Source organism: Papaver somniferum, unplaced genomic scaffold (assembly GCF_003573695.1).
Source record: "Papaver somniferum cultivar HN1 unplaced genomic scaffold, ASM357369v1 unplaced-scaffold_117, whole genome shotgun sequence".
Taxonomy (NCBI): domain Eukaryota; kingdom Viridiplantae; phylum Streptophyta; class Magnoliopsida; order Ranunculales; family Papaveraceae; genus Papaver; species Papaver somniferum.
This window is the reverse complement of record NW_020620714.1, coordinates 5,305,732-5,377,820: the sequence shown is the minus strand read 5'-3', so window position 1 is coordinate 5,377,820 and position 72,089 is coordinate 5,305,732. Positions and strand designations below refer to the sequence as shown.

The 72,089-nt window shown below is 37.0% G+C and overlaps 4 protein-coding genes and 2 long non-coding RNA genes across 8 annotated transcripts; 2 read left to right on the top strand and 4 right to left on the bottom strand.

Annotated features, from left to right (window-relative positions):
* The first annotated feature begins 21,033 nt into the window (after positions 1–21,033).
* On the top strand, positions 21,034–22,226 carry LOC113329919. Its single transcript, XR_003349996.1, has 5 exons — positions 21,034–21,122; positions 21,278–21,343; positions 21,451–21,515; positions 21,617–21,652; positions 22,133–22,226. It is a non-coding gene; the product is annotated as an uncharacterized LOC113329919 (long non-coding RNA).
* Positions 22,227–22,276: 50 nt separating this feature from the next.
* LOC113329405 lies at positions 22,277–23,421 on the top strand. The gene is made up of 3 exons (XR_003349862.1): positions 22,277–22,317; positions 22,407–22,503; positions 22,694–23,421. It is a non-coding gene; the product is annotated as an uncharacterized LOC113329405 (long non-coding RNA).
* A 2,803-nt stretch (positions 23,422–26,224) lies between these two features.
* On the bottom strand, positions 26,225–29,250 carry LOC113329557 (probable LRR receptor-like serine/threonine-protein kinase At4g36180). The gene is made up of 2 exons (XM_026576421.1): positions 28,853–29,250; positions 26,225–28,627 (listed from the first exon to the last, which is right to left on the bottom strand). The coding sequence occupies exons 1-2, from the start codon at positions 29,193–29,195 to the stop codon at positions 26,268–26,270; spliced, it is 2,703 nt and encodes a 900-aa protein (XP_026432206.1). The 5' UTR covers positions 29,196–29,250; the 3' UTR covers positions 26,225–26,267.
* Positions 29,251–41,862: 12,612 nt separating this feature from the next.
* LOC113329693 lies at positions 41,863–42,642 on the bottom strand. Its single transcript, XM_026576536.1, has one exon. The coding sequence runs from the start codon at positions 42,640–42,642 to the stop codon at positions 41,863–41,865; it is 780 nt and encodes a 259-aa protein (XP_026432321.1).
* Positions 42,643–46,400: 3,758 nt separating this feature from the next.
* On the bottom strand, positions 46,401–50,387 carry LOC113330000 (cysteine protease ATG4-like). Its single transcript, XM_026576853.1, has 9 exons — positions 50,221–50,387; positions 49,079–49,807; positions 48,896–48,981; positions 48,753–48,803; positions 48,294–48,679; positions 47,793–47,931; positions 47,152–47,207; positions 46,984–47,054; positions 46,401–46,899 (listed from the first exon to the last, which is right to left on the bottom strand). The coding sequence occupies exons 2-9, from the start codon at positions 49,773–49,775 to the stop codon at positions 46,682–46,684; spliced, it is 1,704 nt and encodes a 567-aa protein (XP_026432638.1). The 5' UTR covers positions 49,776–49,807; positions 50,221–50,387; the 3' UTR covers positions 46,401–46,681.
* A 745-nt stretch (positions 50,388–51,132) lies between these two features.
* LOC113330037 (elongation factor 1-alpha-like) lies at positions 51,133–55,977 on the bottom strand. 3 transcript variants are annotated; one of them, XM_026576887.1, is made up of 11 exons: positions 55,689–55,977; positions 54,952–55,073; positions 54,438–54,599; positions 54,171–54,275; positions 53,833–53,910; positions 53,243–53,571; positions 53,047–53,157; positions 52,474–52,961; positions 51,980–52,148; positions 51,615–51,854; positions 51,133–51,520 (listed from the first exon to the last, which is right to left on the bottom strand). In XM_026576887.1, exons 2-11 carry the CDS (start codon positions 55,067–55,069, stop codon positions 51,263–51,265), a joined length of 2,058 nt encoding a protein of 685 aa, XP_026432672.1. In that variant the 5' UTR covers positions 55,070–55,073; positions 55,689–55,977; the 3' UTR covers positions 51,133–51,262. The 3 variants fall into 3 exon arrangements, with proteins under 3 accessions (XP_026432672.1, XP_026432673.1, XP_026432674.1); XM_026576888.1 differs by lacking the exon at positions 54,171–54,275 and having other exon boundaries at positions 55,689–55,976; XM_026576889.1 differs by lacking the exons at positions 53,833–53,910; positions 54,171–54,275 and having other exon boundaries at positions 55,689–55,976.
* Positions 55,978–72,089: the final 16,112 nt, after the last annotated feature.

Here is a 72,089-nt window from a genome sequence, read left to right as displayed (position 1 = left end):
CCTAACTCTGAATCACCACAACTTAATCATTTCTTCTATTTCTGTTCTCATCTCTTGTTCACAGTTCAACCTTGCTCAATTCACCACCATTACCATCTCATAATCTCTACCAGTATCCATCTTCAAAACCTCTTCTTCTTGATAATTCGAGCACAACAGAAAATCACATCTCCGACCAATGGCATCTCCATCAGTTCATGTTGGTTTCTCTATTCAATCGCATCGATCTAATACTCAATTATAGAAGAAACCCGTCTCTGATTCTCTTCAGATTAGATCCAAACACCATCAATACTTTCTTCACAAACTGAACCTTAATCTACTTTGCTTCTCAATTTATATCAAACCCTTTTTCTCGAATTCCCATGTTCAATCAATTTCAGAACCATCATCAATTTCTTCCTACAAATTCTTTCAGTGAAACCCTAATTTAATTCCAAATCCTCTCTTCACTAATTTGAGCAGAAGAAAGAAAACGGAAGGAGAAGAAAACAAAGAAGAATAAGATAAGAAGAAGAAGAAGAATGAATGAGATCGAGTTTATCTCGACTGGTTTCAGATACTCATGTCGTCACTATCATGGCCGTTCAATTAATCCTCAAGATGTCGTCTTAGTTAGATTAGGCTCTCAGATAGCAACACGTGGACATCTTATCTAGTGTGACTGACACACACGTGTGAAGGACATTTCAGTAATCTTACCACATGTATGAGATCCCCCTATATGATATTCTGGCGAGATATTGACAAGTCAACGCGATAAATTGACCGAGATGGTTAAAGTGGATGGAATCCGTTTAACTTGCCTAGTTTTGCAAGAAATAAAAAAAGTGGCCTAGAAATGAAAGTGAGGGTCAAGACCAGGCCTACTTCTGCATATAATCCTATAGATTATAGAGAAGGAAATGACGTTGTGATTATAGTGGATTGCAAAGAAACTTCTAGGACTGATGCAGAAGGACGTTATTGGCTCAATCAGGTAAAAGTTTTATGCATTTGATAACTACCAAGGGAGATTGAAATCTCATAACATCGTTTTCTTCTGTTCTTTTGTAATTTTTCCAGGTCAAGCATTATAAGAGCTTCTCCAATGGTAAATATGGATGTTTCAACGTGGCATCACTTTTAAGACATCCTCTAGGTATAAAATCCTAAATGTTAGGAAAAAATAAATTTCATCTCCAACCTATTTATTTATATTATCCTTCTTTACTTATCTGTATTATAAAGGACAATGGTGTTTTCCACATCGACGGTCATCTATAGTTCGGATATATAAAGGACGGTCCAGATGAATCAGCTAATGTGTGTTTTTCCATTTGGAAGAAGATCTACATTTTGAGAACCTAAAGAATGGTTCATATGGAGCGCAAATATGCGTTTTCCCTTTGGACGGGTATCTGTATTTTCACCTCATAAAGGACGGTCAAAATGAAGCCACTGGTATGTTTCTGAGAAACTGTTCCATTTATTTAGATTTATTTTGCATAATAACTCTTATCATCAATTTGCGTAATAACTCTTATCATCAATGTTGAAGGCGTTTCTTTTTTTTTTCCTTACGAAGTAATCTTAGAACCCAGTCGGGGTCTCTAGGAAACCTAGCCATTCTCCCACCTTCTTCCTCATATCGCAGTTCACCTTTTCTTATTCTTAGTAATTTTTCTCTCAACGTTTCTCACGGAAATAGATGTTTGGTTTTTTTCTTTGTTATACTCTCCATTTTTTAACAAGCAATGTTCGTTGTGTCGTCACACAAGTAGGTAAGATCCAATCAAAGCCTCGGCTCAGCTCAGAAAACTTTTGATGAGTTACTTAGCATGAGAAATTTTAATTGTTAATATTGTGGTTGGATACTTTGTCTAATGAAAAATTGTTAATATTTGTTAAGGATATTCTTGGTCTCATTCGGTATACCTCGACTGTCTGGATGCTTTTACACGTAAGTATCGAATCTCCTGATTTTTGTTGGTTTCATGGTAAGAAAAAAAGAAAGGGATAATCTGCGTAATATCATCAATGTTGAAGGCGTTTCTTTCTTTTTTCCTTATGAAGTAATCTTATAACCCAGTTGAGGTCTCTAGGAAACCTAGCCATTCTCCCACCTTCTTCCTCATATCGCAGTTCACCTTTTCTTACTCTTAGTAATTTTGCTCTCAATGTTTCTCACGGAAATAGATGTTTGGTTTTTTTCTTTGTTATACTCTCCATTTTTTAACAAGCAATGTTCTTCCGTTTAGTTGTTCATGGATTGAAATTAAAGCTCCATTCATAGTTTTATAAACCTAAGAACGAATACCGGTTGTCGTCATAAACGCTCTATCACACAGCTCTATGACCCAGGTATAGTCACTGTTATTTAGTTTGTTTGTTTTGTGATCGGTTAGCCACTATTATATTATTTAGTTGAGTGTGAATATTGTTTTTATTTTTCTCCAATTGCAGTCTGGGTTGTTTTTTGGTACAATAATTTATCTCATGTTTTAGTTTCAGTTATTTTCTTGATTGGTAAATAAGTAAATCACTGATATCCTCATTCAATTTTTGAAGTGAAGATTCAATCTGTTTGGATAATAATTAATTTGATAGATTGGTTTTGGTTCCATAACATTTTTGGAAGATACTTTAGTAAGGTAATCTTTTAATCTTTCTAGGGATCAACAACTAAAATCCATTTTTACTATCTTTTTTAATTTTAATTAGATTGCGTTTTAGCCAATTGTTTTTTCAGGTAAAATACATTATGTTGAACCGGTTTCTTCAAATTTAATACCTTTAGGGGTTTTTATGAATGGGTATATCAAGATTTTGATGTAATGGATATATGACATGCTCCTGCTAATTATTGTCCTTGAAAAAGGTTATCGAATATGTATAAGTAGCTTTTGATTTTTGGTTTTCATGATAAAACAAGAGATTGTTCGTGATCGGTTGTAAAGTACATTGTGGGTAACCGGTTTGTTTGTACGGTAACGCAGTTATATTTATAATTTCTAAAGAGTAGTCTTTTTTATTCACCGATGAAAATTTGGGATTCCAATTCTTAATTTTCTTAAGATGGTGATCAGATCTTAATTATTAATGAATAATGGCAGAAATTTTAAGAGCCTGACGGAGTTCAAAAGCTGCAAGGATAACAACTTAACAACCCAGTATAGAGATAGGCCTCAAGCAACAATAAGTCGGGTTTTGTTGAGATGTAATATAGGCTACAGGGCATGAAAACAATTTATAAGTTACTGCATGGTGATGAGTGCCAAATATTGTATATATTTATCCCTTTTTGTTGGCATTTTAACTCATCTTTTGTGCATTAATTCTACATTTTATCCCATATTCTGTATTTTCATTGTTTTCAAGAATAAATATTTTTCTTACTTAATTTTGCATTTTTAGGTAATAAATAAAGTTCGGATGAGTCGTGGAGCGAAAAGAGCAGAAAAGTAGTGAAAAGCCGGAGAAATTACGCAAGGAAACCGCGAAGAATGGTGCGCACAACCTCATTTTCTACACACAAAAGCGCCTCCGTTCTCAGCCATCAGATCAGTTCTCAGAAGCATCCGACGGTCGCTCCTTCATAGAGCATCAAAATCTGAAGTCTCTGCCGAGCACCACAGCGCTGAAATTCCAAGCCTTCAGATTAGATGGTAGTTGAATCCAACGGTCGCTCCCTTGCTGTGCATCAAAGTTTGATATCTCCGCCTAACACTACAACACCTAACTCCATCTGGCATCGTTGATTTTGTTGTATCATATAATCCAACGGTCGCTCATCGCTTACCTCCGAATCACCGTCCGATCTACCTACCATCTTCGCATCTCGCAGCTCAGAGTTACAGAACATCAAGACTCGATGAAGCCGCCTCACACCCTATCACCCGAACCTATACCAGCTAACCAAACACGCCTTCTCTGCCAAACCATCGAGCTCACCCCATCTCCTTCCCCATTCCCTCTGCAGAAACCATGTCCGCCACCAGCTCCACCTGCCTCTGCTTCAACCACCACCACACATCTTCCAAAAAGCCATCATGGCTATCACCTACACAAAACGCATCATTCCCCTATTCTTCTAGCGACCTATTGCATCAATTTCTCATCTCTCATCTCACTGAAACCCTAGGTGAGAAATTGATGAAATAGCTCGACCTAGAAACACAATTGAGGACAGGAGATGGACCAGGAGAAGCAGAGGAAGGATGGGTCGACGAGATGGAGCAGTTATCCCGTCAAATTAGGTGAGAAATTACTAAACCCTAGCTCTGTCAGTTTGGGTGAAAAATTGGGTAAAACCCTAATTCTGTAATTTAGGGAAATTGTGTTTGTGAGCTATAAATAGACTATGGGTGTGTTGTAATAGTTATGTTTGGATTAGCCTACATCCAGGACTCTCATGTCCTGTTAAATTTCAATTTTCAGTTACAGCTCAAAGTTCAGTTTCTTGCTCATGTTATTTGTTTCCTGTTATGCTTAGTTTCATGTCATGTTATGCTTGTTTCCTGTTAATGTGCAATGCTCTTGTTATGTTTGTTATGTTGTGTTATTTCCTGTTGTGTTCTGTGTAATTGTATTATCCATGTTATATTTGTCTTAATTAGTTTGTGTGTTTGTTTCTACACATGAGCTTGTAAGTCCCCTGTTCATCTCACATGTTCTTATTCTGAGGTTTGATGCTTGACAACCATGAGGTCTCTTAACTGCAACATGTTCTAATTCCTCTCTAGGATGAGAAAATAACTGAACCATGATGGTTAGCTATTAGGATGGTTTTTGCTGAGCTTAAAACAGTTTAGGCTAGTTGGATTCTTGAAAGATCACCTGATTTGTGATTAGTGGTGCTGTAAGAAGACCACTAATGCTAGGGGTCTGTGGTGGTTCTAAGGAATTCATTAGCTACATTAGTTAGTGAGCCACTGCCTAGTTAGTCTGTGATTGGTTGTGCCTTAAACAGACAACCAATACTAGGGGTTAGCTAAGGCTGTAAGGTTGGTTAACTAGACATTTGACAAGAACTTAACCTAGGTGAACTGGCTAGGTAAAGGAAACTCTCATTCATCCCCTGCACTTCCCCTCCACAATTTCTTTTCCATGTTTTGTTTTGATTAAATTGTTCTTAGTTTTTTCTTTGTTTCTTTGCCTCTTAACTCCACTGCCTTTGGCTCACTGCCACTGAATTTTCTTTGTTTCTTTGGTTCTTTAGTTCACTGCCTGTCACTAGCTCAGCTATCTAGGAAACTTCAATACACCCCAAGTCTCTGTGGAATGATCCCTTGCTTACTTTCTATACTAAAACTTGGCCTTGTATACTTGCAAGAGTTTTTGTGTGTTTTCCAACCACACCAAGTTTTTGGCGCCGCTGCCGGGGACTTGGCGTTGTGATTTCGAAGCATTCTTATTTGCTGTTCTTAGTTCATCTAGCCTCACCTGCATATTCATCCTTGCATTGCATACTCATTGCATCTTGCTGTCCTGATTGCATATCATATTTGCATATTAGTCATCTTTACATTCTTGCAATCAATCTTGCATTACAATTCTTGTTCACTGCCCCTGAGTTGCTGCTGAACTGCCCCTCCTGAGACTTGCTTGCCAAGAACTGCTGCCTGAAGCCTACCTGTGCTGCTGTTGCTGCTTCCTGTTGCTGCTGCCAGCCTCTGCTGCTGTTGTTGCTGCTGTGCTCCTGCTGCTGTTCCCTGCTGCTGCTGCCTGCTGAAGCTGGTGTAAGATAAAGCCCAACTGGGCTGTAAGCTGCAGAAGAAGAGGAAATTGAACCAAGCCCAACTGGGCTGTGAGTGTTGAAGCCAAAGCTTAGGATGATCCAAAGCCCAACTGGGCTTTTGCAACCAAACTGAACAGCTGGGCTGTGCTTAAGCAAGTAAGCCTAAACCCATTAAGAGAACCCAACCTGTGGGCTTCCATTTTTCATTTGTGGGCTTGTAATAATTTTTTCCATTTTTTCTGTTGGGCTTGTAATCTTAATTACTTGTGGGCTTGTTTGTTTAATTGCTTGTGGGCTTGTGATGTTAGACTGATTTGGACCTGTAGTTTTAAATTAGAAAAACTGAACTTTTGAAAGCCCAACTGGGCCTCCGACCAAACAAGCAACAGTTAGGCTATTTCAAAAGCTACATTGGGCTTCAGTTTGCATACACATTGTAGGCTTAGTTCAACTTCCCTTGACAAAGCAATTTCTCCCACCAATGTGGGCTTGCTCCTAATTTCAAAAACCAAAATTGCTCCCAAATTAAACCAAATTTTTATCATCTCCCTTGGGCCTTACTTTTTTGTGATTTGTGTGATTATTTCATAAAACAAAGACATGTCTGGATTTTGGTCTGCCTCTGGGAATAAATCTATTAGAGATGCTTACGGGCAAGATTCACCTTATGAGCCTCCCACAGACCATGATGTCAATAGTTATAGGGATTATAATTATGGACCTTTTCAAGGTCATGAGCCTCAATATGCAAACCCGTATAACTATTCACCCATGTATCAACCTAGCCAACCTAATATGCATGTTTGTACCTTTTGTGGTGGTTTAGACCACCCTGATGAATATTGCTATGTTTTGCATGAATTTAGGAAATCTAGGGGATACCATGAAAATCCAAATTATGAAATGCCCATAAATTGTGAGGCTGCTAGTCATTGGGACCATAATCAACCTTTCGAAGGTTGTGATCAATATTTTGTAAACCCTAATGACCATGCACACATGTACCATTCACCACAATTTGAACATGAAGAATTTTGTACTCCCATGAATTTAGACTCCACCGTAGAAGCTATCAGACTCGGTGAGCAAAATTCTGATAGAACTATGTCACGCATTCAGGCGAAGTTAGATCAGATTTTGCTTCAACTACAAAAGGAGGAAATTCATGAGGAAATGCATGTTGTCCCTAATGAAGTGTCCAGTCCCATTCATCTAAATGATATTGAATATGAACCTGATTTAGAGGAACATGAATCGACTAAGGACACCACCACTTTTAATGAGGATCAATATGCATGTTACCATGATGATGATTATGATGATAATGATATGTTAGAAGAACATGTTTTTGCTGAAAATATTGTGGAACCTTTTGGTTCAATAACATATGGCTTCTCAGCCTCAACCTTCATGAATGTTGTTTCTTCTGATACTCATTGTAATTCATATGATTTTGATTCTAATATGGGGCTTGTACAATTCTTCTGTGAAGATGAACATGACATAGGAATAGTTGAATCTTCTGTAGACACTAATTTTATTATGCATAAGGACGAATTTGATGTGTCTGATTCCTTGCCTAAGTCACAAAATGTTATTTCTTCCGGTGATGATTTGAGTACTTCGAACAATCATGATACTGATTTAGGTCTTGATGTTTTGTTCGATGAATGTGAGCATGTTTTACCTGTTTCTGATTTAGGGAAAGTATGTGTTGGTACTATTGATCTTACCCATGAAAATAATTTAGATGTACCCACTTTCTTACCTAAATCTCAAATTGAGATTATTCCACCCAACCTAGATTTGGTTTGCAACAAAAAATTTAAACCAACTTTTCTGAAAAGTCCCAATCTAGGATTGGAACTGTGTGCCTCCCAAGTCCTCTTGGACTATTTTGCTTCAAAATATAACACTTCTAAAGAGCCACAGTTGGAATGCATTTCTTTGCCCATCCCGAAAACAGTCCATTATGAGTTAGACCTTTTGAATCCTGAACCCCTAAAATTAAAAGATTTTGTGCTTAAAAGTAAACCTGTTGAACAATTTAGGTTTAGGGGTGATTCATTCGGTTTTTCACTCTCACTCCCATTTCAGTCCAATTTTAGTGTTTTGAAACTTTCTATGTTTCAACACTTTGTCTTTTGGGTTGATCCTCAACTCTTTAGACTTTTGGTGTATGGTGAATTTTTTGTATATAATCCAGTAGATAAATTTTAAAACTTTTTGGTTTCTTTTGTATATATTTTTGCTAATCCAATATAATCTAAGTTGAAAATGTTGGATTCTAGCCGGTGAATAATGGAGTTCGGTTCGTGTTTTCGACGAATCGGGTATTCTCTCTCCTTTTACTCTACTTAGCATGTTCCTCTTCATATGTTGCATTATAATTTTGTTATCTTTTGAAACATTGAGGACAATGTTTAGTTTAGGTTTGGGGGTATGGAATGGATACCATGATAATATGCTATAATTGAAAACGAACTCCTTCTTCTTTTGAAAAAATCGAAAAAATTCAAAAAAATTAAAAACTAAAAAATTAAAAAAACATAAAAAATGGAGCTCATTTACCTTGAAATGTTGACTCTTGTGCAAATATGTAATTATTAGGAGTCTTAGTCTAGATATTTAGGCACCCTGATTCTAGCACAATTCACATAGTGATAAGAAATTTGCACGCGCACGATCTACCAATACATGTATGGCCTCGATCTTCAAGGTGTTTGATAGGAAGTTACGATTGCCAATCACTTTAGAATACTGAACGAAACTTGACTAGCTTGTTCTTTGGTTGGTTGGGATAGAAGGTGGAGGTTACATTAAGAAAAACAACCATCGAATTTAACTGGGTGCATCAAAAATGGCTACCTCTTGCAAAGTGTCATGTAATCTTTTGTTTCCTTTTGTATTTGTATCAAAAGTTGTTTCTTTTCAAAAAAAAAAAAATCAATCAAGTATTTATCAATTCCATCCTCTCTTGTTCCAAAAATAAAAGAGAGTAGTCAATGTAAATAAGAGTCATGTAAATAGTCATTTTGTTGTTTCATTGTAATAAGCAAGGAGGGTGTATGCCATTGATGTACAACGCGAGTAATTGTGAAATACCTCCAACTCATTCACAATTCTCGTAAAGTCCGGACAGCTAGCTAGATTTCGACCTCAGTTCTTAGCCTGAGAAACTATCTCTTGGTGATTAGTAGTCATAACTTCAGATCTTTCTTTACACATGTGTAGATACACTTTACACTCTTATCACATGTCTTTTTTGTTATCAGTGCTAGGATTGTGCCTTCGATAGCTAGATTGACATCTCCATTTTGCTGTGAGCTTAACTGACTTGCACATGTCACATTTGATGGAATCTGAGCTTATATTTTGACCTAGAACTTTGTAGGTACGTTCTAAGCAAACCTTCACGAGACTTCAACTCGTCCACTAGGGACACTTAGTGGTTTAAAAGTCTTAGTGCATACGCTAAATGCATTCGAGAGACCAGCGACAGTGGTATAGTTAGGATTTCCTTAGTTCTGTTTTACTTGAGGACAAGTAAAATTCAGGTTTGGGGGTATTTGATGAGTGCCAAATATTGTATATATTTATCCCTTTTTGTTGGCATTTTAACTCATCTTTTGTGCATTAATTCTACATTTTATCCCATATTCTGTATTTTCATTGTTTTCAAGAATAAATATTTTTCTTACTTAATTTTGCATTTTTAGGTAATAAATAAAGTTCGGATGAGTCGTGGAGCGAAAAGAGCAGAAAAGTAGTGAAAAGCCGGAGAAATTACGCAAGGAAACCGCGAAGAATGGTGCGCACAACCTCATTTTCTACACACAAAAGCGCCTCCGTTCTCAGCCATCAGATCAGTTCTCAGAAGCATCCGACGGTCGCTCCTTCATAGAGCATCAAAATCTGAAGTCTCTGCCGAGCACCACAGCGCTGAAATTCCAAGCCTTCAGATTAGATGGTAGTTGAATCCAACGGTCGCTCCCTTGCTGTGCATCAAAGTTTGATATCTCCGCCTAACACTACAACACCTAACTCCATCTGGCATCGTTGATTTTGTTGTATCATATAATCCAACGGTCGCTCATCGCTTACCTCCGAATCACCGTCCGATCTACCTACCATCTTCGCATCTCGCAGCTCAGAGTTACAGAACATCAAGACTCGATGAAGCCGCCTCACACCCTATCACCCGAACCTATACCAGCTCCACCTGCCTCTGCTTCAACCACCACCACACATCTTCCAAAAAGCCATCATGGCTATCACCTACACAAAACGCATCATTCCCCTATTCTTCTAGCGACCTATTGCATCAATTTCTCATCTCTCATCTCACTGAAACCCTAGGTGAGAAATTGATGAAATAGCTCGACCTAGAAACACAATTGAGGACAGGAGATGGACCAGGAGAAGCAGAGGAAGGATGGGTCGACGAGATGGAGCAGTTATCCCGTCAAATTAGGTGAGAAATTACTAAACCCTAGCTCTGTCAGTTTGGGTGAAAAATTGGGTAAAACCCTAATTCTGTAATTTAGGGAAATTGTGTTTGTGAGCTATAAATAGACTATGGGTGTGTTGTAATAGTTATGTTTGGATTAGCCTACATCCAGGACTCTCATGTCCTGTTAAATTTCAATTTTCAGTTACAGCTCAAAGTTCAGTTTCTTGCTCATGTTATTTGTTTCCTGTTATGCTTAGTTTCATGTCATGTTATGCTTGTTTCCTGTTAATGTGCAATGCTCTTGTTATGTTTGTTATGTTATGTTATTTCCTGTTGTGTTCTGTGTAATTGTATTATCCATGTTATATTTGTCTTAATTAGTTTGTGTGTTTGTTTCTACACATGAGCTTGTAAGTCCCCTGTTCATCTCACATGTTCTTATTCTGAGGTTTGATGCTTGACAACCATGAGGTCTCTTAACTGCAACATGTTCTAATTCCTCTCTAGGATGAGAAAATAACTGAACCATGATGGTTAGCTATTAGGATGGTTTTTGCTGAACTTAAAACAGTTTAGGCTAGTTGGATTCTTGAAAGATCACCTGATTTGTGATTAGTGGTGCTGTAAGAAGACCACTAATGCTAGGGGTCTGTGGTGGTTCTAAGGAATTCATTAGCTACATTAGTTAGTGAGCCACTGCCTAGTTAGTCTGTGATTGGTTGTGCCTTAAACAGACAGCCAATACTAGGGGTTAGCTAAGGCTGTAAGGTTGGTTAACTAGACATTTGACAAGAACTTAACCTAGGTGAACTGGCTAGGTAAAGGAAACTCTCATTCATCCCCTGCACTTCCCCTCCACAATTTCTTTTCCATGTTTTGTTTTGATTAAATTGTTCTTAGTTTTTTCTTTGTTTCTTTGCCTCTTAACTCCACTGCCTTTGGCTCACTGCCACTGAATTTTCTTTGTTTCTTTGGTTCTTTAGTTCACTGCCTGTCACTAGCTCAGCTATCTAGGAAACTTCAATACACCCCAAGTCTCTGTGGAATGATCCCTTGCTTACTTTCTATACTAAAACTTGGCCTTGTATACTTGCAAGAGTTTTTGTGTGTTTTCCAACCACACCACATGGTTAAACTTAAAACCATGTAAAATGAATTGCATGTCTTCGTTGTGTCGTCACACAAGTAGGTAAGATCCAACCAAAGCCTCAGCTCAGCTCAGAAAACTTTTGATGAGTTACTTAGCATGAAAATTTTTAATTGTTATTATTGTGGTTGGATACTTTGTCTAATGAAAAATTGTTAATATTTGTTAAGGAGATACTTGGTCTCATTCGGTATACCTCGACTGTCGGCATGCTTTTACACGTAAGTATCCAATCTCCTGATTTTTGTTGGTTTCATGGTAAGAAAAAAAGAAAGGGATAATTTTGATCTTCCATTTTATGCTTTTAGGTCAGGGAGTGGTACTATGAAAGAAAAACTGGCAAAGCCTTAATCTATTAAGTTTCGCCTCCTACTAAGGTTTGATCTTTTCCCGTATGAATGAAAATCTACATTTTGAGAACAGAATAAAGGACGGTTCATATATAGCTATGAATACAATGGTGAAACTCCTAATTTGATCCCCGCAGTATGTAGGTACTAAACTGTCACATATTTGTAATATTTTTGGCGGTGTTGACGTCAAGTGACTCTAATTTTGTAGCATTTGATTTTGAACCGTGTTTTCACGGTCTAAATGGTTTTATTCTTGATTCAACTTTGTATTATACTTTGTGCGAAGTATTTACCATGTGTTTATTGTGGTGCTGGTGCAAATGCTACAATTAACAACCTTAGTGTTGCTGGTGAATGTTTCTTTGGTCTGAACTTGGACATTTTGATATATCGATATTAAATGTCTGTGCCAATTACTTCGCTACAGTTAGAGGAGACTATAAATGTGTGTGCCAATTACATCGCCACAGTTAGAGTAGACTATAGAAGATTGGGGGTAGAGGTGTAAAACGTACCGGCCCGGCACAGCCCGTATCGTTACGACACGGGTTATATTCTATTCATTTTTATTCTTATGTTAGGTATTTTTTAATACCATACGATACCATTTAATTTTTATTTTCTTACACAATATTTTTTATTTTTTTTTGAAAAGGGAATTGTCCAATAAGACTTTAACTTCTTCAAGAAAAAATTATAACATTTACATGTAGTGAAAATAAATGACGAAGAAAATGATGGTTCCATTGTTATGCCCTTAATTTGGGTCGGTAAATGGAATTTCTTAACTGTATTGTTATTGTCGTTAGAGAGTTCATACTCTAATCGGATTATGGTCGTGTACATTTTGGGGTCAAATAGATTGAAGTTTCTTGATTATATTTGTTATTCTTCTAATTCTTTGTATCATATAAACCTTGAAATTATATCTCTTCACACTTATAATCTTTTGATGGTTTACAAAGTGAGTATTTGTTTATCTTAGATTCTTTATGCAGAACAAATTTTTAATGTGCATTTCTCTGGGAGTTATTCCTCCCATTTAATGTCAAACGTTACTTTTATTCAAAATAAAACACCCATTAACTTAATCCCTTTTATAATCAATTTTTTTTCCTAAGGTTCATCACTTGCACAACTTTATTCCAAATGTATGATTTCACCTTTGTTTTGGTTGAATGAGATAATTGTTGTTAGCTTTTCTCTTTAATTTTTGTTAATATCCATTGTTATGATTCCAATAACCTTTAGTTTTGTACATATTAACGGCTCAATCTAGACCGTCCTTTATATGTCCAAACTACAGTTAACCGTCCATAGAGAAAAACACCATTGTTCCTTATAATATAGACTAGGATATAACACGGCAGGGGCTTTGATTTTTCCTTGGTAATGCCGAACATGATACCCTTAAAGCATGGCCTATTCGTATATTTCATTTTTATTTTTGATCTCGGGTTCAACATATGCAGCTAGATGAATTTAAGATTTGTAAGAATTCGTAAGAGAAATCACGTTATTGCTTTGAGCCTTGTGAAAATCGTGTATATGTTAAACTTTTCATTGCCAATAGTTACATAACGTGTATTATAGGTTAAAATGAAAAAGTAATAATATTTCTTTTCCACAAATGAAAGGAACAAATGTTACGGTTTTCTTCCGTTCAATCATGATGAAGAATATATCGGCTGAGAAATTAATTCTTTTACGAAAGAGCCATCGATGGATTTGAAAGATACAATGATCAAAGCATTAACAGTGTTGCTTGATGTTATAAATCATCCCATTTTGATTGCAATGGTGTGAACCATAGGACAGGTTTGTGTTGTTGGGGGTGTACCCGGGGGTTATTTTGTTTTACATGCACTTCGGACACCCCTAAAAAACTTTGATAACCAGTTTCTTTTTCTAGTTTATCCTTCCCACAATCGGGGGTGCGTTTTTATAAGTAACTGGGGCAGTTTGGGGCGGCTTGTGAATGTTTTAAGAATTTGGTACCAATGCAAGTCTCTCGGGACAGGACCCTGAAGCTCTAAATTGTAAAGAAGATCTAACGCGTGTTATCCCATCCATTCAGGAGATACAATACATAAATAAAGGGTACAGAACTACAGATTGTTCGACTGTGGTGTGCCTGATAGCATGTTAGTGGGTCCGTAATTATGCCAGAAAAATAGGAAGGGTGTGTTGAACTAAGAAAAGTTCACATAGACGATAGGAGAAGACCAGCGCCCCATCTACCCTTAGATAAGCATCTATAAGCAGTTACGTATAAAGAAACCAATGTGATCGCAAGGGAAACCCAGTTCAGCTTAAAATAGTCAAACATTTGTTTGTCAATAACATTCTTTTTACCTGAAGGGTTAGCAATAGGACTGTTTAAGAGCAATAATTATTGAATCTCATTATAAAATTAGTGATGGTTCAACTATGTCGAGCAATTTCAGTCAGTATATATGTCAAGAGAAAAACTTAAGAGGTTATAACGAAAATTATAGTGCCAATGATAAGCATCAATAACATGAATTTCTATTACAGTGTTGATTTTCAACAACTGGGATTAGCATAGAAAGTCGAACAACAACAACAACTAAGCCTTTAGTCCCAAACATGTTGTGGTAGGCTAGAAATGAAACCCAAATCATAGAAAGTCTAGTTGCGTACCAAAAATAATGATGATATCATGAGAGTAACATACCATCAAACTCTCGTATTCACAACTGAGAGGACTTAACAGTAAGCCAGATATGGTAAATGTACACTCATGAAAAGTTTAAGATAATGCACTCTTCCCTGATTTAATAGAAACATGCTGCTTAAGCGCGATATAGTGTTGTAAGACAGTGGATGTGCAAGTATTAAAACATCTTGGGATACTCTTTACCAACTCAAAGATAACATTGTCTACGGATTTAGTATGAGTAGAACGTCCATTCAAATGAATACGGTATCTTTCTCCAGTCTTGAAGTTAAAGGACAATAGTGGGATTCATAAAGCTAGGTAATGCAAACATTAACTACTAAGTTAACATGAAACGATAAAAATGAATTACAACTGCAACATTCCTGTGGCAATCGTTCTGTATCATGTTGAGGAATCCAAGCTAATATGATTTTCGCATCCCTACACAATAGAAAATCTCTTAGGCCTCGGGAATAATAAGCTCTGACTAATTCAAATAAAGTACTTCAACAAAAATGACCCAGAAAGAATAACCTTTCCGCCTTTCTAACGATAATAACAAACACCGAAGAACATATACAAATCAAAACTCATCATCCTAGCTAATTAGAAAACCTGTTTTAGAAAACGCTATCATTTAACATTGGTACATCTGACTCACCTAGACTCTGCAATGACAACATCCTTTAGAGACACTATGTACATTGGTGGATCCCCAACATCATAGTTGTTGCCTGCATTTCGATGTGTTTATTACAACTGCTAGAATAAGGACCATGTACCCGTTTAAACACTGATAACTCAATATATTTGTAAAATAGAAGGCATCCTACCTGGGAAAGAAGCATGAGCAAAAGCATATTCCTTAGCCTTGAAAATGCTCAAAACCATGAATTAAGAGCATCAATTGAAAGCTCATCACTTTTAGATGTGGCTGTACGTACTCCGGGTCTCTGTGCCCCTAATAAGTATGTGAAGAACAACAAAGAAATGTTGGTATTCAAGCGTTTGTGCATAATTATTTAAGCATTTTTAGTATATGATTATGATAACGAATTACCTGCCGTGATAGAGCAGTGCCACTAATTTCTGTTTATCAATCTGTTCCTATAAAATATAAGCAACGACAACCATAGGGTGCAATTCCTGAAATGGAATAGCTGGCTTGAAAAGGCGCCACAATATCAACCTGCTTCGGACTGGAAAAGGCTACATCCCTTTGTGTCCCATTGGTGCCTGTATTAGCGCACCCCCTTATTGCAGCAATTAGTACTGGTGTGCCTGACCCAATAACCATGAGAGTATCGTCCTAAATGCATCAAGAAGATTTTTAGCATGATCTTGACACACAAAACATATTAATAAATGCGTATTATTTACAGACCTGCCAATATAAGTGAGGTTGTAGGACCTGGATGCATGGGGTTCTTGTTGTCTCGCAACAAATATGATGTGCTGATCATTTGATGTGTCATAATACTTTAATCCTAGGATTATTAGCCCATGCAATAAGGCTTATTCTCCACTTTATTGCATATATGGACCCTCACCCTGGTGTAAAACCTATAACAAAAACCCCCACTCATTTAGTGAGCTTATCATTTTTTTCAAACTTAAAATTAAAGGGACACCCTATTTGGATTCAGACAAACCTGGTCATAGTAAGTAGCCATTTCTTTGTGTATCCACAGTCTATGTCAAAGCTGAGGTCGATCGTTTACAGTAAGAGAGAACGAAACTCATTCGTACAAAAGAGTCTCAAATTTCTGCTCCTTTCCTAGTTTCAAGGAGAGTATTAGCAAGGCCTACACGATCCTGTGATGAAAGAGAACTTCTACTAGAATTTGTATTTCTCAGGGCAACGTTAGCTAAAACAGGCGACGGCTTCCCACGACCATTATTCCTCCCATGTTGACAGCGCCCTCGTCCTCTTCCTCGTCCCGTGTTCTCTTCATACCATTCCGGGTACCCATTCAATTGGAAACAGTTTGCCATCTCGTGACCACTCTTTCCACAGTGTTTACAAATTGGTTTGTCTGAAGAAGCATACCCTATGCCTTTATCATAACCCTTTGATATTTTCTGAGTTTGCACCGCGAAACCCACAGCATCAACACGTACATCACGTGTTTTTGTAATTGTCTGATGTCGTTCTTCTTGAACAACAAGAGCATATACACGACTCAAGCTTGGAAGAGGATCTTGTGCAATAATATTAGATCTACCCGTTCCATATACAACATCATCCAAACCCATCAAAAACTGATGTACTCGTTCTTCATCACGCTGTTTATTCCATTGAGTTATGAGAGAACAGGTACACTTACCGCAACTGCACAAAGGTGGTTTGACGTGATCATTGATTTCTTCCCAGAGAGACTTCAAGCGTCCATAGTAAACCGGAATATTCTGTCCATCCTGTCAACATCTCGCAAGATCCGAACGTAGCTGCAGCAATCTTGGTCCATTACCAATAAAAAAATGTTGTTTCAAATCATCCCAGAGTTCTTTGACAGTTTCAAAATAGGTTAATGTCTACCTGAGTGTTGGTTCAATGGATGTAAGGATCCATCCAATAAGCATAGAGTTAACACTCCACCAATCTTCAATATAAACATCATTCTCTGTTGGTTGCGTAAGTTTTCCATCTAAAAAAGATGCTTTTCGTCTGGCTCTAAAAGCATTCAGCATTAATCGAGACCATTCCTCATAATTATCTCCATTCAACTTCACCGGAGAGATCAGCATACCCGTATGATCAGAAGGATGTAAATAGTATGGTGAAGTTGAATCAACTTTTCGTTCATCACTAGAAATTATTTCCTTCCCAGTCATGATAAAAAAAAAAAAATTCTGATTTGATTTTAGATTAAATCGATCCTGGCTCAGATGCCATGAAACGACAAGGTAAGAAGATGAAGAATTGGTTATATTCCAAAAGCTTGTCTTACAGGAATAGTTTGTACGTCTCTAAATAGGCAGATGCCTCTTACAAATAAGGTGAGCATATAATACTCAATTGATAAGATATCTTTAACTACCGTATACACAATAATATATATGCAAATCCCCTTAATACATGTCCTTGGCTTCCACAGACATCCTAACAAAATTTAACTAAACCTTGCTGTAAAAACTAAAGGAAAACGACCAACAAATGGGATTTAACCGAGAAATTTCAGAATCCAAATCAAGAATTTCTCATTTGATATCACCAAATTAAATCAGGGATCAAGATAGTTAGGATGATCTATACAGTCCAATGTTAAAAAGAATCAAGCGTTCGAGAGGGGAAAGCTTCGAGATTCGACCAATTTTACTGCAAAGAAAGACCGGAAGAAGTGAATTGCCATATAACGATTAGTTAGAACCTCTGCTACTATTCATCAATGGAGAAGAGAAATTATACACAAAGCAACGAATTCAATTGACTGAATACCATCGAAGTTCTTCAATAGGGACGAAAAGTGAAAAGCTAACATACTCTTAAGATTTTATTGTTACAGCTCACAGTGAGTTCAAAAACTAATGTAAAGGCATAATTGGTTACAAATGATAAAGAACTAACAAAGAAACACAAGGAACCATCATTTTTATAAATCCACTCAAAGAGATAGTGAAAATTGATATACAGATTATTATAATCAGAAACCCTCATAAAAATTGATAACCCTAAAGATGAAAATCGATCTCCAATCCAAGAAACCAAACACTCTATACAATCAAAATTTAATCATTTAAGTATCATTTAAAATATGAACAAAATTAGAGCAAAGTAAAAGGAAAATCTTAATCTGGATGATAGCTTCTATAAAAGCAATCATGAGAGTAGAATCGCAACTTGGCAGGTCCGAACATCCTAATTGACTGTGTAACTTGAGATTCTCGACTATTGGTGAACCTAGAAGTATAAACATCTGAGAAAGGAATAAAATAATCTTCGATAGTTTAAAGAGAAAGGAGAAAAGAAACGGCTGTGGCATTGAATGGTAAGAACTATGACTTTTGCGTTGATTTACATTTTATCTTTTGCAAGCTCATCTTCAACTAACTCGAACTGAGGAGGAGGAATAGGATTATCATTCCCCTGGAAAATTACTGGAACACCCTGCAAAGGGTTAAAACATGGAGTGCCCCGAGAATGAACATTAATATTGCTAACGACACCCACTAAAAGAAGCTTCCGTAGCAATAACTGGGCTGTTGATAACATCACCGTGCAGAAAATTAGTCGGCCCAAAATCTAAGCCCAATTGAACCCCGTGCTCTTCAGGTTCCAAATTTAAATCACCTATCGCCTTCTTTGCCTTCTTCTTATCAAGTTTAGAAGAAGCAGATAAGCAGGCACCCAATCCTAGACTCAAATCAAATAACAGACCCTTCCTCTCTAATTCACCCTCCAACGCAGCATATGAACCTCTAGAAATATGACAAGGATCTTCGCATAACCCCTTGGACATTGCCGAAAAACCTTTAGGCATTGAACATTCTCTTATAACTCTGTTCCCTAGTATCATAGAGTCAGATTTGCTATGATTTTCTAGGATTACAGAGCTTTGAGCTGGAGCATTAAATGCTAATTTCAGAGATTGCGTGACATGTTGTACACCACATATTTCACTCTCCGTCTCGGACTCCAACACGATCAGCTGGCATGTTGTACCTTCTTTAGATGGAGCCATACTCTCCTCCACTTGATTCGCCACCTCAAAATGAGCATGTGGGTCTTCTTGACTAGTCGCTCTCTCATTAATACCCTCTACCAAGGGTAGGTAAGGCTTAGGGTTGCTCGAAAGAACAGCAAAAAAACTCTCTGTCTTCCTCTTGAGCTATGTTGACCAGCTTCCTGATGGGACTAGACGAGTGAATTGTTTTCAAGAATTCAAATTCTGGACTTTTCTGTCTACCTGACGTAGAAGCAGCAACATTGATATTCCTAGCTTGCCGGAGCTCAGTTACCGGAGATGGAGTGGATTCTGTGTTGCCCTTCATCTTATCATACTTCTCCACTAGAGTTTTAAATGGAGGATCTTTGATGCAGTCATTGTTAAAAAACAGAGTCCTTTAAACTTTCTGTTGAATTGACCAGAGTACGCATGATATTGTCTAAATTTATCATCTATAAGTTTGGTAGCATTGAATGTGAAACATTTAATACGCATCACTTGTTGGAGTTGATTATCATTCTCTGCAATAAAGATTGCATGAGCGGAATCTACTTGTTTCAAACTTAAGTTACGAGACCAACCCAATTTTTGTTTGATCGCAACAGCCACATTTCTCCATCCCGGATTCCACCTTGAAGTAGCACAGACAATTCCGAAATCTACAATTTCTTCTCTCTCATAACCAGGATTCCACGTTGTAGTAAAAGTATTGTCTTGTTTCACTTCAACAGAATCATTGAGAGTTTTAGCAAGATTTTTGCTAATCTTTACCGCTGATTTTTCCACCCATTTAGGAAAGTCTGAAGAAGATGTAGAAACCTTTTTAGTTACCAAAATATCTAAATTGGCTGCCAGAGCTTCCCATCCCCATCTATCCTTACCTGCAGGAAAGCAAAACGATTTCCTTGTACCATTGCTGTTGGAGAATAAGAATCTGGTGGCTCTGATTATCTCCCCTTTACTATTTGATTGCCGCTCAAAGAACCATCTCGCTTGTTGTTCATTACATTTGATCTGATCATAAGCAACAGACGCTTTTCTATAGTGATGTCTTAGGAAGCCAATTAACATGTAGATAGATTCAAAAGACATAGACGCTTTCCAAAAGAAACCATAACCTCTCTCCACAATCTCTATATTGAATCCATCAAGTCTTGTACACAGGAAAGATTTTTTTTCTATCTCTAACCTCTTCACCATAGAAGCCATGTTAACCAGCAAAAGAACAACCTTAAAAAAATTCGAAAAAGAAAGGACAATCAAGATAAAGCACGGCTGATCAATATCTAACTAGAAGAGAACCCACCAAGCATGACCGAAGTAGCAAGGGACTAGGCCTCCACAAACCAGATTCCAATCAAAACTCCATTAAGAAGGAATACCCACCAAGCATGACCGAAGTAGCAAGGGACTAGGATTCAAACTCATTAGAGCAACCATAAGAGGAACAAGAAAATCTCATAGAAAAACAAAATCCAAAATCTTCAAAGGAATACCCTATAGAACTTAAAACCAAAGAAACTAAGAACCCATGCTCCCTCGAAATCTCGGCCCCAAGGGAAGGAGCAACCACCACCATCCGAGACCCTCACTGACCGTAGTTGGACCGTTGACCAAATTTAGCGGTCTATGATATGGTAAAAACACGGAAAAAATTCAGAGCCTATGTAACGGTCTGTGAAAAACTAAATAAATTTACCATTCTGCCCTCCAATTCAGAGACCCTTAAACTCCGACGTAGATCTGGTGGTATTGTGTCAGGAACTTTGGGCCCACTCTATGTATGGCCAAGATTGAGCAATCTGAGATACAGAAGTGAGCGGGCACGTGGATGAAAAAAAAACCTTATCTGGTCACCCCACTTCATATCTTTCCATCTCTTTCACCATTGCTTCTCTCTCCATTGTTTCTCTCGTTTCAAACAACTAAAAACCCAGGCTTTCTGGAACAAAGATCAATCCAAGAAGAACAATCCCACCATGATTAAATCATATTACTAGTGAAGCTCTAACCTTTAATTTCGAGATTCCTCTCAATTGAATCAAAATGAAGAATTTTTTTCGAATCAGCGTGAAGAATTTTTTTCGTTTAGAAATTAATGTAAGTTGGAAATCTTCTTGGGTTTAAATCAGCTACAATCGATTTAGAACTGTTATGTAGAAGATTTCTCCGTACATTTTTTCAATGTTTCGTGATGTTAGTTTGCTACAATCTAAGGATTTATCTGTATTTTTTTTTTCCAATTTGGGATTTAGGGGTTTCCTGATGAGGATGGATGTAAAAGTCATTAGATGTTCAATTTGTAGAAACTTCACGTCAAGGTAGTGCTAATGGAGATGTTCTTCCAACTTCTAATAGAAATAGGGCTTGAACGTTATTTTTGATCAATTAGATTCGGGGTTTTTAATGTGATGTGTGTGCTTTGCAGATGGAAGTTATATTAAGAACGAAACATTGAATTCGATTATACCAACTTCCGTATATGAAATTCAAGTATAATTTTTATTATTTCTCTCTTCAGACTAGATCTGTTTTTCAATTTTGAAACCCTAGATTTTTATATGTAGGTTGATATTTGTCATGTTTCTTTGCAGGTGTTGCTTTCAGAAACAATCTAATGAAAAGATGAGGTAATTTATTCAATTTTCTTAATTAATTCTTGAATCAATGGGGAGGGTTTTATGAATGGAATGGTCAAAATTATTATTTTAGGTTATAAGTTTGTGGATGAAGGTGAATTGAGGAATTCTAATTTGAGTAATGTTATGGGTTTGATCTTTTTTTCATGTAGTATTATTAATTAATGATTTTGATGTTGGGTTTAGAATTTTTTTTTTTTTAAATTGGCAGAAGTTCTTTATATAATTTTAGAATATCTTGGCTTATGTTTTGCTATAATTTTTTCAATAATGTATCACGTTATGTGTCGTCATCAAAGTCTTCTTTTAATACTGATTTGATTGTTCTTTCCATGCAGGTAATCGATTTCTATGGTTAGTTTTTATTTCCATTCGCACAACGATTGTTTTTAGCCCACTGATTAAATGTCCCCTGTTTGGTTGTTTTAATCGACTTTGAATTGTTTTTGTTTTGTTTTCTGTTGATTGCAGTTGGGTCATTCTTAGATGCCATGGCAACAAACTTAAAGTGGATTGTTTTTAGGAGCTGTTGTTGTATCAATTTCAGGATCTGTTGTATTTGATTCATATTTAGATTCTCTCTAGGAAGTCTTTCAGGTAGGAGAGAAAATTTTTTGAGTCACTCCAGCCATATGTTATCTGTCTTACAAATTAAGGTAAGTTCAAATTTTCATTGATACTAAAATTATGCTAATTGATTTTGTTTCTGGAGTGGAATATTGAAATGAGTTTGTGTATTTTACAGGACTTAGGTTTGTGTAGTACTGGATACTAGTGTTGCTAAACATTTTCTCTGTAGTTTGCTTATGAAGATGCTAGAAGTTGAACATCCAGGTGCTAAGGTAACATCGATACATTAGGAATGCGTACATTTTTTATTCTTTGGGTTTGTTTCTGTTCTTGAGAAGGATTAATTTTCAATTTTAGTTTGAGTTATATGCAAATGGATCCACTAAATGTTGATTGTAATGTCGCTTCAATTTATCGTACATTTATTGAGGAAGTTCCTTATGTGAATGAGGTTAATCACAGGGTTTAAGCAGTGGCTCTTGCTATGTCACTTTCCTTGTCGAGGAGAAGGACGTCAGTATCTCAAACTTGTGGGAATGCAGGGCTATTCTGCGTAGAAGTGGTGTGGCTGAAGCTCTCACTACGAACCACAGTTCGATGAGAAGATGAGTGGAACAAAGAACAAGGTAGTTATGTAGTAGATCACGAACTACTTAAGAAGCAAAATTGTTGAGTTCTTGTAATGTTTTTGCCTTGTAGAATATGGAATGAAGTCACATGTATTGGAAAGCAATTAAATTCATGTCATATGTTTGTGTAGGTAATTTCTTTAGTCATTATACTATGTGGTTACTGTACTAGTGATGTGCTATAGGTTCATGTCGAATCATAACTATTCAATCATGTTGTTGGTTTCAGGGAGCACAATCTTAGGAAGGTGCTTCTGCGAAATTAATAACTTGAATTGTGTAAGCTCTTCTTCTCAAGCACCAAATATTGTCACTCGTGCTTGATACAAAGCCTAAAAGATATTAAAAAAAGAAAGGTAACTGTTCTCTATTGTTTTCTTTGATATATTTTAGAAATATTAACTTGAATTGTGTGTGCAGATGGTTTTTATGGAATCTTCTTGTCTTGGTTCCTTTTTCGAACTAACTTGAATGGCTTGGCAACATAGGCTAGTTTAGTTGCTTATATACATAGTTAGAGACACTTTTCTTATATGGGTTTATAAATGGTGTGATTTCTGAAACGCATTTCTACTGTGTCCTATAATTGTTTGTTGAAATGTCTCAAAGAATTACTATTAAAAGCATGATTGTATAAATGGGTTATCCTCATGTCATGGTGTCTTTAAACAAGTATAAAGGTTCCATCATGACATGGGTTAGCCTCAAGTTGAACTAGATAGTTATAGGTAATTATCCAACGACTTTAGGAAGATATTTCTCGTCGAATTTGGATGAGCGCCTAGGAAAATATACATGCTTTAGTATATGCAGTGAAAAGCAACAAAAATGATTAGTACCTACAATTGCGTGAACAAAAATGATTCAGTACATTTTTATTGGGATTTTGTCAATGCTTTCTTCACGAGAAATGTTTATCTAGATCTCCTCTATAATCTGTTAAAACAGCATGATGTTTGGACTTATAAATTAGAAGTTATAGCTTGAAACGTACATGTAGTCACAGCTGAGTTTTCCTGAAGGCAGCACCTGACACAGTCTTGTCTTGTGATTTTGAAGCATTTACACTTTTAATTTGGCATGAGTTCCTTCTAGGAAGTTGTAAAGGGTTGTGAGAGCTTTCGGGAAAGGTGTAGCATGCTTGATTCAGGTCATTAATTTAGGAGTTATCGCATTGCAAAAACAGCATGTTGGTGCTGAAATTTCTGGAAAACGGCTCTGTTGGGATTTTTCTCATGATACGTTACCACATTTTTGAATAACTTAGAGCATGAATTAGCTCGGGACTTAAACCAAGAACTTTTAGATATTTATGAGAACTTTTCCGTGAAGAAAGTAATTAAGAGACTTTATATTGCATTAAGGTAGATGTTTTTAACATGTAAATGGCTCTTGATATACTGTGCGAGTAGGGAAGAAATTCCAAATAATTCTTATTTTGCAAGCATTTTATTTAGTCTAAGAAAATTATAAATCCTTGAGTTTGATTTACTTTGTGCACCTGACTTATCCATTCTGAATTTGGTATGTATGTGTGTATGGTTGTCGTCTATGGTGGCACAGCCAGGTGAAATGTTAATAACTTGGTGTTTTTAATCTGATTATTGAGTATAAAATGTTTCATGAAATTATATTTGAGTCATGAGATTGTCATTTATAAACAAGTGCTGGACACATAATACCTTTATCTGCATTCATAATAGGAGAAGACACTCGGACATTGTGGAGTGACAAGTGACAACAGACTACATAAGCAGCAGAAATCTCAATGATAAACAGTAAGTTCTGTCCCTAAAAGACCCTCTTCATCTTTACCTAGCTAGAGCCTTATTGGTGCTTACTTAGACTTGATCATCTTGTTAGTCAATGTAGCCTTATTCAAAATTGCATCATATGAACTGTCTAAACCAGCAAGAACACAATGTCGAAATTCTTTGTCAGTGACTGTTGTATTGGCAACAACTAGATTATCAACAATATCTCGAGCACGATCTATATATGCTCGCATAGTTTGAGACCATTTCTTCAAAGCACGGAATTCAAAATGAAGATGATGGATTTGAGCATCAGATTTGGAAGCATATTGAGCTTCAAGAGATGTCCCTATTTCTTGAGAAGTTGTTAGGTAATGAACATGGCGAACAACATCCAGAGTATGGGATGAAAACAACCAACTTAGTAGAATTTTATCCTGTTTTCTCCATGAAACAAAAGCAGCATCAGGAGATTGATCATCAAGAGTAGGTGACGGACACGAATTTTCACCAGTAACATGTCCATATAAGTCATAACCTTGAAAATATGGTAAAAACCGTGCACGCCATAACGAGTAATTTGTTTCATCAAGCTTAACTGTGATGATGTGATGGGGTTGAGAGAATTGAAGAGATGACATAACAAAAGATTGTAAAGAAGAAACATAAGAGGTGATTAATAAATAGGATTTAGTTGAAGATATCGTGGAGGATTCTATCGAAAGTTTTAGAGGATCGACAATGGCTGATAACAAGACAGATTTACTGAAGTTTAGGTTAACTAAAAGAAGAGTAAGAATAGACTTCAAACAGAAAATCGTTTATTGATTTCAATCACACAACATCAAATATACAGAGATATATATACAAGAGTTTATTGGACTTCAAGGTAAAGTATTTCCTAATTGGTTTTGAATTCTTAATACTCAAGAGAATAAACTCTTAGCTGAGAAGTTACCGTGTACAATATTGGGTCATATTGTACACGTACTAGATGTTGTGTTAACAAAAATAAAAAGAGATTCTTGGCTTTTGATTTGGTTTCACATGCTCATAAACTTTGAATGATGGCTTAATCATCTTTTGTGTAGCTTTTGTTTATATACGTCTTTGAATTTGTGTTCCATTTGTGTACGAGTAAAATGAGCATTTTTTCTGTGAATAGTATGCATAACTTGCCATTAATCAAGCATATTTTTTTTGCTGATTACCTCTTTTAGTTTAACTTCATTTGGAGGGTATTAATTAAGGTACTGGAATCTTTTGTATCACAGAGAATCTTTTGGTTTTATGTCGGCAGTGTGGGTAAAAATTGATAATTCGTTTTTGTAGACACAACGTTCGTACTGTTGCACCAATTAGTTTCATATGTTGAACATAATATTAGTATTTTTCCTACTTAACCACCTTCCTAGTGGCTAATTGAGCACCACATCCATCAGAGAATGGGTGATCAATGTCTCCGGGAAACATGATCTTAGCAATATATGCACTAAGGGTCAGCTCTAGTTGAGTTTCACATCGTTGCTGTGTAAGGAAGTTCAAAATTAAAGGAAAATTTTCATATAGAATGGCAAACTCATTCTTAATTTATTTGTTAAGTTCTTCTTTAAATATGCTTAACTTCAACAAACACTTTATTACAATCAATTTCTATAAAAAACATTCTATTATTTTCACTGCAACCGAATCGATGGCTCTCCAATATGGGAACCACCATTTCTGTTTTTTTAGAAGCAAAACAAAGAACAAAGCCCAAAATCCAACTGCAAACCCCATGGCAACTATAGCATACAACAAAACCTTTTCCTTCCAATCCTCTTGATCGTCTTCATGAATGCTACTACCAGTACTAATATTATGGTTACCCATGCAATCTTTCTCTAAAGGAAATCCACACAATAATTCATTCCCAGCAAAAGCAGAACCATCCACACTCAATGTATCAAAGTGACTTTCTCTTGGAATTTTACCGCTCAAATTATTACGAGACAAGCTTAGGAAACTAAGGGAGTCAATTACTGTCAATGATTGTGGGATATGTCCAGATAATCTATTGGAGCTTAAGTCTAAAGACTCAAGACTATACATATCGCCGACACTTTCTGGGATATTGCTTGAGAAAAAATTATGGGACAGATTCAGCATAGCTAGTTCTTTTAATAAGCAAATCTCTTCTGGAATGCTTCCACTGAGAATGTTACAGGATAGATCTATTCCTGAATTGTAGAGCCACATCTGCTTAAATTGGGCCATAGTGCCTTTGATAACCAGCTGATATTGCGCATTGTACGTAGACAGGGTTGTAATGTTTCTACCTGTTAGGCTCGTCAAGTTTTCTAGCTTAAATGGAATTTGACCCGAGAAATTGTTCAAAGCTAAGTCTAGTATCCGAAGTTGTTGCAAATGGAAAATCTCTTTAGGAATTGACCCATTGAATTTGTTTGACCTTAAAGAAAGAATCATAAGGTCACTATGTGAACCAAGACCAGTGGGTATAATACCTTCAAGATTGTTGTTTCGTAAGTCCAGAACTTTTAAAGATTTAAGTTTTGTGATGAACGTAGGAAGCGCACCATCGAGATTGTTGTCACTTAAATAAAGATATTCCAGCTTTTCTGCTTGGTTAATCTCATTTGGAACATTTCCAGTTAGATTATTGTTGCTAAGGTTAAGAGTAGTAAGATTTCTACAGTTCCCTATACTCGAAGGTATTGCCCCAGATAATTTGTTGTTGGAGAGGTTAATCTCCTCAAGTATTGTGTATGAATTTCCTGTTTTTTGTGAACATAATGAAGAAGGAATTGAACCCCAAAGTTCATTCTCATTAAGATTAAGGGTAACGCTAACACTGGATAGACTTTTCCCGTTTTCTAATGAGATTTCACCATTAAGTTTATTATTTGATAAATCAAGATATCCAACATTTGGAGGTAGAAGAGGAAGGGGACCGGAAAGTCTGTTCTTAGAAAAATCTAAGCGATTGAGTTTTATGAGTTTGTGGATGCAAGAAGGGATTGCTCCTGTGAGGTTAGTATAAGACAAATCCATTTCCTCCAAATGGCTGAAATTACAAATGGAAGTAGGGATGAATCCTTTCACATTGCATGAGTGTAAATCTAACCTCTCTAGTATGAATTTAGATGGATATAGGTGTTGATCTATAACTACTGTTAAATTATTTGCACTGAGGTCTAGGAAAGTGAGGTTTAGTTCATTGATCAAAGAGATCAATGAAACTGTTCCTGTAATAAAATTTCCTGAAACATCAAAGACACTAAGATTTCGGAGGTTTGTGATGCAATTTGGTATGATTCCTGTTATAATATTTTCTTCTAAACTTAGGTGCTGAAGGGAAAAAATCTTACAAAATGATTTAGGTATTGGTCCTTGGATGTTATTGTAAGACAAGTCGAGAAAGTTTAGATATTTTAGATGGGAGATTGAAAAAGGTAAAGGCCCTTGAATTTTACTATCTGCGGCAGAAAATCTGACTAACAGTGATGCATTTGAAATTGAACTCGGAAATGATCCAGTTGCATTCGTCGATGATATCTGTAGTTTTTGCAGTCTGGGCCAAGGATATTCAAAAATCCTAGTAAGATCGGAACTGAGATGACGATTAGCACTCACATCAAGCTCTGTAAGTTGAGGAAGATAAGGAATTGAACCTTGCAGATCACAATGAGAAAACTCAAGAACTGAAAGTGTTGTCAAATTAGCCAGTTGTAGTGGGATGGATGAATTGAGATGATCGTTGCGGTTCATTTTGAGAATGGATAGACGGGAAAGATTGTGAAACTGATGGATTGGGAAAACTGGGCCAGCTATATTGCAATCAGAGATATCGAGATCCCTAAGATTCCAAAGATATGCAATATGTTGGGCATCATTCTCTTTTGAAGATGTAGCCTGTAATAGATCAATACCACTCAACCTTAATACCTGGAGATTTTCTAAACCTCGAACCCAATTAATGGATGATGATTCTAAGCAAAAGGTGGTATAACTATCTGTTCCAATCCAGAAAGAGCATGATAAGTCGAGGTATTGTAAAGATGTTAGGTTATTGAATTGTGTTGAAATCGACGCTGAAAAGTTTGAAAGGGAGAGATCAAGATGGGTGAGATTAGTTAGATAAGAAAACTGATGTGTGATTTCTGATCCCTGAAAATCATTGAAGCCAAGATCAAGATACTCCAAATGAGTAATGTTGAAGAGATGTGTAGATAATATACCTCGTAGTGCTGTATCTGGTGCTGTCCGGTAAGAGGAACCATCATAACGGTACATTTCAAGGTCTCTGTTTCTAAGGTCGATAGATATTACATGTAAAGACTCACTTGAACACTCGATCCCATACCAACTGCAGCAGTTTTTATGTTGGGTGCTTTCTTGCCATGAAGACAAGCGACCAGATGGATCGACCAGATTAAATTTAATATCTAACAGAGCCCTTTTTTCCTCTTCGTGGCATCCATGTGTGGAGAATGGGCATAGAGTGATGCTGATCATTAAAAAGAAGAAGAATTGAAGACGAGGGAAGGATGCCATTTGAGTCGTCTTAGAGAATGAATTCATGGATGAGTGTGAAACTAATAAATCAACTCCTATATATTTGATTTAAAGAAGCTTTTGTTTGGTAATTGAATATGCAGAATGGTTTATGTATAGATAACTATTTATAATTCTAACCTTGGCATTTCATTGCATTATAACTCTAAGAACTCTGATTGTACGCAAGGACATCGCCATTGAATCACCGTCCATTGACATGAGTACTTTTGTTTGTTCGTAGGTACCAACGTGTGTACATTTGCATCGCATTACCGTCCATTTGTACAAGTACTGAAAGACCACATGATGAATAGACTGGTACGAAACCTGTTTGATGTAGCAACTACATATGCATGTGTACAACGTGGGGTATATTCATCTAGCTAGCCCGGCCCGCCCGCCCGCCCGCACGCACGCTCGGACGGCGGCGTGCGTGCTTCGGTGCGAAGCACTGAAAATATGTGGTTGTACCAACTAGCCCATTACCTAAGTCCTCCCATTCGCACAAAAATGCTAATGACCCATCGCCATTGAATCACCGTCCATTGACATGGGTACTTTTGTTTGTTCGTAGGTCCCAACGTGTGTACATTTGCATCGCATTACCGTCCATTTGTACAAGTACTGAAAGACCACATGATGAATAGACTGGTACGAAACTTGTTTGATGTAGCAACTACATATGCATGTGTACAACGTCGGGTATATTCATCTAGCTAGCCCGTCCCGCACGGACGCACGTTCGGACGGCGGCATGCGTGCTTTGTTTCGGTGCGATGCACCGCGCGTGTGTGAAAATATGTGGTTGCACCAACTAGCTCATTGCCTAAGTCCTCCCCTTCGCACAAAAATACTAATGATCCAAGGGCCACCTTTAATATCAAAAAATTCAATACTTATGGAGAGGTATCATCTTTAGCTTTCCCTATGTGGGACTAAAGGTTCATCCACAATTAGTGAAAATGATCTAGTATCCTTAGTGACCAATAGGTCCTAAGTTCCAATCCTTTCAAGACCAAAAAATCAAACTATTTTATAAACTCAATTTTTATAAACTCATTTTCTCTAACAATTTCTTTATTAGAGTTTTAGATAGTTTGAAACCAAGGAAAATTGACACTCTCGTTCACTAGTAGTACTAGTATCAGCTAGACTTGAAATGTAAACACTAGCTACTTTATAGGGAACTTTAAGTGGACTTACGGATCTGCTCTATTGATTGGAGTTCACTGTATGTTTTTTGTCTTGATTTGTCCTAGTCAATACTCTCTAGCTATAGTCCCTAGCTAGCATGTCCGCGAGTTTCGAACCTACTGTTGAGGCTTGAGATTAACTGCAGGAAACAACGGTAATTGGAGCTATTGAGCGGAGCCGACTATTAGTCTAAATACCCTGAAATCATCGGAGCCTTGCCAGTGCTCGGAGTGCATGAAGCAGTTACATTATCTTGCCTCTAGTCCATTGCAAGCCTGCATAATACACTATGTTTGGAAATTTGTATTGCGTGGTAATTTCTTGATAACCACTGAACTTGATACTTTACAACTTATTCGCTTCGTGATATTGTGAACCTGCACGCGAGAAGAGCAATTATCGATTTAGAGGCTGAAAAGATAAGATAATAGATGTAGTAGTTAGTAGATTGCGATAAAAAAGAACACCAAAAGGCGGCCAAGTATATTGACAGCCAAGTATACTTTGCCACGTAATCGTAAACGGAAAAATTACCAAGTACCCCATGTATATATGGAGTAAGATCTGCCAGCTTTAGTTCTCTAAAGGGTCTGGGATCCTCGGATCCCCGGGTAATTACTTGTAATTATTGTATTTGGTTTTAATATTATGACTAGTATGTAACCCGTACTACGCACCGGAATTGGTGAAAATTGTCGATTTGTGTGGCGGGGCTTCGTTCCATGCCCGTTGCCCAACTGCATTTAAACATCTTCAAAAAAAAATCTTGATTGGTCGGATTATTTTTAGCGGATATAAAAGTTTGATACCTCAAACTATATTTTAGTAATTAGAATGCTATATATATAGTTTAAAATGATTTGTACACATCGAAAATATGAATTCTGGATACGTAATTATGTACAGCTTTGACAATAGCAACTAAAAGCATTACCTAAATATTTTATATACTGCAATACCCTAAAATTTTGTTTGAATTGTATCCAAGCTGGAAAGGATTTTCAAACATCGTTTGTTGATTAATTACCAACATGTTCGCCATTGTTCATCCAGCATCATCAAAGGAATAGGATTAAAAAGATCTAATTTCTTTTAAATTGTTCGGGCCTGGTTTATATAAACATGAGAACAAACATTTAACTTAAATTAGAAACTACACAAAGTATAATTGAGGCATAAATACCATCTAATAGTTTCATAATTGTAATGAAATCCATTAAATTAAAAATTATCATAACTTAAACGTAAACTTGATTACGTCCTTAAATAATTACAATGAAACTCTTTTAATTCAAAATTCCCATGACTTAAACCTAAATTTTATTATAATCCTTGTAGCCTTGATATCAAATTCCATATTTTATATTTATATGTGTATTTTTTTCCCATTGTGTGATAATTTCTTTCTGGTTGGATTAATCGGTGGCACTGCTTATTTGTATTTCTTATTATACAATTAATATTTATGAGTGAATTTATTCTCACTCGCAGAATTCTATTTTTTCCTAAAAAGAAAAGAAACATCAAAATCCGATATACTAACCAAAAAAAATAAACAGGTAATATAAAATTACATGGAGCGCAAATGCACAAAGCTTTCACTTTCTTAGATTAACTGCTAAATGAGGGGAAAGCTGGATAACAGTTTAAGAAAATTAAAATTTTATTCATTTAAGTATAATAAGTTTATTCATACATAAATTATATTATGGTGTGGTGGTTCTCAAAAACAACGCCAACCCACTTGAACTACATAGCCAAAAAATAAAGAAAATGAAGATAAATAGTTACATAACCAGATGACCCTCTTCATGTGTTTGTTTCTACTGCTACACCAACAATCTAGGATACTGCACCTTGCTCGAATGTTTCATGATAAAAACACCTACATTTTCTGCATATATGTACAAAAAGATACACATATGCGCTCTTTGTAAAAACACCTTGCTCGAATGTTGCATTATAAAAGCCACATCCCCCTCGATGCATTTTTAACTATCTCTTTGTATAAACCTTTCGTCAAAGATTGTGCAATATTTTCCTTGGACTTTATCCAATCTATGGAAATAACGCCGATTGAAATTAGTTATTTTTAGCTTTAGCTGTTATAGCTTGGCTAACACAATGTATAGATATAGCTGGCACAGGCCTATGCCAGAGAGGAATGTCTTCTAAAAAGCATTTTAGGCACTCGGCCCCTCTCGTGCTTTATCTAACGCAATAATCTCAGATTCCATAATGAATTGAGAAATATAAGTATGTTTGGAAAACTTCCAAAAATAAACCCTCATGCTAGAGTGAAAACATATCCACTCGTAGACTTAGACTCCTCTGAGTCAACTATCCAGTTTGCATCACAAAGTCCCTCAAGGATAACAAGATACCTTTCATAAATCAAACAAAAGGTAATAGAGTATTTTAGGTACCATAATACTCTACTAAGTGCATCCAAATGCTCTTGCTATGGACTACAAGTATATCTACTTAACTTACTCACAATATAGGCAATGTCTGGACTCTTACAGTTCATTAAATTCATCAGACATTCTATAACTCTTGAGTATTCAAATGAAGATACTCCATTACCCTAATTTTTCTCGAGTCTACAAGAAGAATCGTATGGAGTACACGCAGGCGTACAATCAGGCTGATTGTATCTCATAAGCACAAATTCAACATAACTAGAATGAGAAAGACTAATCCTCATCCCTAAGATTACATCAAAAGGGCCTAAGTATTTCAAGTCAACGTTCTCATGCAGTGCATGATTTTAGTGGAATTAATCACATCTATGTTTATATCAAGTATAAGCATATCATCAACATACAAGCATACAATCACACAGGCATCCTTAACAAGTTACTTGTAAAAATACACTTGTAAGATTCATTAACTTAAATCCACTACACATTATCACATGATCAAATTTTCCATGTCATTGTATACGTGCTTATTTGAAAACCATTCAAAGATCCATTCAATTTAAAAACTTTGTCTTCATAACCTTTCACTACAAAGTCCTCAGGTTGGTTTATTTAAATTTATTTATCTAATTCACGGTTTTAAAAAGTTGTCTTAACATCCATCTGATGTATCTCAGGGGTCCTGATCTCAAACGAATCAATGACATTAAAATCCTTCACCAACCGTTCAAGACACAAGCGAATGGTCTAAAGACACAACATGAATGTTTTACAGCAAGCTCGTCTGAGATGATTTTACACTGTCATGTACAAACCGACGAGCTGGGAGCAATTAGTGAAGAATCTGGGGATGGGTCATACACCATTCTCTTCGTATGTATGTCCTCTATAACATATCTAAAATTCACAGCAATTAAAGAAACGAGCAAGGATATGTGGCCAAAACATTGGACAACATACAATCTGAAAAATTCTGAAAGTCTCCCAGAAGTTTACTCTTTTGCCTTTTTTAGGCCTTAAACATGTTCAAAAGTCAAAGAAATTCTTTGAAAAAGCTTGGAAATTTTCTGGGCACGAAGATACATATGCGGACCGCGAAAATCCGACGTAGGACGAAGATTCTACAACGTTTTTACTGAAAGTCCGGCTTCTGAATTTTCTGATGACGAATTATGGCGAAATCCTTTGTTCATCCACATCTGAATCAGGATTTACACCATCAACGCAAATCCTGAATTCATTGTCAACTGATAGTCTCATTTTCTGAAGTTGGCGGTGCTTCTGCTGATAAGGGACGACTCACAGATGATCGAGAGACATACAAAGTACCAGCTTTCCAGCGTCTCTGAAAGGTTGATTCATCCATGAACATCTGCAAAAGTCTTCATATTTGACTTGATATTTCTGGAGCGTTGCCCGGAAGATCCAGAAGGGTGGTTGTAACCAGAAGTCACCACTATCTGAGGCGAAAGACATGGAGTCATGGATATACCGATAACAAACTCGCAACAAAAATGGTAACAATCCAACTCTTAACTATTTACAAATTCACTAGTTGTAGTGATTATAACGTCAGAATTTCGAAAACTTGCTCGTTCCGACAAACCTGCAAAGACGAGCAAAATTCCTTATTCAAAATCATGACTTGATAAAACTGTGAACAACCCACACAAATTTTTACTGTGTGAACATCCACTGGTTTTTCAAAATTGGACAGACGTCTATTCTACAATTGTGAAAACTCACATACAGACATTATTTCACCATGTATAATTGTCTGCTTTCAACAGTTGTTCAAAATCAAAACAATGATTTTACAAAATATATATATTTAACGTGAAACTCACGTAAATTTTAAAAATATATCTATATATTTTTGCTCCCTCACACGAGCATCTGTCTTTGAAGTGAGAGTATATTTTCAAAGATTTCTGAAAGCTCGAAGATAAAAAATTTCATGAAAGCTCATAAACAAAATTTTATTACTAATAGACGCACGTCTATTCAAAAAAAAAAAAAAATTCTCTCATACGAGTATCCACCTTTGAAACGAGAGTTTATTCCACTTTGTGAAATTTCACATATTTTAAAAATAAAATTTTGGTTTTCGTGAAACCTTATAGACAAAATTTTATATCATTAGACCCAGGTATATTTTGTTTGTTCCTTAAACTAACGAACGAACGAGCGTCTATTCCTAAAACAAGGATTTCCTTTTCGGGCCCGGCCCATGAATCCTAAACCGACCAAGGACCCGTCATCAAATCAGCAGTTCCATATCAATTTATGCTCTCTGGATGACGCTCTATTATGCCACTGGGGTTTTTCTCAAACCATAATTTGCTCATTCAGTTGAAATCCGGTAATATCTTATATTCTAAATTCATTTACTAATTTTTGTCAGTACCTGGAAAATCACCATTCAATGCTGACTGATGAACATGACTGTTACTAAGCAGGGGACTTAATGTAGATGGTGGATTTTCGATAAGGGCAAAATCGTAAAACCATAATTATACATATTCCGGATCCGGAAATCGGATGAGTATTGAGACTCATGTCTCTCAATAAAGCGTGAAAGCTCATGCCATAAAACCTCTGACTGAGAAGGCAATCTCTCAGAGTATATGTAAATGTGTAGTCTCCCAGCTGAGGCCACGACACGTCTCATGAATACTGAGAAATTTCGGTGATTATTTCTGTATAGAATCGAAAGATTGGATGGCTCCTAGACAGCATGCCTGCTAGTATAGAGCAACAACATCTTCAGGATGCAACCAGGTTATCCCTGACTATACAGGAGAAATATGACACTCATATTGCTCAACTCTCAGATAATTAATGCTCCTAGATAGGAAGCCATGCTAGTATAGAGCCCTCAATTAATTATCTCTAATCGTAGTTGAATGTTCAACTATATTATACGATTCTTCGAATGTTTCGTTACTTCAATTTATGGTTTTCCCAGCAGAATTCCATGGGTTAGTAATAGATATCCAACGTACAGGCATCTGAGCATCGAATAAGCCCTGACTAAAATGGTGCAAGTGTGTTTAGCAATAATGCACAGACCACCATCTGAAAGCGCGAACGAGCATTTCAGAACACGAAGGAATGATGAACCTATGCAAAATAGGAAGAAAAATAATAATAAAAAAATATTTGGAAAGGCGCCAGGGGACTGGGCTCACCAGCCGTCCAGTCATGCCGTGACCAGTCCCGCGCCCAATTTTATATTTTATCATATTTTATTATTTTTCTATGATCTCATGAAAATCCTTTCATTTGAGCAAATCTCCTTCGTTTCAAAGAAATTCCCTAATCTATTGATATTTCCTTATGTCAAAGAAATAATAAAATCAGGAAAGGTGTCACGGTACCAAGTCCACTAGCCGGGCGGCCATGCCCTGGCCGTGGCCGGTCCCACACCTCACGGTTCCTTATTATTTTGTTATTTCCCTCATCCCATGAAAATTCCCTGATTTCATGAATTTTTCCTAAACCCATGAAAATTATTGTAAAATTAGGGGAACCGTGGGACCGGGATTTAGCCGGCCGGTCATGCCCTAGCCGGTCCCACACGCCCCTTATTTTATTATTATTACTTGTTTTGTTTTCCTCATTCCATGAGAACTCCCTGATTTCAACAAAATACCTTGGTTTCAACAAATCTCTTTGATTTTATGAAAATTCCTTAAAATCATGAAAATTGCATAAAATTGGGAAGAGTGCCCGTTGGCCTGCCGGCCATGCCCTTGGCCATTGCCGGTCCCACACTCCATCATTCCCTATTTTATTATTATTTTATTTCTCTCATCTCATGGAAGTTCCCTAATTTTATAAAACTCTCTAGTTTCATGGTATTTCCCTCAATTCAGAGAAAATGCATAAAACTGAGAAAAATGTTCAGCAAAACCCTGGATTCTGCATATTTTCTCAAAATGTTGCTCAAACGCGCATCGGTAAATATTGAAACTCTCAGGACTGAGACACGGACACTATGGTGACACGGGAACATCCCCTTGATATACCAAGGGTGTCCCTAAGTCTTTCAAACAGCCGGTCCCACAGGTTTTAATGATTTTAACCTAATTTGCTCAATTGCTCATATTAGGTTCAAACTCTTTTCAAACAATTGAGGGTTTCCTCAAACGACCATCAATTGGTCCCACGGCCACCAAGATCCGGTCTCATGTCCTCTTGGTCGGTCCCTCATCTTTTCATGACTAGGTTTTATTATTTGACGCTCACACGAGCATTATTTCAATAAATGATTAAACCAGCATTTAATCATTCTTTCACCAACTGGTCCCGAAGAGACTTTGGTATTTTGCTCATTCGAGCATTTGGGCGTTACATGGTGGAGTTATCATCCCAGATAGCCGGTCCCTTCGCTCCGTGCGGTTGATTTTCAATAAATCATCAATTTAATTAAAATTAGGGTTTTTGAATCCAGAGCTCTACAAAAACGTGATTCTGAGCAGATTTAAGTACTGATAATTTATATGTTCAACCCATGATCAACACTTTTATTTATTATACTCGACCCAACAGTCAGTATCTTAAATTAATATTTTATTTGGTCCTTCTACCAACAATTCATCAAACGAGCAATATTTGCTCAAACCGGCAATATTTGCTCAGACCATCAATATTTGCTCATATTAAAGAATATTGGTTCGACTATCAATATTCAACAATTCAGCAACACTTGCTCGTCTTAGGTTATCAACATAATACTGCCTCGTCTCAGCAGACATTTAACTCATGAGTTTCAGAACATTTGCAAATCATGTTCAACTCAGCAATACATGGACTCATCGTCCCATAAAGTCAGCAACTGACTCCACAATCACGAGACATCAATCGTGTCACATGGGGGGATATTAACTAGAGTTTTGGTCTGGCGGTCTACGACACGTGTGTTCATACACACGACGAGAATGTGGGCAAGTCGTGCAATCAGTTGGAAGAGTCAGGAAAGTAGTGGGTGGAAAGTTAACCAAGTCTCCGCACGATGAGCAACTGGTTTTGACATGATTTCCCACTTCCACACTCTGTGAATCCAGCAACTATTACACTTCATGGGATCATGGTGTTTTCAACTTAGCAATATAAAAGACCTCTGAATCATGATTGAAAGGGACAAGCAATTCTCGGCAAGTTCATACAGACAATCTTTCGTCTACACGAACTCATCGTCTGAGCAATCATTCTCAATTGAGTAAAAATTCAATAATTCAGAACTTTCCTACGTTGAATTCACAACACACCTACAATCTCAGATCACTATTGATCCCGCACATTTCTCAGCTTCCCTCCTACAGATCAACCCATCCTCTCTTGTGACCGAATTGACTCTGGAACGGCCATTTTTCTTGGTTTAGGCCGGAGTCATACAGATTGATCTCTCGAACTTAAAGCACTCCCTTCTTGCAGTGCATCTGTATGAAGTTCAACATTTCGCTCGGTTCAAGGAGTCTCCACACGGACGTCTCCTCAATTCCATAAAAACCAGCAAATCGTTTTTCTCTATCTACAGATTGGCGACCAGAGTGGGAGATTAATCTCTCGGTTGCAATCTCACAATTTCACAAGATGGCTGGTTTTAGGTCTGGGTTAGTTACAGGTTCCAACACAAACCACGCTAGCACTAGAAACAACAACAATGAGGATATCCCGGAAACGATTCCAGCCTCTAACACTGACGGTGGTGATTTTATTCCTCCTCACTCCAACACGGAAGGTAATCCTCTGTTCGGCCGACACCCTGAGGAAGTCATAGGAAACACACCACCTACCATCGTTGATCTCATCAAAGTGCAAGAAACTCTTGCAAAGAATCAAAACGATATGTCTACTGCTCAGAAGGAGTTATTTGACTATATGAAGACTCTCACTGGAAAGATGTCAGAGAAAACTCAAGGAAAGGGAAAAGAAAAAGATAAATCCTCAGACGCTGATCCTGAGTTAGTTCCAATTCATACAGTGGATGACGACGAAGTCCGGAAAGATGGAGACGATCCATCAGCAAAGGAATCACCAAATTTCATTACTCGGGAAGATTTGGAGCGCCTTTTGGAGAACCGTGGAAAGGATAAGAAATCACATGTCCATCGTCACCAGCCTCCATACCCTGCTGCTATGCAAAGGATTCCTCTTCCAAAAAGTTATTCCTCTCCAACCTTCACTTTGTATGACGGAACAGGAAATGCTCGGGAACATGTTTCTCGGTTCCTGGAAGCCTTGGGTGAACATGAACATAACCATGTTGTTCGCCTCAAAGAATTTTCAAAATCCTTGAAAGGCAGGGCATACACCTGGTACAACAACATCGCACCAGAAACTATCAAAAATTGGGGAGAAAGGATTAACGCCTTCTACATAAAGTACTTCTTTGTGTCAGAGAAAATTACTCTATCTAATCATTGAAGAATATTTCAGAGGAACAATGAACATCCCAATGACTACGTGAAAAGATTCAGAATCCAGGCCCTGGACTGTCATGATCCAAACGTCACGGAGCAACAACTGGTAGACTTATGTATCAACGGCATGATCCCGGTCTACGGAGATTTATTGGAAAATCTTCGTTTTCATACCTTCTCAGAGCTTCATGAAGCGGCGAAGAGATCGGTAACTACTGCACCCGCGAGACACTCGAGGAAGCAGGCGTCTGATCAAGAAGCAGTAAAACCTCCAGCCTTCTACAAAAACTGTTGCAGAAGGGAGAAAACGGAAATAAAAACCGCCGCGCAATCATACCTCAGCTCCTTCAAAAGCACAAAGGAAGGATAAGCGATACGCACAATCCTCTGACCAACGCACAAGAGTTCCTGATCAAGAAGCACCTGACTTTTCTTTTTTCATTGAAGAGGTGATCGAATTCTTGGATGTCTGGGTCCAAGATGGTGCAATCAAGTTGCCATATGGCAAGAAAGAACCAACTGAAGAAGACATGGAAAGTCCTCGTTACTGTCGCTTCCACAGGTTCGTCAATCATCCCACAAGCGACTGCGGAGTTTTGAAGACATTTTCAAAGAGAAGGTTGATCCACAATATCTTATACTGGGGACAGAAGGAGTACACAAGAATCCTCTCCCAGTCAGAACCTTTACACTCTCTGAACAACCTATCAAAGAGGCAGTTCAATCCTTGGTCGAACGTGAATTACTTTATCTGTCGAAGGCACAAAGGAGATACATGTTCACAGTACTGAACCACATCGTGTCAATAAGACCATTCCGAAAATACTTATTGAGCCTTAAGCCACAGACCAAGAGACGTACGACTGGGGACTGCTTACCACAGTCAATCCCAGAAGAAACGAATTTGGAAGAACGTTGATCGATGCTGGCACCGCCATCAACAACATTCCACTGAAAACCATATATCCACAGGCATCAATCAACAAGGAGCTACTCAAGATCCCATCTCAATCAGAGACCTTGAAGGAACGCTCGGAAATACTTATGGCTACATCACTCTCAAAGTGAACATAAGTTCAACCTGGACGGAAACCAAGTTTCACGTAATCAGGGGATCCAGGATATGACATATCCTTCAAACGAGCGTGGATCCACGCTGAAAAGATGGGTACTTACAAAGCGCCTTTGGTTACACATCTCTCCAACGAAGAAAGATCCGATCCAGAAGGATTGACGGAAGTTCCATCATCAGAGCACTTGGAATTATTTCGAACTTTTATGAGGTTGAAACAAGAACCTGCAAAAATGCATAAACATTCATCAAAAGGTCCAGTACTCAGGCAAGTCTCATTCCTCCCATGTTTATGTCATTTATTTCCTCACATGATATTCTAGCGTGGGGACTCAATTATCCTAGCATCTCTGCTATTGCAAGATGCTATAAGTTGGTAATATCACTTCAACAATATTTTACCAAGTGGTTGAATATGACATTTCTCCGAATCGAGCATCTCACTGAGACATTCATTACTGAGATGATGTTCAAGCACGTCAAAGAACAATTTGGGAATTTCTCCATAGCCTTGCAGGAGTGTTCACGTGTGCCACAAAATCAGAAAGCTCTGATTTCTGCACAAGTGTCGAATCCCACTACCGCGACTAAAGGAATGCCGAATCAAAAGAAGATAGTTGGGACCCAAACGATCAAACCTAAGACATGCTCATCTTTCCTCCTACGATCAAACCATCCTCTCTTGTAACTGAATTGACTCTGGAATGGCCATTGTTCTTTGTTTAGGTCGGATCCTACAAATTGATATCTCGAACTTAAAGCACTCCCTTCTTGCAGTGCATCTGTGTGAGGTTCAACATTTCGCTCGGTTCAAGGAGTCTCCACACGGACGTCTCCTCAATTCCCTAAAAACCAGCAAATCGTTTTTCCCCATCTACACCGTGGTTAACAAAAGCTTCTGGTTCTGCAAAGGATGTCCTTGAGAGTTCTGTACTATTCTACCCATCATGGTAGATCCTGGGTGCCCTAGTCGGTCATGCCAAATCTTGAATATTTTTGGATCGTTAAACTTCTGGTTTATGACACTATAAGATTCACTAGCTTTGATTGTTGTAAGATACAACCCATAAGAGATAGCTGCAAGCTTCTCTACAACACGTTCCTGGAGTGTGTCAGATAATGTGATAGGTAAGTACTCTGTATTATCTTCACTTATTGTTTCTAAATGATATCCATTTCGGTGAATATCTTTGAAACTTAACAGATTTTTCAAAGATCTCGGAGAATACAAGGCATCACTGATTTTCAGTTCTGTACCTCCTGCTAAGATAATATTGGCTCTTCCGAACCATCTATTAAATTTGTTGAACCAGAGATAGTGTTTACTTTTGCCTTATATCCTTTCAAATCAGTAAAATATTTATTACTGCGAAATATTTTATTAGTCGTATTACTTTTGGAATCCATACCCTTCACAAAAAATATAATACATGGATAACAATGAGTTAATAAAACATACGTATTATATTAAACATGTAATTATACATACAAAAGATGATATAAAAACCAAAATACAACTTAGAGTACACACAACTATATTACAAAATAGACTAGTTCACAACTAGTTTACAGAACTAGTTAAGTTCTTCATCATCTGATTTATTAAGAAAATCAGATATGTCCCACTTTCCTTCTTCTGACTTTGTAAGAAAATCAAAGTCTAAATGGGGAGAACTAGTAGAAGCCTCATTAGTCTCTATAAGATTTGTTTGAATATCAACTGCGGGTCGCTTCAGGGATGCTTGATATAGATTAGCAAGATGCTTGGCAGTACGACAGATACGTGACCAATGACCAGTCATACCACAACGGTAACAAACACCTTCCTTGTTCTTTATAGGCTTGTCAGACGAATCTTTTTCTTTATCTGGATTCTGTTCTTTCTTTGGGGTGCCATCTTTCCACTCCTGTTGGTTTGGCTTAAACCCTGAATTCTTATCTTGGTTCTTTTTATTACCACGACCACGTTTCCCTTTACCCTTATTATTTCCCCGTGCATTACCATTGGTAGAACTCGTTGTTGCATGTGATTCAGGCACAGAAACAGATCCCACAAGACGAGATTCATGATTTCTTAATAATAATTCATTATTCTGTTCTGCAACAAGCAGACATGAAATCAACTCTGAGTATTTCTTAAAACAACGCTCTCTATATTGTTGGTGCAAGACAACATTCGAGGCGTGGAAAGTGGTAAAAGTTTTCTCGAGTAATTGTTCATCGGTTATATTTTCACCACACAATTTCAGATGTGAAGTGATTTTAAACAACGCAAAATTATACTCAGAAACAGATTTAAAATATTGCAAACGTAAATTCAACCAATTATTTTTGGCTTTAGGCAGAATAACCATCTTCAGGTGGTCATATCTATCTTTCAAGCAACTCCACAGAACCTCAGGGTCCTTAACGGTTAGATATTCTGATCTTAACCCGTCGTGGATATGATGACGAAGAAAAATTAAAGGCAATGCTCTATCCTGATGGGATGCAGCATTTCCCGCTTTAATCGTGTGGACAAGATTCTTAGCTTGGAGATGTAACTCCGCATCCAGAACTCATGAAATATATTTGTTACCAGAAATATCCAAAGCTGAAAAATCTATCTTAGTTAAATTCGATGACATATCGATAATATAGTAATTAAAGTTATCTTTCGCTTCGGAAAATTTTGGCAGCACTTATTTTACCAGAACTAACAATAACCCAAAGCTCAAAGAAAATAGAGCTAACTTGTGGCTCAAAGAAAATAGAGCTAACTCGTGTTGATAACATGTAATAATTAAGCTACTAATAATATTAGTTAGGCACTAATATTAGATATAATCCCAAAATAATTAAATTTAGATAATATAAGAGAGAAGAGTGGTTTCTTATTAAACTTATAAGAAAATGGAATAACTAAATAGTTACAACTCACAAGTATATATAGGGAACCAAATATGGTGTAGATGTTTATAAGGATGACACGGAACTTCATTAGTGTCAGCTTATGTATATAACACCCACCTAGTATACCATGCATAAAGACATCAAGTAGCTTATTACTAACTAAATTAGTAGCAATCCATTAAGTTGCTTCATGTCATTTAGTTTTCATGTAGAGAGACACCACATTACATGAGTAGTAATTACTTGGTTATTCACTATTCCACTTCTGGTGGATAGGTTTTAGGGATATCATACATGGATGTAGGCATCCACATATATATAATAGATCTCTTTTTTTTTTTTTTTTTTTGTGCATAAGAATGCAAACATAAATAACTTGTCTAACTGTTTTAACTAACAGGTGCAAATGAACATATTCCTATCAATTTATAGTCCAGTCCGAGAAGACGCATTGATTCATGTCCTTCAGCTATTTTATGTCTTCTATTTTCTGTTGGGGCTTTATTTTTCCTTGGACGAATAATTGATCAAGTGAATCGTCCTATGTGACTCCGTTTTAAAATGCAGATTGGTCAATTTATGGTGTGGGAATATAAGTTTTAATTTTATAGATACGTGATTAAGGATCGTTGAACTTCATGATAATCACACGATAATTATATGCAAGAATAGTTTATACGGAATACCTGACAGCGCTAATCCAACATACGTCGATCATTTTTGGGACAGCGATAATACCTTGTGGAGGTCATGGTTTCTCTCTCTTGACCATAACCGTAATGAGTTGTTAATTCCTTGGATGCAATAGTGATGGTTACTGTTTCCTTTTCATAGGTAGAAAGAGGACCAAGTTCCTAGGATTTTAGTATTAGCCTTAGATCTCGACCGTCTATCAAATAAGAGATATATTAGGAATCTGACTCCTTATATAAACTAAGTTATAGATATTTAGCAATATCCTAGTGATGACCAAGATTCTCACAAGGGCCAATAAAGATAATTAATCTCTAGAAGACAACCAAGAATTTAAAGATTAGTTGATAGGCTAAGTACCTGAAAAATGTTACCGTATTTGTTAAATTTTAAGTCGGACAACATGTGTATTTATATTTGACTCGGTGGATCCCAATTAATTTCTGACTCGGCGCGAGTCAGATTTCAAACCACTTATTTATGTGGGAATGTTATAAACACCACTTTATTTATTTATTACTATTATTTTGAATTCGCTACATAACTCAGGACTAACACCTGACTCAGACCTGTTTGAATCTAGTAACAAAATACACTGACTTATCAGATCAAACCACCGACTCGCATATATTTGAGTCAAATCTGATTCAAAATTCAAATATATTGGGTTAGGTAATTTTAATTAGTCACTTCCAGAAAACAAACAAAAAAATAAATAAAATGGTGTTAAGAGTAATAATTACCACATCTTCAAAAAAAGAAAAAAAATGGTAATAATTACTTTTGCAGTTTTAGATGTAATAAAAGACGCACATAGGAAAAACTCATTTTAAGGTGGAATCTCCCAACTACATTATCTGTTCGATAGTGTAAGGAAACTGTCCACAATGTAGCGAAACCAGGTATTGGCTTTTTATGAGGCTCGCTAACCCCACCGAGCTACAAACCTATTTTTTAAATTAGACTATTATTGGGGCATCACACTTTTTTAGAGGAGCTTTATTTGGATTTTTTGTGTCTAAAAAAGCGGTTATGGGATATCCTTTACTTAGGTACAAAATGTCTAGAATATCCTTTATAACTAAAATAAAAGCATAAAAACCCAATCTTTTCTAATCTAATCCTAAAAAAAAAAGACTGCTCCTCTTCTTTCCTTCGTCTTTCTTTTCTTCCTCTCCTCCATTGTTAGTGCTACGTCTAGGTCCACCAACCGTAATATTGGTTTATGAAGAACTTACGTCCAGGTTGGATAAATTCCAACGTAAAAATAATTTGCATGTTGGGTTACGTTCGGGTTCCCTTAGTTCCAACCGTAGAATTGAATTTACGTCTAGGTTTATCTTATAGGCTAACATAGACTAATTGTTCATGTATCTTTTGAGAGTTTTGCTCATATTGGATTACGTCTAGGTTTTGTGAATTGATTTTCCAGACGTAATTGTGTACGTCTAGGTTCGTGGCTAATTTTTTCTGGACGTAATCATCTACGTCTGGGTTTTTGAAAAAAATCTAACCCAGACGTTTTAGATTATGGTTGGAAATCCAAAAATCTAATCTAGACGTAAAACGGGTAATAAATACCGATGCAAAACATATTTTACGGTTGGGTTGGGGAACCCAGACGTAATTCAATTTTTGTCTTATTGGAAACCAGTTACGGTTTGGAGTTCTTCCAAACCCAGGCGTAAATTTTAATTACGGTTGGAAACGAAGCCCAACCCAGACGTAATTTGCCATGAAAGTCTAAAAATCTGAAATTTTTTACGTACTTAAGCTAGTTTTGAGCGAAATTGAACCCATGGGAGATAGTTTAGAGGTGTACATGTTGATTTTCAACCATTGGTTCTTCAGTTTGTTAATTTATTTCTTCAATTGGTTGAGATTCATCATCACTTTGTGTTAAACCCTCTCTACCATCTAACAAAATTGATCTTCTTAATTTAATTATTATCTAATTAAATCAAAATTAACTACATAAAGGTTGTTTGGTCATTACAAAATTATTTGAATTAAGGGGTTTTTGATATTATTTGTGGGTGACCTATTTTTGTCTTATTAGGTGACGTCACTCTAATAGAATATGACACCCAATAATAACCTTCTTTTTAAATCATCCCTAATCAATATGTTTGGAGCTCAAATTGATATTCCCATCACCACGACCTAATTTAGTTTTCTCCAAAGTCTTATTATTTCTCATGATTTGTAACTTGATCTCTTATATATCTGTTGTGCTCAAGCACATCCTCTGACATAACTTGTCTATCTCTTTTAACTAACAGTTGTAACTTGCAAATGAACGAACTCTACCAATTTATAAGACATCCATTCATGCTATTTAAACTTTGATTAGTCAAATATACATGATATGTAGCCCAGTATTAATAACTTCGTTAAGATAATATTTTTTGCCGGTCCCGATTTGAGCAAAAAATTATCTAAGAATTGGGTATTGTAATTGTTACATCTGAATGAATTTAAGATCGCCGATTCTCCACTGATCGCCGCTGGTGACAAAGCATAAAAGGAAATCAAGAAATCCAGGTAGAAACAAGCGAGGAAATGAACAATGGTTGGTATTTAAAGAATGGACAGCCCTTAAAATCTATCTTACATGGTGCTGTCATATTTTGTAAATGAGAGAGGAAGTTGTAATGTACAATGTGAGGTGATCAAATCAGATGAGGGAAATAAAATGACAGAAAATGTATCCTGAATTTAAGATCCATAACTGTGGCCCATGGCATGGTGGTACCAACAGACAAGCTAAAAGCAAACTTCATCCCATGTTCGTTCCATCTGTCATTATCAGAGAAGCTGCCACTCATCCCCTTGCGGATGATCCTCTAAATCACCCATCCTCGACTCCATATCTAGGTTATCGCCATCTTCTCCATGTTCACCCGCTACATCTCTGTTTTGGACTTCCCTTGGCAGACTGCGTGACTCTGTTATGGTGAACAACGGTGCACCACTAGATTCCTCTGCTAACTTTGAAGCTCGAGCGCAGAAATCATCGAAATCATCTGCAAATGAACCAGTATAAGTCTCCTTTCCCTATCAGCACCCAAACAAATCAGAAATACAAAAGAATGGAAAAGCCAGCATACCTTTGTCACGGCAGTAAAATCCAATCGCCAAGGATGGATCGATCATGTCGAGGGGAAGGTTTCGAACAACACTGAGATGAATGGATAAAATAAGTCAAGATGCCAGAAAAGCAAATATTAATCTTGGATAAACTTGATTTTCATACTGCTTGTAAGAACAACTCGTACCTGCAGTGGTATGATGTAGTATCAGCCTCAAGATTCTCTTTCCGGAGTTCAGCCACCTTGTTACACAACCAGATTTAGTTAGCCAATAGAAAGATAACATGTACTTCAGCATATTACTACAAATGACCGATCTGTCAGATTTTTCATTGAATCAGCCATGCCTACACATCACATATTCATGACAATATGACAGGAAACATGAACATAAAAGACGTTTTAAAGTCTCCTACTGCAAATCAGCATTTGATGAAAACTTAAACCAAAAAAATATTTCAAAGGGATAAGTAAAATTTCAGGACAAAGTGTAGTAATCATGTATTTATTCCTCTAATGGATATTGGTGGCCAAAGAAACTTGTTTATTTTCCATCTCTGTTGCAGCAGATCACAACAAGATAACATCTAACAATAGATCATACCAGACGGGTGCGCCAGAAGCAGGACACAATTACATGACTACAAAATGCCTAAAATCTATTACTGCAACATAGGTAAGTCACAAGACAATAAGACATCATAATTGGAGGCTATGAGCCTATGAGGGACTACGATTTTCGAAGTTAGGTTGTAACGTGGAGAACTAATGTGAAGTTTTCAGCAGATAATAATAGCATAAACAAAAGAGCTTCAGATAATATTTACCTGTTGAACTTCATGTGGATCAAGATAGAAAGCTTTATCATCCTGAACTCCAACAATATAAGTTGACGCCCCAGGTTTCCCACCTAAAATTCCCAGGCTTTGGGGAAATGTAAATGTTGCCCGTAATGATGGAATATACCTGATGAAAAAGTTGAGCTAAATGAAAATCTAGATACTTTAAATGATGAAATATGATGCCCTAGCATCATTAACAAAAGTAGCTTGTAATTTGTAAGCTCTACAGCTATATGGAATGTCCTACATTTACATAAGAAGAATCTCAGATTTAGTTCTGGACAGATTACCACTAAATTTTTCTATAGCCATCCAGAAGTTAATTTTACGACTGTTTTAATGATAACAACTGGTCATGGTTAAATAAGTAAAACTACTGATCTCTGGTTAAGCAAACAACGAGATCACCTAAGAGATAAAACCTTTAGCAGAACAGTATAGGTTGTGAACAAATTCATAGCAAAAATGACTTAAAAGTTAACGAACCTGGTATTAACTTTCTCAAGTCCAAGAACCAACGGAACCAGTAGAAGAATAGGAGACCAATCAGCTTGACCATTCCCAAACTCCGAGCAACGTCTAGCAGCATCTTCAATACACAGGACTGGAGCTCCACCTCGTTCCCCATCTTCATCACCAGAAACAATATGTACAGCCATTGGCAATGATGTATGTTCCTTCTCAGGGTCAGCATGCTCTCTGTTCAAGCGTGCAAGAGTTTCCCATGAGCGACACATGGCATATGGTCCCACCCACGAGCCAGCAGCAAGGCCATATGCTTTTCCTGCTTGAATAAGATTATGTATTGAAAAAGCAGACGAGTCTGAATCACCAAATTGGTCTAATATCTTAATATACACCGGGTCGTATGGCTGTAAAACCAACAAGCAAGTGTCAGACATATCCCAACACAAAAAATGACTGAAATTCTAGCAGTACGCCTACCTTTTCGAAGGGTTTTCTCCAGGATCTCCCTAGGTGATGAAATAGCAGTGCCTAAAGCATGAAAGATGTGTTCATTACTTAAATAACATAAGCCAAAGAAAAATCAACAACAAGATATCTGAGGGTTGGAAGAAGTGGAATACCTGAGCAACAAGCATTTGACTGCTTCTATGCATACAACCCCAATGGACATCACTTGTAAGCTTTGAATCACCAATTGCGCTAAAACCTATAAACCAACCGACGATACAGTTTCATTACTGATGCTGTACACTGCATAAATTTAACTGATTCAAACATAACAAGCATATAATTCTTCAACTAACCTTTCCGATATGTCATCCAAATTCTTGACGAGAAATCATCTACGAATTCAACTAACCCGTTACCATGAGTTGAGTCACTAGACAAATCTTCAGGTGAAATTTTATAACAAACGCCTAGAAACCATATCTCACTAGTTGAGCTAGAAACACCAGTATTGCTAGGCCCGATTAACCGCTCTCGGAGTGCCCTCATTGAACTACCAGACACAATTCTCTTCATAGTTGTTGCCCACCCGTTGGCACTTTTAACATCAGTTGAATTCTTTCCAGGCTGAGATGCGTCACTGTATGCTTCAAACACCGAGAAACTAGACGGAAAGAAGCTAGACCACAAAGAACCCTTCACAGACTTGGTAGTATCACTAACTTCTTGTTCTGCACTAACAGATGTTGACTCTTGACTAACAGACGTGGACTCTTGTTCTGCACTAACAGATGCTGACTCTTGTTCTGCACTAATGGACGTTGAATCTTGCTGTACACTAACAGAAGTTGACTCTTGTTCTGCACTAGCCAACGCTGACCCTTGTCCTGCACCAACAGACGGTAAAACTTGTTCTGTACTAACAGATTCTATGTGTTGTTTTAAACTAATAGACGGTGTTGAATCTGTACAAGGAGAGGAATCAACTAGAGTTGTGGTATCAGGAATTTTATCAAGTGACCCAACCTTCTCAGGAGAGCTACTACTCTTCATCACCTAGTCATACAGACAAATATAGTAATCACCTGCATATGAAACATGATCAAAACACGAAAAGTCAATCTCAGTCTCAATTATAACATACATTCTTCCCCACCCCATCCAACACCACCACCACCACCACATCCAATTCCTACTTTCATGTCGGAATTACAGAAAAACTTTTTCCATAATTACACAAACTAACAGTTTTTTCAGTTCAAAAATACCTAAAATATCATGTGAACTCAATTTGGGGACGTCTCTCAAATTCAATAAATATCAGTTTACAATGAAAACCCTAATCAGAACATGCTTGATTCATCACGCTAAACAAGAAATTGAACAACTATAAACGAAAGAAACAAGTATTTATTAGGTTAAAATCTTAGCAAAAATTACAACTTCACAGTGAAATTAGGTTTAATAAAATAAAATCACGAACTGAAATTGGACTTACCTGAGAAGATCAGAGCTGCTGAGGAAGCTGAATTGAGGATCTGATCAGTAGAAAGAATATTTGGGGGAAAAGGAATTAGGGTTTTTTATTGTTTGTTGTTGTTGGGGGTGTTTTTTGAAAGAGAAGACTTGGGAACGAATGATTGTGATTTTGGTGTATAAAAATAAAAATAAAAAAACAAAAACAAAGCGGTTGGATATAGGGATTGTCAATCAGAAGCCAGGCCGGGCACTCTTTGACGTGTCCTACTCGTTTACTCTTCTCTTTTGATGGCAATATCAATCTTCCGTTTAATTTTGATCTGACTCGGACACATGGGTCTGACTCCGTATCTAACTCGGCCAGTCAGATCGTTTGTTTTTTTTTTCCCGGGATCTGATTCGAGTCATAAATTTCACGATTTATAAAGTGCTGATATCATTTCATCGATCCAACAGCCAGGTTCGGTAGGATTTTTTTGTCCTATTTGAAACGGTATCAGCACTTAGTAAAACTGGTATCCCCTTTATAAATCATGATAACTTTGATATGGAGATGTTAGAGTCTGGTACATTGGACTTGTGTTTGAAAGGGTACAAAAAAAAATTCTATTACCTTGTTGAATAATTTCTGAGACAGATATACCGAGTCAGAATTGGATTAACGGGTTATTTGTTTTTTCTGACTCAACTGACTTATCTAGATGTGATTATCCATCTGAATTTGACTCATTACATCTGACTCAAAAATACTAATAAAATAGCCCAACGAGTCAGACCTCTAGTCAAACATAGGAAAAATTGGAAAACCAAATGCTCTGGCATCAGATCATATGCCAAGTCAGATCCAAACAGGTGTGTGCCATGAGTCACAATAGGAAATCAAGTCTTGTAAGTGATTATAATAGGTCTAGCCGGGAGTGGTTGCATCAGATTTTCTCTGAATAATTGTGTGGAATAACATTCGTATATATGTAAATAAATTGAATTCAGTTGATACGTTACATTTGAGCTAACTTTGGATTGGGCAAGAAAATTGTATCTTGCAAACCATGGAAAAAACATTACTCAATTATCCGGGTTATGATCCCAACAGCAATAGTTCTACCCGATGATCGCAAGAAAACCCTCCCCAAAGCTCGACACTCGGAAAACTCTTCTACACATACAGCTGCATCTAGGTTCACCTCTATCAATGCACTTTGTTTGGATGTCAGACAGCGGGGTGCCTTTTTTGAGACTTTCCCAGTTTTCTGATCCAACAAAGACACTATCTTTTTAACTCTGGCCGCCTCTTTGGCATGATGTACATGAAATTCAATCTGCACAGTTCCATGTTTGAGTTGATTGAGCTATATATATGAAGATTATTTATTTAATGATGTACTAAGAAAATCGTTGTGAAAAGACACTGACCTGTGAACCGATTAGAATAGGCATTACAACATCCAAAACAAGGACCTTCAATTCGAAACAGGATGCAATAGCCACGGGAAAATCTGGGTGACAGAGTACACCACCAGCCATCACACGATTTGCATCAATGCCTTGTAGACTAACAGCCACATTATCACCAGACCTGGCGACACTGCAAGGTTTAGAGTCACGTTCTATGGTACGAACTGTTGCTACGTCTCCATAAGGCAGCACCATGACCTACAAGCACCAAAGATGTATAATAGCGATGAGACGAGCTCTCAGAATAACAAATCCGCGCTGCTTTGAAAAGAGAATTGCACATAGTTTTTATTAATTTCGATCAGCACAATTGAAATGTATACCTTTGAACCATTTCGAAGAGCTCCAGATTCCAATTTCCCACTAACTGCCAGTTGCCCTAATGATTGTGACTTAATGAAGTCACAGATAGGCATCCGTAAAGGCTTAGAGACATCTCTAACAGGTGGTTGCAATGAATCTACAGCATCCAAGAGATATGGGCCCTCATACCTGCAAACCAGAATAAGTGATATATTTAAAAGTAGTCACCAACACTGTAAAACATGTCAGTTAGTCATCATGTTAGGCCTGGCAAAACCTAACAAAACACCATAAGGTCAACAACAACCCTGATCGCCAGGTGGGAAAATCCTGACACGTTGGCACTAAATCGATCAACCTAACTCTACCTCGCTGCAGGATCAAAAAGGTCAACTTCAAACACTATTCTAGCTAATAACTATTTCCATGTCTAACTGAGCATCAACTTAAGTTTCAGCTTGACCATCAACAACAGAAATCTGAACAAAAGAAAGGAGTCAATGTAGGCACTAACCAAGATGATAAACGGGCATCAGAAGCAGCTGTGACCAAATTCTGATTTTCCATAGCACTCAAGGGGATCCATGATAAAAAAGAGTCCTTGAAACCACAAGATCGAAGAAAGAGACCAAGTTGCGATTTTATTGAATCAAATCTTTCCTTTGCGTACCCAACCACATCCATTTTATTTACAGCGACAATAACTTGATCGACCCCAAAACTTCTTATGAGCTGTGCATGCTCTCTTGTTTGCCCCCCATTAGCATCTATACCAGCTTCAAATGCACCCATTGAAGCATCAATAACAAGAATGGCAGCATCTGCTTGCGTAGCGCCAGATATCATATTTGGGACAAAATCTTTATGACCAGGAGAATCTAGCACAACAACATGATACTTCTTGGAGTCAAAATAAGCCACACCAACTGTCATTGTAATACCCCTTTCCCTCTCTTCGGCACTCTCATCCATTGCCCATGCAAAAGCAAAGGACCCCTTTCCCTGCATTAAGTGGTATTCAACAATTCATGACTATATCCACAACAACGGGACTTCTAAGAAAGAGTTTGAGTAAAAGTTCGCAAACCTGTTGCTTAGCCTCTTTTTCATATTTGTGCATTTCTTTCTGGGAAATTCGCCCTAAAAGATTTAGAAGTCTGCCCGACAGTGTTGATTTTCCCGAATCAACATGACCCACCTGTAACATGATCAAACTTTCAATAAGGAGAATGCAGTAATTGGGAAAGACAATCAGAAGAAGTGGACAAGGGTGATAGACTCACAATAGCAAGATTCAATTGAGTCAGTTTTCCATCTTGTTCTGGAAGCATCCATTTCTCTGGCTTGTATGGTGAGACTGATTTAGCCTTCTGCGTACTTACACGATTCTGGGAAGAACCAGAACCAGCACTCATCTTTACTTTGTTGAAACTGTTGTTTAGTGTTTGTAGATTGTCGTCATCAAGTGAGGATCCATTTCTCCCATATGAACTTGGTTGTCCAACTTCAGGCACACTAGCAGAGGGAGCCTTTAACTTATTCTTGCTTGGAAGTTGATTAACCTTTTCTTTTTTCTCACTGATGCCTGAAGAAGACAATTCCATAGTGTTCCCTACAAGTAAAGGGCACATTGAAAAAGAACCAATGGAGTCAGACTAACATGAAACTACTGAAGACTCCATAAATAAGATAAAAGATTTAGGGAGTTCTATAAACGTGGCTCCATATACATCTGAGATTTATATATTCAACAAGTTTATGTCTCTTAACGGTTTCCAGTAAAAAAAAAAAATTCAAAAAATTATGGCTCATTGGTCGTGTTCCATAATCTCACTTCTCAAGGTTCGGCGAGGCTAGGGAATAGACCGGATACCTTGTGGGAACTTCATGGCAGAATGTTTTCCAAATTTAACCAAATCCTCCTGAAGGACACTATCAATCTTGAAAGAGGCTGTTAACAACATAAAGATGTACATTTTAGAACTCTATAAATGTGCAGAAAGACTGATAAAATGCCATACTAGAACCTGCAAAACAGCTTTAAGGCGTTTGTTTACTGAAGTAAAATATGTTTTTATATGTCGAACAACCAATGCTGATTAAGATTGTACTCATCAGCATTCAGCAAACACACACAACTTTAGAAATTATAATTTCTGGGGATATCTCGAATCATGTTGATATTATTGGTTACACTGTTAGCAAAATCACCATTTAGCCTCTGAATGATAACATCCATTTCGTGCGTCCTACGAGGCAAAGGTGCAAGAAGAGCTTGGGCCAGTATGGATGCTCCATAACCTTTGGACACATCAGCTGCATGGAAAAATCTCCATTCTATAAAGGGAAGATGCACATGACTCTAAGGAAATAAAACCACACAATTTACATCCCTAAGCATAGCTAAGGAAATAAAACCACACAATAGCCAGATACATAAAAAGGGGAAAAAAAACACAGAACGTCACAGTTGCTTACCTGATTTTTTATTATTGCCATTGTTGCTGACAACAGGGTCCCGAAGAACTCCGCAGATATCACAAGCAGATAAGTCTTCATCATTTGCAAATGTGCAAATCGGACAGCTCCAAGTCCCAGGCTTAGAGGCAGTCTGGAAAACTTTAGGGGTTTCTTCTTCCACTACAGTAAATAACAATGGATAAATTAGCAATCAATAGTTATCAAGTTATCTGAAGTAGAACAGAAATCGATTTTAGGTTCCAAACTTGGACACATTTCGATCAAGGAAGGATATGTAAAGAGCTTGTCAGTAGCAGAAATAATTTATTCACGAGACGTGTCTTCAGATTCCATCTACAGTCAAAACCATATGGAGGATACAGAACCTAAACTTATTCTGTATCAGTCCTTCACATGAATGAAAAATCAACCCCAATAAGTAAAACTGGTTTTGAATTTTAAATGGTCTTCAAGATAACAGAAAACTGTATGAAATTCAAGAAGAATTGAATCGTAAATTTGGAGTACTAACCATATCCATCTACATCTGGATTATCACCATATGCTTCATCTGCATCCTCATCATAGCCATAATCATCATAGTCACCATAGTCATCGTATCCCAAGTCGTAGCCCGCTTTACGAGGCATGATTCTAAGACAAAAATAAAAAATGCATTAAGAATGCACTTCATAATAAATCCATGAATTATGAAACAAAATTTTATTCAAGTGCATACGGTTTCCAGCAGAGGAATGTAACCCCTGAGACACAAAGTATCCAATGCCACATCTCAAACACTAACCCAAGATTCCAAACCCCATTCTATACTCTAAACCCTACCTTTACTCATCCAATTTACCTTCTACAATTTCCTGAATTTCAAGTTATCGAAATCAAATTATCTAGGTTTTACGCAATTGAACTCAACAAAGGTTCCACATTTACCATTAAAGGGTACAATTTCCTGCTTTCACGAGTTATCAAAATCAAATTTTCTGGGTTAAACATAATTAAACTCACAAAGGTTCCAGCTTTATGATTAAATACTACAAATAACATAAAATTAAGTAATCCCATCAATGCAATTTAAGATTCTTAATCCCTAGAATGGATTTTCCAATAGCAGATTCAACTGTTCTCAATAACCACAAAGAAATTTTAATTACACAATTTAAACCCTAACTAACAGTTTCCAAGCTCCGAAAAACCCTTAACTCAATTGAAACTCAGAAATTGGTAATGAGATTCAGAAAAGGAAGAAAGTACCTTTTTGAGTTCTTCTTCTCTCACAGTAAGAACAATCAGAAATTAGGGTTTGAGATTTAGAAAAAGAAGAAAAAGCAGCTTGAATCGAAATTTTGAAACAGCAACCGGCAGAATCATGGGGTTTTTTTAGTGTCTGTAATGAGAACGATGCTGAATATTTTTTTAGTCACAGCAACTTCAACATAGTATTCCGAAATTTGTACGATATTTTTTTCTGCCCGAGTATTTATAAATCCTCGTGTATACTGGAATTAGAAATACAGACGAAATCGATTTTTATTTGTTTAAGGAAAGACTCGAAACTTTGATCTAAAACATGGAAAGACCCCTGATTCAATGTGGAAGGAGATAAAATATAGAAAGGGAAATTAGGGGGAGACCAATAATAAAAAATATTCTCATTCTCAGCCCACAATTAATTTTGGGTACTGTCACACTCATAATTATTTCCGTGACACCCATAATTATATGAAATTATTAAAAACTTCTTCATGACGGATTATGCATCTGCATGACTGAGTTATGCATCAGGGGTATAATTGGCAACTCAACTTGGACATAACATATCTAAAAATCCGCACCTTAGAAATTTACAAAATTTTATATGGTTGGAAATCTTTTAAAGAGAGCTACGCAATGAGTACAAACAACAATATCAAATTTTTGTTTTCATGAAAAAATCGGAGGTGATCGTCGGTTTAGGCAAAATTTTCGAAAACTTGATACATAACCATTATGCAGCCACCAAAAAGGATGCATAACGCATTATGCAGACGCATAACGAATTATGCAACCATTTTCTCGACTGCATAACAAATTATGCATCTGCATAACAAAGTTATGCATCTATAACAAGTCATGTACCCATTGTTTTCGCACCCTTCTTGAGTATAAAAAATTGATGCATAATGCAATATATATCCATATTTACGGATGCATATCATGTTATGCATCTATTTTCTCGATGCATAAAAGATTGTGCGACAATTTTCTCGATGCATAATGCATTATGCAGTCATATTTTCGGATGCATGCATAACAGGTTATGCATCCATTATCACGACTGCATAACAAGTTATGTAGATATTATTGTAGGTCAATGACGAGTTATGCAGCCTTATTTTTTGCTTGTTTCAATACTAAGAAAAAAGTAGCTGCATAAAAAGTTATGCAAAAAAAAAAGCTGCAGAATGTGTTATGCAACCAATTTCGAGAATGCATAACAAGTTATGCAACAAATTTTGTAGATGCATAACCTATTATGCATCACTTTCTCAAGAACAACACTTTCTCAGAAAACCAGCATCTACAAGTTGATCTACAACACCACCAACTTCAACACTTTTACTATTCAAACTGCAGTTGCACTATAACCTGCAATGCTTTAAGCCTTTCAGCTTCAACCCAAATTCAACAGCAACACTAAACTACCTGCAATCTCTTACAATCTCTAACTTCATTGCAGACTCTTAACACCTCTACAAGCATATCCATTTCACATCCATCATCTGCAATCAAATGGAACTACCAAGAATTCATCTACACTTTCTCAAGAACAAAAACTCAACCAAACAGTTAGACGAAAAAAGTAAAAAAAATATGATGATCATGGGTCAATTTGAACATTCAGGTAATAAACCAAACAGTTAGGGGACAAGTTAAAAAAAAATTGAACACAAACCAACTTCCTTGTCTGCAATATCCAACAGCAAACCCATATCAATATCAACTCCAATTTTCGTTCGATTAATGGTCACCAGTAAGCCCTAAATTTAATGCAAAATTTATCACAAACCCACACTCAAATTAGAAGAAATTCACAATTTTTCACGAAAGTCCACAATCCCTAATTCCTAAACATAAAAAATCAAATTTTGAGCAAAATGAAGCTCAAACAAAAAACAAATTTATGTCTTTTAACAAATTTTTTACATGTACAAACAATAAGCAAAACCCACTTTGAATTGAGACTAAATTGACAAGAATTATGAAAATTTTAAGATTCCCTAATTGAAAAGTTAAAGAATAAATTGACCTCAGCAGCAAGGTATTCAAGAACAACAGCGAGATAAACATGAGCACCACTGCCAATACGTTGAGCATAACGTCATTTCTTCAAGTACCTACCAATTCTACCTATCGGAAATTGTAAACCAGCTCTAACAGATCTTGTTAATGATTTCTTCTTTGGACCACCATTTCCTTTTCTTCCACCAGCACCTTTCTTCACTTATAAAATCAACAAAATGGATGATTCAGATCGAATCATGTAAAAGCCATTCTTTGAAGACCTGCAATTGCGTTAGCTAACCATTTCTATTTGGTCTTTAATTCCGTCTCCAATCATTATTTTTCTTCCTTTTAGTGCTGCCGTGAACGGGAACCATGGTGATGTTGCTGTGGTGGTGGCGGAAATCGGGATCTTTGTGTATCTTTGGTGCGAGAGAAGATCGAAAATCAATCTTCTCCGGAGGTTTTTGTAAAAGTTTCTCTTTTTTCTCTGGTCTCCTTGATAAAACATCACTTTAGATTCAGAGAATCAATTAACAGTTGAGAAGAAGAAAAATAATTTCGGAAATTATGGGTGTGACGAAATTTTAACCCAAAAAATGGGTGCGCGCCTGAACTTTTATGAGCGTGGGTTTCTTAGTGTAAAAAATTTGAGAAATGGGTGTGGTAGTAGTTTTCACATATAGAAATAAGTCTTAAGCTGAGCCAATATAATATTGGGCTTTTTTATAAAGTACCACGTTACACTAAAAAAATGCCCTCGATTTTTAATGTTTTTTTAAAGTATCCCGTTCTATTCAAAAAATAAATTCCATTAAGTTAAGTACTAGGTTGCGGCAGTTATTTTTCCAATTAAAAGTCCTATTTATCCCAGAACTATATCTCCTTGATGGGGAGGATAAATGAACTGGTGATCCTAAAAACGGTGTAACGATCCTGAACCGAGCTCGACGAACCTGAAAGTGTTGTCACGATCCTCAACCGGGATCGATGAATTGGTTGGTTGCATGTCAACGACAATAGTCTTATATGGGCTATCATCGAGTTCTCTAGGATTGTAGATTGCTCAGACCTCTCACCTCTCCACCTATCACTAATTGGTTTTTATCTATTTTTATTTGAGATGCTCCACCGTTTTTTTTAAAGAGAATTATTATATTTTTGATAACAATTTGTTTCATATGTAGACCATTCCACCAATCACTGATTTATTTTATTTATTTTTTTTGCATTGTAATAATATAGATAACATGAATGCATTGTAGAAAACCTAATTTTGGAGCAGTCACTAAAAAGAATTTAAGCCCATATTCTTTTTAGGTTGTATTGTGCTTTCCGATCTGATCATGCCATCTTATTCTCATTGTTCACTTCTTCTTCTTCTTTTCGAAAAAGAGGAACGCCTTAGTTACATTGATAACGATACTCCGTTTCAAAGACGGAATAGAATACAGGACTATAATCGGTTACAAGACTGACCAAGAAGTTTCCAATCATCTCAGAAATTTCAAACAGACAACCAACATAGTGAAAACACCTAACAACGTAGTTACAGGAAAAAATCCAATGTAGAATCTTAACCATTCCATTGGATATAACTATTGAGCACAAAACCAAAGACTGAGATGCTAAATTGTCCATAAAGCCTAATGACACTATCGTTAGAAAAAGATGAACTTGTGATCTAAAATATGAAAAACTATTTAGATTGAAGATAAAAGAAAACCAAAATATAGTAATTCACAAATTATGGATATCGATAATGGTTCTAATAAAAAGCAGCAATTGGAATTTGGAAATACGCTATCCAAACATCTAAAAACTCAAGCAAATACACTAGATTCAATAATAGTACTTACCGAGGAGATGATTCAGTGGAAAAAGGAATAATAGATTGGCTCGCCATGATGACAAACTCCCAGAAAACTAGTCTCTGTAAAAGTAAAAACGGACTCTTCCAAAACAGAGAAGAAGCAGGAGAAATAAGAAACTAAAAGGAAAAAATCTCTCTCTTCAAAGATATTTATTAAAGTATGCGAACCACTATAGCAATAGCCGGTCAAAATTAGAATCATTGATGTGTCAACAGAAAAGAGACAAGTCACAACACAAATAATCATGCAGAAAACACAAAGAAATGTCGAGTAAAAGAAAACGAAAAGATGAGACTAGTGCGAAGATCGACCAGAATTCTCGCATTATTCCACTTGCAGAAGAACACGCGAGAAGAGGAAAAATGTAGCGGCAAAATATCGCACAAGGCAAATACACAACTTCGCTCTGAAAAAAACAACCTTAAGCACGACGACGTAACAATTACCAGAAAACAAGGCGAAGAGTAATCACGCGATAATGGAGAAAGAGAGCGAAAAATAGTAACGCGGTAAAGATAACGCGATTGCTAACTCCACCAGAAGAAGCGCGAAGAACCAAGCAGTAGTGCGACAGATAGAGAAAGCACACAAAAGCCTGGCGAGTAAGACAAACTGAAAAAGAATCAGTCAACTGATATCTTGCACGTGAATCATGATTATCTTCTACTGGTATATTTGCCTATATAAGGGCTCAGAAATAGTAGAGAAAGAAAGGATAAGTGAAGAGAGATAAGCCAAGGATAAGTCCTATGGTCTTCTAATATAGCAGCTAGATTAACAGTCCACGTCAGCTAGGGCAACCTCCTAAGTCCTATGGGAGTGCTAATCTAGCATCTGGATTAGCATTCCACGTCAGCTGGGACCACTGCCCAGCGATGTTTGGTTCAGCGTTTTAAATTTCAGGTGTCTACTCAAATTTTGTGATTTTTGTGATCCGTATGATTTTTGTGAGCGCTGAACGGTTCAGCGGTAAGGTAACTTTTTGAACGTTGAACCATTCAGTGCTTCAATCTCGATGCTAGTTGAACTGCGAGCACATGTTAGGAGAGAGAACTAGTGTTAACTTTTAGAACACACTTTTTTTTTGAATTGCAACACTTAACTGCCAATCAAGCCGCTCAATCTAGCCCATAGGACATAGCGTAAGAAAGTTATCAGTAAAGAGACATGCTCCATTATAGAACTTAGTATTCATATTTGTATTTCTCCATTATTGTATGTAAACTTAGCTTGAATTCACTGTGAAAGCTATATTCATCCATTATAAAGAGTTTCGCAAGATCATATAAGTGCAAAGTGGTGAATAATATTATTAATGTTTAGGTTGATCATAATGACTTAGACTTTGCTTTATTATCATTACAGGGGTGTAGTTGTGGGATTTTCTGCAACTATATTTTGGCGCTAGAAACAGGGAGGATTTATCCTCATCTTTTAGTTGATAGTTTGAAATCATCGTCTCTCAAGGTTTCTTTCTTATCATAAGTACTTTCATTTTGATGTCCACCATGAAATTTCGATAAACACATCACCATCTCCTCATTTTATTTGGAAAGTCTTCTTCGAGAACTATTTACCTCTCAAAGTCTTTAGAGCACACTGATAAAACTTACTCTCGAGATTCCTTCTCTGTAACCAATACCAACCAAATCCTGTCCAAAAATCCCCACAAGCAGGATGGTACGAGTTGCCTCAAGGGCATGACATGCTATCGTAACACGAAGAAGCAACATAGTTGCAGAAAGAAGAGGAGTAAGGGATGAAGGAGAGATTTCATCTCACTACACCAAATTATCGGATTCGTAACAGGTTTAAGCCGTTACAAATCGGGGTTGTAACGGCTCTCGCCTTTTTCAAAACTGGGTGCTACATTTTTTTCGTAACGGCAATGCAGCCGTTACAAATTCTGTTTGTAATGGCGTTAGTAACACTGAAGATCGGTACGACTTTTTTGGTAACAACACGGTAGTAACATGCTTAAGTCGTTACTACGTGGAAAATTAGTAACGTGCTCTATCCGTTACTACGTGGAAAGTTGTAACAGCAGCTAGCCGTTACGAACGTTTATCGTAACACAAAAAAATTACTGCCAGTCAACCTTGACCTGGTCAAAATTGGTCAATATTGACTAATTTTGACCAGGTCAAGCCTGACCGGCAATTCATTTTCTGCCGGCAATAAGCCGCTATTCTAAATTCAATACCTGCATAAATTCATCATCCACACTCCACAACAATTTCTTCAAACTTTTCATATCACTTTTATTCAATTCATATCAGATTTATATTACAAAAGAACTGAACAAATATAAATTACAAAATAACTGAAATTTCTCTAAGTACCAAACTTTTTTTTTTTGTTAAGTATCAAAATTTATAAGGGAATATATGGAAGGTTCCAAACTTCTAAGGGAACACAAAAACTTACTAACTGCCTACAAAACTTGAATAACCGCAACTTACAAATATTGAAGTTGCTTTGTTCTCCACCCTTGCATCTAAGCTTTGCAGGCTTGCTTTTGTTGAAAGCTTGGGCATCAGAAAACTCGATGTAAACAATCTTGTAATACAACAGGCTGCATTATTATGACAAGTAAGCTGGAAGAAATAATGTTCAGAATACGCAGCAAGTAAATGCAAACAAGCAATAATCACATAGGTGCAACACCAGATAGAAAATTTACTAACCCTTTGCAGCATGACGGTGTCACTGAACATAATCAAGTACCACAACTTCAACTGCAACCAGTTACGACACCATCTTATAAGCCAAGAAACATCTGCAATAACCTGTGAACACAAAAATTTTGGGTACTTATATGAAATCCTATGTCCTAAGGAAATACAAATTCTGTTTAGTACAAAGATTATGAACATAATCTGTAATTAAGAATTCGTATACCTAATTGCAGCTACAACTTCGCGCTAAAACATTTCCACACCTATTACTTCCTGCAAACAACGATAACTTATATCAGAAAGTCATCAAAGAAGTACAAACGTGCATATAATGGAAGGAAAAAACCCTTGGAGTACTAGGCATTAAACTGAATTGAAGACATGATAAAACACAATGCTCATGTGGCAACTCAACTCCTAAATGTCTGTTTTCAGAAACTCTAAGGAAGGTATTTCACTTTAAACTAACTGGACTTAAAAGTTCTTTTAGTAGGTTACTTTAATAGAAACTGCAATTTTTAGGTAACACGTAAGGTCAGAAAACTTGAACCCCTACGACAATACATAAAGATCCATCTACCTATATTGAAGTGCTTGAGGCCAGTGGGTCCATTGATAATTTTCTTGTTAGCATATCTACCTCTATGAGATGGAAGGTCCTCAAAAATTACTTTTCTAGCTGACGCCTTGATCAAGGTCTGAACAAAAAGGAAGAGATGAAGAGTTTAAGTAAAATAGTGAAAATGGAAAACAAGGTTAAGACAGCTGATAATATAAGACATTTGGATGAATAAGGCAGAACGAAAGCTTACAAAGAAGGGAATGAAAGCTAAACATAAATATGTATGCCAACCTGAATCTGTACATACATGAAAACACAAGTTTTTAGACTCCAGATTGTAGTTCTATTGTTGATAAACACCATTACAAACTGAAAATGTAAAAGAGTGGAGAAGAGAAGAGGTCAGTGAAATGGCTGCCAGTAGAAATGGCTCGTACTGAAAAAGAACCATGTAAGCTCAAGTAGATTCGTGATATAAAGGAAGTTTCAGAAAATTTAAAGTTCAACAAACAAAAAGAGATAAAATAGGGTAATAAATAGGATTGCAACCAACTGTTTTGATCCCCACCTAGCAGGAAGAATTTATGCTATGAAACATATAAAGCTAAAGAGAGAGAAAAATAGATGAAGACCACGTATATCACAAACCTTGTATTGTTTCTGTATATCGGGAATAGAGAAAGCTATCTCCAACTCAGCTACCTAGTAATCACAGTATAATACATAATATATTTAGTCTTTAGAAACAAAATCCCTCATTTTAAATTTTCAGGAAATTTACGTTCAAATAAGATTTTTGTTTGTACTACTTTACCTGTACAACATAGAGCGCCCAAAATTGTGCCTTAGGAAGAGAGCGGAAAAACACAGGTATTAAAGCAACTGCAGTAAAAAAATCAATTCAAGAACAAAGAAACTATTCTGATATTACGAAGCTTATAACATAGACCTTATTCACCCAAGGAACCCACTAGGTTAAGCTAATGCCTTGTACAACATATTAAAAGTACGGAAACAACATTCAACTTATTCGAATAAAGCAGATTTCTACATCACTCGAGAAAGATAGATACACATCCTATATTAATGCGCTGATGGATTCTGCAGTAAGCCTCAAAGTTGAAGAGACGTGCATTTCCTAGAAAACATCCCTCAAAGGAACGGTACAAAAGTTTCCTTCTTCAGATCATTCAGAATCACCTATATGACAAGTTCCAACAAGAATCTTCAAGAACAACGTAACAATTCAGAACATGAACTAGCATAAAGAAAGAACTAATGGCACTCTAAGAGTACACCACATGACCAGAAGTAATTTACTTAAAAGTTGTCTCTCGGGTATTAGTTTCATTAACGAACAATTGGCCACCATGATGTGCAGGGAACTAGTTATGGAAAAAATATGAAACAGTAATATGGAGTTCATGGGCAAAGCTCCAAGATAGGGAGCAAGGGCTGCAACTGCGACTTTTCAAATGATGTTGCTGGATAAAAAACAAAGAATAAATCATCATCTACGCATGCTAAAATAATCGATGCTGAAACAATACTACAGTAGAAAACATAGAATAACCTTGTGAATCTCTGAAACAATACTACAGTAGAAAACATCTCCAAATAAGTACACCTACACAATGCTTTACGAACTGTTTTCCACAAAAGCTTTAACATAATAGTTGACAATAACAGAAAAGTAGCAGCACATCTAAGCAAAGGACAGTGCCTTTGATGTACACAAGATGAAGGATATAAAAATTAAAAAAACTACAGGATGTACCATGAGCAGTATTTTCCTAATGAACTCTTGAGAAAATTGTACGACAACCTAACACTATGAATCAACCAACAGAAATTTTCAAGCAATGAATTGAAAAGTATCTGCCAAAATCATATACATCGAAACATATCACCTAACTAAGATACTGTGAGGAACAATATTTCAACCAAGTGAACCGTAAAATCTAACAACAGTCCACAAAATTAAAACCAATAAAATCAATTCTGCTGCAACTAACTTTAAATCGAAACAACAAATGAATCTATGAATCAAATTCAACTACTATTAACCCTAACATGTTACTACCACCAGCAAAAATGAACCTAAAATCAAACACCAACCAACAAACTTCATCATTATAGATCCAATTTCACTGCAACTAACCCTAAAAACTAACAATAAAAGTGGACCCATAAATCAAATTGACCAAAATAAACCGTAATATGTTGCTACAATCAGATAAATTGAACCCTAAAATCAAACACAAACCAACAAAATTTACCATAACGAATTCAATAGACCTTAAAATTAACCATAACATATTACTACAACCAGCAAAAATTTGTTTAAACTCTAGATTAATAATTGAAAAACTGTAATAATAAGAGTAATAGAAGAAGAAGAAGAAAAAAAAAGAGAACCTATAGATCGAATTTGTTAAATAAAAAAGAACCAAAAGAGAAAAGAAGATTAAGATTCAAAAACAAAAGAAAAAGAAAACCTATAGATCAAATTTCTTAAATTAGTACTTTCAAGTGAAGAGGAACCCCAATATTAGGACCACTACCCTTTTCATCAAAACCGTAGTTTCTCTGAAATCCATCAATCTACTGAAACCCTAATTTCTTACTTTCTCTCTTTGTACTGGAAAAGCTAATAAAAATCATTAGAAGAGAAAGAGGAGATAAAGGAGAAGATAAAGAGATTTGGTCGACAGGAAAAAAGGGAACAAAAAAAGGTGTGATTGAGGTTATCCATGGTAATGGGTTATGGAGAGGAGAAAGAGAGCGATGGAGGCTCCCGAAGAATGAAATAAAGAGGAAGAAGAAATGAAACTTTAGGATTAGATCGATACTCATTTGGGGGTAAAATATCCTATGGTTATTCTAACTTGTGTGGAAAAAAAACTCCTCCGCTATCACCTCATCTATTACGACCTGAGTGTGACCAAGCGTGTGAATTTTAAAAAAATTAGTAACGGCTGTAGCTTGTTACGAAGTTTTCGTAACGACCATTTATAATGGGAATTTTGTAACGGCCACAAACCCGTTACGTATCCGGGAATTTGGTGTAGTGGCTGCAGGAGAAAGATGAGCCCTGGAACGACGAAACCGAAACCACAGCCTGCTCTCTATCATAGAAGCAAACCAGCAGAACAACACAATTGTCGCCGAAGACCCAATACAACAGAGCAATAATGAGGAGATAATCATCTACGAGGAAGGCCTCGTCCACACAACTGATACGGAAACGATGGAGGAAGAAAATCAGGTGATGCAAAATGGAGGTGAAAATCCAAGCAATGAAGATAACTTGACCATCCAACAGTTGAGAGAACGTCTCGTGCAAGACAGACGAATTGAGAGAGAGTTGAGGCAAGGACTTGAATGGAGTAGAGCAATGGATGAAGAATTAGTTGTAGGGCGAGGAAATCTAGCGTGACAGAATTCCTTGTTAACGGAGGAAAATTACTGGCTAAATGATGATAGGCAGACACGGAGTGGAGAAACAGAAAATATAGAGAACATTGCACAGAAGATAGAGAGGTACAAAATAATAGTGAAGAATATGAACGAGAAGTGCGCGGAAGATAACGAGAAAGAGAAGATGCACACGATAGAGAAAGAAGGCTTCAAGAACGAAGAGAAAGGCGAAGGAACCGGGAAAGGAGAGAAAGTCTAGAGCGCGAAAACCCAAGATAAGATTGAAGGAGAGGAATTAGCTCAGAGTGCGAAAGCCAAAGGTGTGGGAGAGAAAGAAGTTTGGAGCGAGATACTAGAAGGGCGATAGAAAGGAGCATGAACAAACAAAGAGAATTGGAGACGGAGGTATAATCAAAACATAGGGATATAGAGAAGACTAATACAAATCAAGCCATACTGCAACAACTTGAAGAGCTTAGAGCGATGACGAAAAACAATAATAAATGAGGAGGAGGAAGAATGAAGTTGGCAGAACGATCACCAATCTCGCGTGAAATATTACAAGCACCAATTCCCGCTAAATGTAATTTACCCACATTCACTATCATCTTTGATGGGACAGGGAACGCAGTACAACACATGAAGTCTTATAACCTTACACTGATGCAATGAGCCCAACATAAGGCGGTGTTGTGTAAATACTTTCCTGCGAGTTTAACAGGAGAAGCGCTATTATGGTTTCACAATTTGCGTGAAGGATCCATAGCCTCATTCGCGTAACTACAAAGGCTATTTCTGGGAAATTACATAACCAACAACATGTAAAAGGCTGGAATCGAAACTTCATTCAACTTGAAAAAGGTGCATGGAGAAAGCTTGCGGAGCTTAACTACGCACTAGAAAACCATGTGTAGCGAATTAGCAGGGGATGTATCAGAACAACATTAAATCCTCTCATTCGTCAATTCTTTGTACGCGACCGACCTCTTCTACATTGAAATATTCCGACTCAGAAACCAGCTTGAAATGCAAGAACTGAAAGAATATCAGGAGGAATACTGAAAGACACATTTTTGTGTCTGAATTGTCCTCAGTGTCTCTATTGCTAGTGCTTGATTTTGTACTTATTATGGTGTTTTTATGTTTGTGTAGGTGTTTTTGGAGAAATGCACTTGTGTGGAAAAAGTTGCTCAAAAAGAGCTATTTGGACCCTTGGAGGACATTTGCTATACATACCCCAGATTTGTCTAAGGTTTTTTTTTATGCGTAGCCCAAAATTGTCCTCAGCACTCATCTGCTATTCGCACTCCCGGATTGGATAAGGGGCAATCATCTTCTTCGTTTGAATTTTGAATTTTGGCGGGAAAATGGTTGCAGATTTAGAGTTTGATAATTGAAGTGGCTTCATCGAGACTAAAGCGCTGAAATAGGCATCTTCCTTAAGCCTAAACAGGCCTGGTATGATAGATAGATTGGATCAAGATTGTCTAGAATGGTGATTTGAAGCAAACAGATTGAAAGGGAAAGTGGCGGGAAACTGGTTCTTGAACTAACAGAATTAGGGTTCGAATTTTAATCATGTTCTAAGGAGATTCAAGGTCCTAAACTCATTGGGTTTGTTTCTTTTGGATTAACAGAGCTGGTAATGGTCGTATTTTTGACCAGAACTTGCCAGAATGGTGGATTTAATGCTTGAACAGGTTCTCGAGTTTTCTTCCTGCGGAAACTCTGTTAGGAATTTTGACAAGTTTCAGTGAGACTCGACCACTGGTTTTGGTTGATTCGGGCCTGTTTGGACCAAAAAGAAATGGTATGGTCGCTGGAATCGATCCAATTGGGCTGGATAATCATTTGGAAGCAAAACAGGGAGTGAGGAAAAACTCGTGTTTTCCTGCATTTAATCAACTAAGATTGATGAAGATATTTGGCAAGATTCTTGGCTTGAATTGGATTGGTATTGATCACTGCATTTGATTCAAAAAAGGAAGGTCGATTCTCTCATTTGAAGAAAACAAGGCCCATATATTCTTTGTGAAATATTCTCGGGACTTCTCGTTATTTTGGGAAGATATCTTGTGGTAGAGGCGTGTTTGATGTTATCTGGTGCGTGTAGAATCTTTTTGGAGTGTGTTACATATCTGCAAACGCATGAGAAGGAAAATCAGAGAAGAAAATATTCCCGAGAACATTTTTCTTCACTGCCGTATAATGGGAGATTTCGTGGAGTAATGAGGGGTTATTCTTGGCCCTGTTGAGTATAAATACCACTCTGGGGTAGCATAGAGAGGGACGAAGAGTTGGTGAAGGCTTTGAAACATCATAGAGGCGAAACACGATCACCAGAGAAAACTGCTGCTGCTGCTGCCATTGAAGAACACGAAGAACATTGACCCACAGTAGCAGTCATTTTTCCTACAGTATTTGCGACTGCTCAGAGACAGTCTTAGAGCTACAGTGACACATCCTCTGTATCATTCTTTCCAGTTTGTAACACTTATAACTGTTGCAAACCCGATTATCATTGTTTCTCCCATTTCATCATTTGTACACTACCTTTGAGCAATAAGAAATGAATTTTAAGCGTGTTTTACTAATGATGAGCTAAACCCCATCCTTTGGGGCGAAGGAGGAAGCTAATTCACCAATGAAAAGTAGTCTCTAATTTATGCAATTATTATATGATCTAGATAAATAAATTGGTAAAATGGTTTTTGTTAAACAATTGTCATTTCAATTGATGGAGCATGCTAGCCTAGGGTTTTGATGTCCCATACTTTCGATCTACAATTGTTATTTCAAAAAAATCAACTATTGCAATATTAAGAATCAATTTGAATGCATGATTTGAATGATTATAATTAGAGAATATAAATCACTTTGATTTTGGTAAATAGTGGATTCCATAGCCCCAGTCTTCTCCATATTTTTCATATCACTTTTATTTAAGTTTGTTATATTTAGTCTTAAAAATTAAATCTAAAATCTGTTGCTTTCACAAGTCTCAACGAATTTTTTACTACAACTCAATTTGAAATCACATCAATTTTTGGCGCCGCCGACGCGGACTTGTCTTTAGGTTAGAGTTTTTAGATTTTTTTTTTAGGTTTTTATTTGTTTTTCATTTTTATTTTATTTGTTCTTCTTTACGTTTCTGGGTTTTTGTCTTTTCCTTACAGATTTTGGAATTTGGAGCGAAAGAAAAATTTGCCAAAGCTTTTGGTAAATCCTTAAAGATTTTGAGTAAAAGCAAAGCGAAAGGAGCGAAAGAAAAGGAGAATAAAAATTAATTAAAAAAAAGAGAGAGAGAGAGAGAGACAATATATTTTTTTTAGAATTTCTTTTAGATTATCTTTTTCTTTTGCACTTTATTTTCGGACTTTGGACTGTGGACTTTGGGACTTTAGTTTTTTTTAAACCCTACGGAAGGGTAGTTTAAATATAAACTGTTTGCATAGAAGGACGACGATTACGATATCGCCTCGGCCCCTCGGGTTCGTACACGACATAGGAGTCGTGGCCCGAGTCGACTTCAGCGGTTCATCCCCCGTCTAGTACGGGAGGTAAGTTTGTCGAAACACTCGCAAATCTCCTGTCAGCGAGTTATTGTATTCCTTCGTTTGCATATATGCTGAGGATTTGAAAACGACTGCTTTAATTTCTTAGTAAAAGGGCAAGGACTTGCCATACAAGATAAGGGTTCGGATTTCATCACCGTTCCCTTCTTGCCCGCCTTAGGAAAACGAAACCAAACGCGAACCTAAGCCTAAAATTTGACTAGAACGAGACCTATAGGGTAACGAGCTTAATAGGAAAGTCATTCGAAAAATATTGGTTACTCTTTTAAGCATGCTTCAAAGTTCATGATGGTTTATGTGAGTTGAATACGCCGCCTTGTAACGCCGGTGAGGCCTTGGGTATCAAAGCTCCACTGAGCTTCCCTCGTCTCGATTCAACTTACTTAAACTCGGATTGATTCCAGAGGGGTTTGCTTAAATTGTAACGAATTCCCTTTCGAAGGATTAGAAGCTGGTATATAAACAATCTAAGTGGAGCCATCATGTTTTTTGTTTGCTAGAAATCAGTAGGTTTGCTGTGGTGGAGTCAGCCTTGTTTGTGTTTGCATAGAAATTTCCTTCCTTTTAGGATTTCTTTCTTTTTCTTTTGTTTTTCTAGTGTATGCCCAAGGTTATTAAAGAGCGGGCTTGGAGAAGAAACACTCTAAGTCGTTTGATTAGTGATAAACCTAGTAGTTCTTCTTGTGAAGGCGGGGAGCTCGAAGACTCTTCTTTTGAGAGCCCTGTTTCTGGAAACTTCAGTTTTGAGAATCCGTCTATTCGTGAGGAAAATACCCCTAGTACTTCAGCTGTGCCAGCGATGGCAACTCTGAAAGATTACATGTTCCCAACTAAGTCCACCGAGCTTCGTGCATTAAATTGCCAGCCACTACGGCTAATTTCGAGATAAAACCTAGTATTCTTCAGATGATCCCTATATTCTTAGGGAAAGATGATGAGAACCCTTATTTTCATATTAGGTACTTTGAGGAAATTTTTGGGACAATTAGAATAAAAGACCTTACTGATGAAGTCTTGAAACTTAAGATGTTAATTTCCCTTTTCCTTGAGAGATAAAGCCAAGACCTGGCTGTGCAACAAGAGGGAGAGTCTCTTTATAGGTTCTTAGAGAGATTCAATGATCTCCTATCCCAGTGTCCTCACCATGGATTTGATAAGATGGAACTCGTAGAGATTATTTATGATGGTTTAGACTATTTAACGAAAGCCATGGTTGAGTCTATGTGCGCTGGTGAGTTCACTGGTAAAAGTGTTGATGATGCTTTCACCTTCTTAGGAGCTATCAGTGGGAGTCTTGTGTTGAACCCCCCAAAAGACTCTTGGTCAATAGAAGTAGCACCAATGTGGTAGATACAAGCTTCGGGTCTGATCCTAAGTTTGCTGCTTTGTCTAGAAAGCTAGAAGCTTTGGAATTGAATCATCCTAAACATAGGTCTCTTGTTGAACCTGATGATAAGTTTAGATCCTCTCAAGTGTCTAGTTGTGGAGTAGAACCCAATAACTCGTTTTGGGAAGGTCAGGTTAGTGAAGAGAAAGCCCATGCTGTCTATAACAATGCTAGGTTTGAGAACCGACAAAAGTTTGACCAATACTGAGAGACTTACAACCCTGGTTGGAGAAACCATCCTAATTTTCTTGGTCTAAGGGTCAGAATCAAGGACAGTGTAGTAATTCTCAGCCTCCCCCAGGTTTTGGCTATGCTAAGAACTCTTTAGATCAACCCCAGTTTCAGAATGAGAAAAGGATCTCCACCTTAGAAGAAACCCTTACTATGTTAGCAAAGAACCATGAGATGTTATCAAAGAACCACTGTGGTTTTCAAGAACAAACCAGGCAGAATTTTAAGAATAATTCCCAGTCTCTTGCTAACTTAGAACTTCAAGTCGACCAAATAGCTAAGTTTCTTAGTGAAAGAGAAGATGGAAGGTTCCCTAGTCAAACTGATCCTAACCCTAAAGGAGACAAATCGTACAATCATGTGAATTCTATAACAAACCTTAGGAGTGGAAAGAAAGTTGACAATAAGGTTGCCATGCCTGATAGGGAACATGTTGTAGTTCACCCTTCTGAGCTAGAAAATGAGGAGACTGATAGAGTCTCCAAAAAGACCAATGAGGGTCATGCTGAGCCCGACTTTGTTCCCAGAGCCCCGTTCCCCCAGCTACTAGTTCCAACTAATAGGGAGTCTAACTTTAATGATATATTGGAGGTTTTTAAGCAGGTTACTATCAACCTCACCTTGTTAGATGTGATTAAGCAGATTCCCGCTTATGCCAAGTTTT

Excerpts from the sequence above, each read along its gene's own strand:
- LOC113329557 (XM_026576421.1), bottom strand. The coding sequence starts at position 29,195 with ATGAATTCATTCTCTAAGACGACTCAAATGGCATCCTTCCCTCGTCTT. Across the intron at positions 28,628-28,852 it reads ACCAGATACAGCACTACGAG|ATAGTTATACCACCTTTTGC; the intron begins GTATATTATCTA and ends GGATTGGAACAG.
- LOC113329693 (XM_026576536.1), bottom strand. The coding sequence starts at position 42,642 with ATGGTTATTCTGCCTAAAGCCAAAAATAATTGGTTGAATTTACGTTTG.
- LOC113330000 (XM_026576853.1), bottom strand. The coding sequence starts at position 49,775 with ATGAAGAGTAGTAGCTCTCCTGAGAAGGTTGGGTCACTTGATAAAATT. Across the intron at positions 48,982-49,078 it reads TTGGATGACATATCGGAAAG|GTTTTAGCGCAATTGGTGAT; the intron begins GTTAGTTGAAGA and ends GTTGGTTTATAG. Across the intron at positions 47,208-47,792 it reads ATCCACATGAAGTTCAACAG|GTGGCTGAACTCCGGAAAGA; the intron begins GTAAATATTATC and ends TTGTGTAACAAG.
- LOC113330037 (XM_026576887.1), bottom strand. The coding sequence starts at position 55,069 with ATGCCTCGTAAAGCGGGCTACGACTTGGGATACGATGACTATGGTGAC. Across the intron at positions 53,572-53,832 it reads TGCCATGAAGTTCCCACAAG|GGAACACTATGGAATTGTCT; the intron begins GTATCCGGTCTA and ends CTTTACTTGTAG. Across the intron at positions 51,521-51,614 it reads CTATTCTAATCGGTTCACAG|ATTGAATTTCATGTACATCA; the intron begins GTCAGTGTCTTT and ends GGAACTGTGCAG.